At 44.1% G+C, this 63,419-nt stretch overlaps 1 protein-coding gene across 1 annotated transcript; it reads right to left on the reverse strand.

The window, feature by feature from the left end:
* Window positions 1-29,626: 29,626 nt before the first annotated feature.
* On the reverse strand, window positions 29,627-46,505 carry Sec11c (SEC11 homolog C, signal peptidase complex subunit). The gene is made up of 6 exons (XM_005074653.4): window positions 46,337-46,505; window positions 37,966-38,075; window positions 34,816-34,965; window positions 32,609-32,728; window positions 30,439-30,496; window positions 29,627-29,831 (listed from the first exon to the last, which is right to left on the reverse strand). The coding sequence occupies exons 1-6, from the start codon at window positions 46,421-46,423 to the stop codon at window positions 29,778-29,780; spliced, it is 579 nt and encodes a 192-aa protein (XP_005074710.1). The 5' UTR covers window positions 46,424-46,505; the 3' UTR covers window positions 29,627-29,777.
* Window positions 46,506-63,419: the final 16,914 nt, after the last annotated feature.

Raw genomic sequence — 63,419 nt, forward strand, 5'->3', positions numbered from 1 at the left:
AACAAAACCCAAAATGATGTTACTGTCAAATCTTCCAGGTCCCACTTTTTAAATTGCTCTATGAATTGCTTGGGTCAGAGGTTTCAGATCAAATAAATGTTTAAATGATTTCCACCGAATTCCCCTGTGGGGTTTCAAGTCTATAATTGCGTTCAAAAATGTTTGAGCCTATATTAGGGAGAATAATTGGAGGCTTTTGAATCTGCCTGGCTTGTTGCTCATTAGATTCTCTTCCACCGTGTGCGTAGAGATCAATTTTCTTATTAAATTTCTTAACTTCTTACCTGGAATAGCAGGCTGGCCAGGACAACATTCATTTCCTGAATCATTGCACTTATTAATCTCCTTCTGTGTCTGGAGTTTGGAAGTATGCCAGGTTCTGGGGTCCTGTTGTATCTTCAGCAAGTACCATAGTGGCTTTGAGTGATGACAGCCTGGAATGTTCCCCACTTCTGTTTGAGAAATGAATTCTAGATACCCCTTAACTAGTTAGCGGCCAGTTATAACATTGCCTTCTAAGCAAAATTTTCTCCATCTTTACCAAATTTGTCCTTTCACTTTTACCATACCCCACTCCTAAGGGATATTCCACTCCTAGAGATATTTTTGGTTGTCGCCCCTGAAATGCCTAATGGCCATACTACCAGCATCAAGCAGGTAGAACCAAAGACGCTGCTAGTCCCCTGACATGGCACCCCTGACAGCACCCAGCACAGACAGATCTTGAACTGCAATCCTCCTGCCTCCATCCCAGGTAGGAATTTAGGTATGTATAACTGCATCTGCCTTCTCGTATGATTTTGATAAGAGGCCATTGTTTTTCCACTTGAAGCAAGGTAGCCACCCAGCTTAGACTTATCCCTTGGAGACTATGAAGTCAGGGGACTAGCCTATGCTTGTTTGCTTTGAAGAGAGCTGGCTGCCAAGGGACGTTTTTGTCACTGCTGTTGCTGGAGGGAGACTTGCTTTTCAAAGCTGGCAGAGGAAGGCCTCAGACGTGATCTTTGTGAAATGACCATCGTGAGAAAAGGAAACCAGGGACCTGTAATCGGGTGCAACTGGAACAAACAGCGTTTCTTTTGACGGCATTTGAGGTTTTACAGGATGATTCCGGGGACACAGTCTCCATCATTCCAGGGACACAGTCTCCAGCTGACAAAAGTCATGGTACTTTATCAAGTCTCTAAGTGTGTGGGTTCATTGGAAGTAGTCATTTGTGCCAAGGGTGTGTGTGGTGTGTCTGGCTGCCTGTGCGTAGAGTTCTCTTTCCAGGCAGGAATCACCTTTCTGTGGTCCTCCCTCCCTGGGAAGAGTGTCAGCAGACACTGAAGCTTCTGTTGTTTATTTTGTGCCTGAGTTTACTGACAATCCCCATCTACTGAGGGAACGGAAATGGTTGTCATGTACACAACACACAGCTTCTTGTTCGGGGTGTGTGTGAGGGTGTTATATCTTTTTACAGTCCTGTGGACCGAGCACGCTGGGCAAAAGGCTTTTCCACTCAGCCACAACCCCAGCGCAGAAAACACCTTTTTCAGATATCCACTCAGAGCCTGGAGAGATCGGTCAGTGGGAACCTAGCAAGGACATGGGTCTATATCCCTGGAACCCACGGGAAAGCCAGCTGTGGCAGCTGACTTTTCTGCCTTCCTCGTGCTCCTATAAGAAGATAAGAGGCAGAAGCAGGAGACTCCCTGGAAGGCCACAGGGCATTCATGCAGATCCACACATACACACATGGATAAAAAGATTTTTTTAAGTCCATTTAAGAGGTCTCATCAAAAATACAAAGTAGTCAGGAAGGAACTGTTATACAACTGAAGTTCTCTTTTTCCTTGAAGCCCAGCTCCCCGGGGTTGATAGTTAATGGTTCGTCTGATAGTTTTATGAGAATTCATCATGTGCCTCCGAGAAGGTTCTCACCAGTCTCATTTTACAGAATGGGAACCTAAGGCCTCCTTCACATTCCTATGGTAACCAGCTCATAGGTACTATAGCCAGACCCAGAATCAAGGCAGTCTGTCCAAACAGTACATGTGCTGACGCATCAAGGCCTGTGTGACAGCTAGTCTTGATTGTCAACCCCACTGTATTGAGAAGGGCCTCGGAGACTGGTTAATAACACTTCTAGGTACGTTGGAGGGGACATTTGCAGAGAAGATTGTCCCTGAACGCAGTACACCATCCCAGGGCCAGAGGCCAGGAGGTAACTAAAGGAAAGAGGGACTAACTCAGGCCTGCTCGCCTCTGTCCTGGAAGCTCTACCTCGCCACTGGCCCAGAAACGGCGCCAGCATACAGGGGATGCACATCTTTGAAACTGAGAGCCAGAGTCTTTCTACCTTTTAAAAACCATTTTGGATTGTGCATTCCTGTGCCATGGCACTTGTGTGCGGGTCGGGTCTTGAGTGTTGGTCCTCGCCTTTTACCTCGTTTGAGACAGGATCTCAACGCTCACCACCGAGGGTACCAGGCTACCTAGCCAATGAGCGTCTGATTTTCTGATCCCCACCTCCCATCTCTCCCCAGAAGCAAGCAATAGGATCACAGATGGGCGCCACCACACCTGTAGGACCACAGGTGGATCCAAAATCAGCTCTCACCCTTGTGCTCCAAGTACTTTGCCCAGCCCTTTCGGGAACTGTTTCTCATGGGAATTCTGTCACAGAAGGAAAAAAAGTGATCAATGTAGCACACTTGGATGCTTTCAGTTTTCCTCCCCACCCCCGCCCCAGGGGGATAAGGCCAGCTTGCTTTATCCACTAAACAATAAGCCTAGGATGTTTTCCTACCCAAACATAAATCCCCCTCACTCTTTTGAAAGAATTTTACTCCTTTGCAAAGACAGACTTTTTAGCCTGCTCCTTAATGACGGTGATTTAATGAAGTTACTGCGTACTTCTTAATATTACAAGTGGGGTTGTGACACACACCCAGGTCACATGGTTTTCGTGCATATTTGTCCATATCTGTGCATTAGGTATGATACCAAAACTGGAATCACTGTGCAAAAATATGTGTGCATTTAGACTCTTGTTGGTCGTTTTTAAATGACCCATGGGACACTTTTAAATGCTGTTGTGTGCCTAGGGGCTGGTAAGGCCTGGTTTGAATTACTTTTACCTGAGGTCTCAGGCTAAGCCGGTTAATGGCTTCTAGCAAATTAGTGTGGAAGGTGCAGTGTGGTTGGGGGACTCCCTGGAGCACCTCCCCAGTACCTGGCTGTATTGAAATTTCTGGAGTAAATTAACTGTTAGTCTCTATGAGCAGAGTGGGAGTGATCAAATCGGTTTTTGGTGTGGCACGAAGGGATCCCCATAACCATCTATAATTTATGAACACAGGTGTGGATTTCAGCCCAAATCAGCCACTAATACCCACTTAGTATGGGGATTTTCTTTTTATCCAAGGCCTTAAATGTCCTAACTAAGCAGGCTGAATCATGAGTGAATTCTTTTATCTGAGCCATTCCCATCATGTTCTAACTTTCTTGTGTTCTGAAGAAACTAGATAAACTGATTTTAATTGATCTTAAGAAAGACCTATGTTGAAGGAAGAGGACTTGCTGGTTTGTTTCCAGCCTCAGACAAAATGACCCAATGTGAGACTGGGACCAGAACACATGAATACCCGTAGGCCATCGCTTTGCCATGAAAGCAGTACTATGAAAACAGCAAAAAAAAAAAAAAAAAAAAAACAGAATTAAAGCTGCCACCTATTTGTCATGATTCAACTTACAACAGGGTAGCTAGCTGCAATGACTTCCCAAGGAAGGGGCTGAGAAGCTTGGCACATACTAGGCTCAGATCCTGAAGGACAAGGCCATCTGTGAGAACAAGAGGATGGAAGGGTTTATATTCCCATAGCCCCAACATACCAATGCAAACTCTCTCTTCTTGTGTCCCTCTCTGATTTTTTATGTTTTCGTGTACCTTTGCCAGGACCATGGCAAAGCCAGTTCTTTCTCTGCCTCCGGGCCTCAGCACCTGTCCCTGGGCCTCCCACAGCAGCAAGTACAGAGAAGACGGGAAAATCTTAGCAAGCGCTCTGTAATTCCTCACAGCAGTGAGATCTGCCAAGGTTCAGGGGAAAGCAGGCCTCTGCTTGCTACTGGCTAGAGGAACACAGAACTCCACCCAGTCCTGCAGTCCACAGGGAAGAGGCCAACCGATGGGCATATAGATGTGTGACATTGAACAAGACAGTTAGAATATCCAAGTTGTCATTGTGTCCTGGGACTTGGTCGGGCCAGCCACATTGGCCTCTGCTTGGGTATTTCTCAGTTGTTGCAATCATTGGTGCCCCCATGGGCTAACATCTTCAGAGGTTTCTGGGTATTGGTTATCAGACTTCTAGCTTAATAAACCATATTTCTTTCCTGTCTACAAACACCATCTGTTTGAGAGAAAATGGTAACAGGATAAGGAGAGGGTGCTAAGCAATTAGAGAGAAGCAATCTATGCATGTGCATCTGTGTGGTCTCCGTCTCTCTTTTTATGTGTGGGTCCTCCCTCTCTCTCTCTCTCTCTCTCTCTCTCTCTCTCTCTCTCTCTCTGTGTGTGTGTGTGCATGTGTGTGTGCATGTGCGTGCGTGTATGTGTGTGTATGTGTGTGTGCATGTGCGCGCGCGTGTGTATGTGTGTATGTGTGTGTGCGCATGTGTGTGCGCATGTGCGTGTGTGTGTATGTGCGTGTGTGTATATGTGCGTGTGTGTGCGCATGTGCGTGTGTGTGTATGTGTGTGCATGTGTGTGTATGTGCGTGCGTGTGTGTATATGTGGGCGCGCGTGTGTGTGTGTGTGTGTGTGCGTGCATGCTCATGTGTGCTAGAGCAGCCTGAGGAAAGATCTGCTCCAATGAAAAGAAAGCTCCACACTAAGGAGGATGGCAATGGGGTTTTTTTTTCCATGAAGCCTGAATCCCATCACTGAGGTAGAGATGGGAAAGATCAATGGCCTTGAATAGCATTCACTGGAACACACGCAGCTTGTAAGGATCAGAATAGTAGTTTATGACAGATAGAAATGGGGGATGTCCCCTTTTGTGACTCATTCCCTCCAAAGCTAGCAGCCTTCCCTTACTGTTTGGAAGCCTTTACCTTCAGGAGAGCGGGGTGCATGTTGCTCCACATCCCGTGAGTATGGCTATCACATGGTACAGTTCTGACATCTGATATCTGTTGGCTTCCCCCTCCATCATCAGATTGCCTCAAGACATAGGACTTGAAATCTATGCTGTAGTGCTCTGTCTCCAGCACCTGAGTCCAGCCATTAGCAATAACTGCATGATAGATCAAGCCCATGCATATCAAGGGTTATGATGACCAGTTCTAAAGAAATAGTTGCCACAGTTGTTGAAACAGTAATAGTTCCAATGGCCTTCCTGCACTGGAACCTTTGGGAGCCAGCACACAGGATGGGAGAAAGGAGTTTGCAGGTGTCAGTGCAAAGTCGACTGTACAGGAGAACACAGGATGTCCCACAAGGTGTTTTTCTTTAATTGTTCTTTACTACATTTTTATTTATTTGATATAACATTCACGTGGAGGTCTGAGGACAACTTGAGGAAGTTGATTCTCTCTATTTTGTGGATCCTTAGGGTAAAACATGTCAGGCTTGGCAGCAGGTGCCTTTGCCTGCCTGTTAGACCATCTCCCCAGACTCATTGCATAAGTTTTTATTTGCTTATTTTAAACTAATTGCATTACATTTATTTGTCTATTTGTATGTGTGGGAGTTCATGCATGCCATGTACATGTGGAGGTCAGAATCCAACTTCTGGGTATTGGCTCCCTCTTTTCATGAGGATCCTGGAGATCAAACTGGGGTCCTTTGACCTGGAGAAGGGACCCACTGAGTCATTTTGCTAGACCTGTGCCAGTAATTTTTATGACAGAAAGACGGATTGGGACAGAACTCACTAAAAGGATCTATATAATGCAGCAATGTCTTAATTAAATAAGCTAAAGCCAACAAACAAGCCAAGGCCAGCTGAGGTTGTATTCCCTGATATCCAAGTCCAAGTGAACTCTTATGAGCTGATGAGATGCTGGAAAGGCATCTTAAAAGCATGTGAAGATTCAGGTTTGCATACCAATGTTTCCATTGAGGGATTGGCTGGTTTGTCCAGGTGTCTGCCCTCCTAAGCCTCGGTTTCCTAGTCTATAATATGTAGTAAGGAAGGCATATCCTCATGCCTTCCTTATGCATTGAAAAACCAGAGAATCAAAGACGCCGGATATACCAAAGAGTGATCATAAATCATCATGTCAGACCATGCCTCAGAATCAGGGTAAATCACACAGCAAGAGCTTAAAAACAGGACGACTTTGATATCCCGTGGAGCTCCACATCCACAGACGGCATGGACTTAGTCACAGCCGCTAGCTTTGCTGCTTTCCCAGTCCGGGGAGCTCAGGAAGAATGACTTCAGTCCCAGGAGCCTCCATTCTCCTGGTCGTGAAGTGGATAGTCACAGGAAGCTTGGAGATGATGGAAAGGCAGATGCAGACTGGCACCTGGCGGACTGTAGCACACTGTTGAGAACTGCAGATTCTCCCTCTCCTCGAGGAATTGAGGATGTGTTCCCAGGAAAAGGGAGTCTAAAGAGGGGCCAGATTGCTGCTTTCAAACACTTGAAGGACTGTCATGTAGAAAAGTGGTAAACTCTTTATGTATTGCTTTGGAGGCAGAGTGCTGTGGGTGAGAGGCACGGGGACTTCTGCTCAGCGGGAGGCGAGCATGCCCCACACTGCTCCACGAAAGACTGAGCACACCTGTCACCTCCTGTCAGGAACACTGTGAAAGACATCCCCGCTGTGGGCGAGGGGGTGGACAGGATTTCCCTCTCCACTCCAAAATTCTGTGATCCGTAGCATATTATTCTTTTAATTCCTTCATATACATTTCACTCGCAGAAATAAAAAAATACACACGCAGTCCCTTAAGGATTTGTGAATGTCTTCTGTTGGGCACTTGATGTTAGGCAAAGTCATGTACTGACTGCAGAGAAGTGTGCTCAGTGGTGGATGATCTGACCAGAAAGTGTGACATCCTAGGCTTAATTCCTGACAGAAGAAAAAAAATCATGACCTACACAAAAGTGCTTTTAGTCTCCTTAACCCAGTATTTTTGTGGTAAATTAAAAATTAATTCTTTCTTATACAATATATCCTGGTCACAGTTTCTCCTTCCTCTGTGCCTCCCAGTTGTATCCCAAATCCTCTCCCTGCCCCCTACCAGAATTCACTCTCTTTCTACCTCTCATGAGAAGAGAACAGGCTTCTAAGAGATGACAACAAAACATGACAGAATAAAATATAATAAGGGGAAACCAAGGCCACCACATTGAAGTTGGACAAGGCAAACCAACAGGAGAGTCGCAAGACTCACTCGTTCACACACTCAGGAGTCCCATAAAAATACTAAACTGAAAACTATACTGTCCTGGTGCAGACCCATGCAATCCCTCTGCTTGCTGGGGTTCTGAGACTCTGTGAGTTCATATGACTTTTGCTCAATTGATTTACAGGGCCTTGTTACTCCTGGTGTCCTTCATCCCCTATGGCTCTTATATTCTTTCTGCCTCTTCTTCTGCAGGGTTCTCTGAGCTCTGAGGGGCAGGATTTGGTGGAGACATTTAGAGCTGTGGCTTCCAAGGTCTTTCTTTCTGCAGAGTGTCTGGCTGTGGGGGGTCTCTGTATTTGATTCCATTTGCTCTAGGAGGAAGTTTCTCTGGCGGTGAATGAATAAGGCACTGATGTAAGAGTATAGCAGGATGTCATTAGAAGTCATTTCATCGCCATGCTCCTTTTGTAGAACAGTAGTATTTGACTTTTCCCTAGGTCCCTGGCTTATCTAGTCTCAGTTCTTCATCCCCAAAGCAGTGTCAGGTATGGATTCCATCTCGCAGAGTGGTCCTTAAATCAAATCTCATCTTGGTTGGTTACTCCCATGACCTTTATGCCACCATTGCCCTAGCATATTTACAAGCAGGACAGATTGTAGATCAAAGATTTTGTGGCTGGGTTAGTGCTTACATTTCCCTCACAGTGATATGCAGAGTACTTTCTCTCACCAAAGACACTAGAACATAGGCGTGAAGGTTCTATGTAGGCACCTGTTCAATCTCTCCATGTTCAGTGAATTGAGTGTAGTCCACTATCTTAGCTTTTAAGCATGCATGAAAGCACATACAAGGGGTGGGTATGTGTCCCACAGGGTTAGTACTTGTGTAGCCTGTTTGTGTGGAGCCCTAGGTTCCATCCTAGCACTGGGAAAGAAAGAAAAAGAATCGCACTTGCTTCATATCTCTCTGTTTTTAAGGCTTATATTTAATTTATGTGTATGAGTGTTTGGCCTATATGTATCTCTGATACAGGATATATGGCTGCAGAAGCCAGAAAAGGTCACTAGATCCCCTAAAACTAAAATTACAAATGGTTGTGAGCTTCCATGTGGAACTGAACCCAGATCCTCTGGAAGAGCAGCAAATGTTCTTAGCCACTGAGTCATTTCTCCAGCCCTTCTCTTTTTAAAAAATTAAAGTGTCCCTGATACTTCTGAAACTTCCTTTGAGCTCCTTTTCAATCCTATCATTCTCCTCTGTCTCTAGAAGTCCTTGACTACCCTGAAATATCAACGTCTGCAAATAGATACAGAAGTGTATATCCATAAATATTGTAGATGCACCACTATCTATTGAGGCATAACAAGTTGTCCAAATAACTACACAGTAGCTTAAAACTGTGAGTTTCTTTTATCATACTTTCTGTTGGTTGGGAGTTAGAGCAGTTAAGAGTGAAACTTTCAGGCTTGGGGTATCTCCTAAGAGCACAAGCAGACATTTCTGGGGGGTTTCAGTCATTTGTGGACTTGACTGGGTGGAGAGCCTACCTTCCAGGCAGTTAGTTCACAAGCCTGGGAAGTTGGTGCTCCTGTCGGTAGAGTTTGTTTCTCTTCATATGAACCTGCCTCGGGTTATAGAGTGGGTGCATGGGTTATTGAATAGCTGTCCTCTTGGTGGGGGTGAATGGGGAATAACTGAGCTTGGCAATCAGTAAGAAGGATTTGGGGCATATATGCCTATGGGCTGTATCATATAACTGATTTAAGCACCCCCTGGGCAAATGAATCAGTGATGAGAATAGCCCAAGGAATGATGATCTTCATTTTCTGATTTTCAGAAAAAAAAATCTCCTGAGTAGGCGACAAGAATCCCCTTCTTCCGGCTGAGCCGACTTTTTAATAAACTCAACTTCCTTGTATCAATACCTTGCCTTTGACTTAATTGGCCTGTCAGCTTGGTTAGCAGCAGGACTTGTGTGTAGCGGCAGCAGCAGTGAAGGGAAATCCAGTGGGGAAACTTGTAGCAGTGTGTTCTGTTGTTTAATAGACCATAATGAGAGACAGCCAGACAGGCACTAATTCATGAGAAGTTGCTAATATGTTAGCCTGCTAGTCACGACTAGGAAATCGGGTTGGATTTTGGTGACAGGGACGTTGGATGGTTAGTATACGGGCACATATTGTAAAAATACCCGTGTCTCAAGAATCTTGACCAAAAGGCATTCACTGCTGAGGAGGCTTGTAAAGTGACCTATAAACTGGGGTCCTGAGGACATCAACTTGCCTCCTTTGTTGTGTCTTTCTGTGCTTCCTCGGTGAGCCACCCTTGGTGAGCAGTATGGAGGCTGTTCAGAGGCTCATCAGCAGATTTTCCCTTGTCAAGGCCAGCCTGGCTCATGCTGTTGGTGAATGCTCAGTCTTCCAACAGCAGAGACTAACACTGAGGTCTCAGCATGGCGCCATTGATTCCCTTAGGGCAAGGGTTCCTCTAGCTTTGCTCAAGTATTTGCCTTCTCTGACTGTCAGCCCCAGCATGCCTCAGTCACAAGTGTACGGTAGGCTCACACCTTGAACCAAGCAGGTTGCTACTTAGCCCATCACTTAGAGATGGCCATCCTGTTAGAAAGTTTACTCTCTTCTGTTATTCTGAATGAATAAGAAAATCCAGCATATTCTGTTTCATGAACACATATGATATGCAAGCCATCTCTTCCTGAATGTTATATGAAATACGGCAGCAAAGCTGTCTGGATCTATGGAGGGTAGGAGATATTACCTAGTGGTTTAAAATGGAAAGTTTTGTTACAGTAGTAATAAAAACTTGCTTGAAAATTGTGCCCTAACATGGCATTCTTTTTTGTGATAGTCCAAGCATTCTTTAAGAAACTAAACATTATGCATCTTTATTGAATGCAGACTTCTGTATCCATAAATCTTGTGTCAAAATTGTTCATTATATGAAAGTCATCTTCCACAGACATTCTAACTTTATTTGAATCTGATCATTTCAAGGTTTCTCCTCTGGCTTTGTTCACATCTGATTCTTCTAGCTTTTACTTTATGTGCCTCTGGGTTGTTTAGATACACACAAGATTATGCCTACTGTGCCCCTTGGAGAATCGTTCTTGCTGTAATGAGGGGTCTTCATCTTTTGGAATTTCTCTTTCAGTTCAATGCTATGGATTTGTTATTCATGCTGTCATGCTTCCTTTGACTAATGTTTGCCTGCAGGATCATTTCACAAACCTTCTGTTTTAACCTTTCAATGGTAACTTTGTTTTAGAAATCTCTGAATTTGGTTTGTTCTAATCCAGCTTGGTGGCCTCTGCACTTTAAAAGGCAGGGTGATTTGATTTACATCTTGATATATTTGAATTTATTTCTACCATCGAGTTTCTCTTTACTGACTGCTTGCTTTTCTTCTTTCCATTCTCTGCTTTCTGATAGGCTGACAAAGTTTTTATTCATTAAACCATAATTAACATTTCCCCCTTACCTTCCCTCCCTCTAACTTCACCATGTACGTTCTTCTTGCTCTCTCAAAAACACACTTCTTTTTCTTTACATATTATTGGTGAGTGTGTAAATAAACAATCTGCTCAGTCAATTTACTGTTACTTGTATGTATATGATATCACAGTTGATCACTTAGCATTGGATAACCAACTGGAGGACTCATCACTGGGGAGGACTATTTTTCTCACTTACAGAACTTCTTAATTAAAGCTGACATGTGGGTCCCCCCATCTCCCCGCCTGACCCCGATCTCTTCTGCAAGGTATGTCCCTTATTTTTTTTAGCATGAACCTGTTTTGTTTTGTTAACACTGAGCAGAACTCATCAGTATCCAGCCCTTTCTGGAATAGGGCAGAATCTTGAGTCTATTTAAGGTCTGTTCCTACATCCCTCATTCATTTCTTTTTTGAACAAGTTTTTATTATATATTTCCTATGTGTCCACCAGGCTAGGGATTGACAGAAGATACTCTTGGGAACTTATACTCAGGGGGAGGGGACCTGACACCCTCCTGCCTATGTCTTGTTACTGTCCAGAGCTTCAAATTTAAAACATACAAAAATATGCTCATTTGCTCTTCTTCTTTTAGTAATCAATAATTAATTAAATTTCCCAATGCCCTTTTCATTTCTGTGTTTGCTGTTGTTTCTTGATTGCATTTTCATTCTGTCTGCATTCATCATTTGTCTGGGGCTATTAGGTTTTGTTGCTGATCGTCCGTGGTCTCTGCATGTCTGTGAAGGTCTTCAGAGTGGCTCCTTCTTGCATGATAGTGAACCTGGGTGGAGTTGCTGGTTAACAGATATGTCTCCAGCACTTTAAAGATTTTGTTCCACTAACTTCTAGGATAAACTGCCACTGATAAAACGCTCACTTTCCGTCTAGAAAGTTTCTTTGTAGATTGTGGGTCATTTCTCTCTGATATCCTTACCAGCTAAAGAAGGCAGCCAACCTGGGGAGTGGGGACCTATATTAACTCATCTTCAAAATGTTCTTCCCTTTGAGAGCAGCTAAAACAAAGTTGAGAAGTCTCTGGGGACAGTATTACTTGTACTTTATCCGTGGAAAGCATTAGTGGGCAGCTCACAGAAGCATACCCGCCCCAGGCCAGCGGCCTGGCAGAGTCTCCCATCCTTATGATGCAAACCATGCATCTCTGACGCAAGCTGAATACCCAGGAATGCTTCTGTCTGGTTTTGGCTTTTTTTTAAAAAATCATTTCTGTCCTAGTTTGCTTTCTGTAGTTGTGATAAATGTCATGACCAAAAGAAGCTTGAAGAGGAAAGGGTCACAATCTATCATCAAAAGAAGTCAGGACAGGAACTCAAGGGGAGGAACAAAGTAGAAACCATGGAGGAAGCCCCCTATGGACATACTTTTGGGTGCCTTGTTCACAACCTTTTTTATACTGCCCAGGCTCACCTGCCCAGTATGCACTGTCAATAGTGAACTGGACCCTCCTACATCAATTAGCAACCAAGAAAATGCCCCACAGGCACATCCACAGGCTAGTCTGATGCAGGCAATTCCTCAGTCGAGATTTCCTCTCCTAAATGTGCCTAGATTGTGTCAAACCGAGAAAAACAAACAAACAACAGACAAAAACTAGCTATGACAATAACCTTAAACTGAACATGTTCAGCCATTATACATTTTGACATTTTTAATTGAGCATGGTCGAGGATGTGGTTGTGCAATGGCTGCCAGAAAACAATTCCCACATGTCCTTTGTTCCAGGATGGCTTTGCTTTGGAGTTGATTCCTGCACTCTTCTTTGCTAACTGGAGGCAAGGAATTTTTCTCTACTCTTTTAAAAATGTGTTTTTAGAATGTTTTATTACTACATATTAATTATACATAATAACAGATTTCATTATGGCATTTTCATACATGTACATCAATCATGTCGTTTGATCATATTTCTTTCACACGCATCCATGCACTTGCTCATGTTCTCTCCGCACACACACATGTATACACACTCACACACATATACACAAACATACAAAACATACATTTATGCATAGGCAGACATTCATCCACACACAAACGCATACATAGACTCACATGCACATATACACACTTACACACATACATATGCTCAAATTCACACACTCTCACAAACACACATACACTACTCTCACATACACTCAGACGTTTATTCACACTCACACATAAACAAACATAAGCACACATACATACATGCACACTCACATACACATACATACACTCAGACACATACACGCTCTCACACACATTCCACACACTCAGACAATTATTCACATGCACACACATACATAAACATAAGCATACATACATGCACACTCATACACACATACACACATTCACTCTCATATTCACACATATACACACTCACACATTTACACACACTCTCACACTCATGTACATGTTACTTTCTCTTGTTTCTCCTTCATCTCTTTGCTGTGTTTGTTTCAGCTGTGTGCTTACCTACCAACCTGTAAACCCAGAGCATTCTGTTGCAATACACTAAAATTGTATACCTCACGAATATTCTTGAGTTTCAGCAAGACATGTCCAGGTACAGAGTTAATTCTCTATATTTTTCTTAGCACCAAAGCAATGCCTTAATTATACAGTCGTGACTTCATTAAATGCTGGAATATTCCTATCTGTAACTCTTCAAATGATGCTTCTCTGAAGTTTCTTCTGCATTTCCTCATATCTTTGCTGGTGGAGGTTCTCCAACTCGCTGCTGTCTCTGTGTCCTCTCTTCTCAAATCACTTGTTTCTCTGTCTTCTTGTCTACATTACATGGTAGAACTCGGACTTACTAGTTCATCTGTTTGCCTCAATCTAGTCTAGAGTTTATCCTATCAGGCTATTTTCAATTATAGTGACTTTACTCCTTATTTACAGTTTCTAATAATCATGATCCCCTCTCTTTATTCATTTATCTCCAATTTGTACTTTGTCATGTTTTGCTATATTTTGTGAGTGACTTCCCCCACCTACCTTTAATGATCTTGAATAAAATTATTTTTAAAAATCACTTCACTGGTTTATATTATTATTTAATGCAAACAATTAAATTGATCTTCCTACTACTGATTTTCTTTTCCAAAGTTGAAGCTTCGAAGTTTGCTTCCAGGTTATCTTTTCTGGGATCCTCACTCCCTGTCCATTCCCTTTTTGTTTCTACAGTCCCCACTAACCCTGCAGTCCAGAACCAGCTCTAATGGTAACAGGAGAGGTACGGCAGCACTGCAGAACCAGCCTACCCAGCCAGCCAGAACCAGCCACAGAACCCTCCTTCAGAGCCCAACCACACTCATGGCTCCTGTCTATGTCCTGCTCGAGAGCAGGGGTCCATATCTTCCTGCCTTCCCTCCAAGCACACAGCAATGAGCTTATTGGCTGTCACTACAGTCTCCTCCAGGCTTCCTTTGCGCTTTTTCACATGTACCAAGACCCAGCCAGCTTTGCTTTTAGACACAGACCATGCTTCCATTCCCCTGCCATCTGGAATTCCTAATCCTTGTGGATTCCCAGGTATTCTGCATTAGTCCAGCCTTGCCTCCCTGGGCCAAGGTCCCCACAGACCGGCATCTGTGAGTGTTTGTTACACAGGTATTGCTAATGAGCAGAGCATGAACTATCTGGGATACCGTCTACCTTCTCATTGGCAGACTCTCCCTAGATGCTCAGTTGCTGCCACAACAGCTCCAGACAGCACTTCTTACTGGACCACAGACTCCCACTAAAATACACCCTTCATGCACAGCCTTTCCTGAGCCCTTAACTGTAAATGTCGATAACAAAAACCTGGAGTCAGAAACACAGGGAAATCCTGAGAGATCAGAGAGAAAGAGCAAGCCACCACCACACCTCACTTCTTTCCTGTCGGCAGACAAGACAGCCGAGTTCCTGTTTCTCCCTCTTTATAACCTGTTACCGCCCAGCTAGCTCACTTCCTGTCTGTCTGTACAGACCTCCAGACCTCTATGGTTAGCTAGTGGCACGCTCCAATCTCTGACCTTCAGACCGGCTTTGTTTGTACAAGCGAGACATCACCACACTTAACTTTCTCCACCCACATTACAGCTGGACACTTACACTCAACAGAAGGGGCAGCAGCAAGTGCGATTTCTATGGGTTTTATTATTGTTGCTTTGCTTTAATTTTCTTCTCTTTTTTGAGACCAAGTCTCTTAATATATCCCATTCTGGCCTGAAACTAGCTATGTAGTCCAGGCTAGCCTCAAACCCTCCATTCTCCTAGCCCCTCAATTGCCAGTGTTACTGTTATGTACCACCATGCCTGGCTATGATTTTATGTCTGCAGTTGGCAATTTGAAATAAAGATAAAAGAAAATGTTCTTATAAACCAAATCTACCACCAATGACACAGGGATTTGCTGCCCTCTTCAGTGTAGTACTCCAGAGACTGCTGTTTCCATTTTGTTCACTTGCAGAACTTTCTTTTTAGTTACATAAATGTAACTGGTTTCTACAGTGGCTGATGTACATAGCCCATATAAGAAGGGGGTTCGAAGGTTCCTGGATTCTGTTCACAGCTGCTTACCATGTTCTGTCTGGAGTGCCAGGACTATCCACACAAAGTATCTTGAAAAAAACTGTGTATTGTTTGTCTGGGGGGGGGACTTTGGGATTGCATTCATTAGATAATTCATTGGTATTAAAGTAGAAATTTATGAAAGTTGTTGCCGCTGCAGCCATGGATTATATTCCTACATAGAGGGTTCATTTTCACATATGGCCAAGATGAGGCTCAGTTCTTCCTGTGAGTTGACCCCTAATTAATTCACAAGCCCACATGAACACCATCAAAAGGCTCTTTGAGTAGATGATAAAAATAGGACATGATGGATGGATTTATTTCTAATTAAAACTACATCACTTATTATTGTTGTACTCCTGAGTGGCCTTTAGCAACATCAAATTAATATCATGTATGCGCGTCACAGAGTTCACCCCACAACGGCCAAGGACAAGACATGAGGTCATCAGACAAGCAAAGAGCTTCAGGTTAAGTAGCAACAGACGAACAACATCCCTGGCTCTCCTTGCCATCCTCACCCTTTCCATTATGAAATTTAATGAATAGGTACAAAGTACCCTTCATTTCCCTTCTTCTACACACGTCAGCCAGAAGCTGGCGGCAGGGAAACTCAAATGACTGTAGCACTAACAAACGCTCTCGAGGCTTTGCTTTGCTCCTTACCTGTCTTGGTTCAGGATTTAAGCAGAACCATCCAGCTGGTGTTTTGGAAGGCAATCAAATAAGGAAATTAGATAAAATAATAAGATAAAGCTAGCTTAAAAAAAACCTCTGAAAGAGCCAGTGGAGACCAAATACATTGTTGCTAGATTCGAATTCCTAGATTCAAAGATAGCTGGCTTCCACTCAGACTCCGTGAGTGTTTGTTCATAATCCACAATTTATAGCTAACTGTGCTCTGACCTCTAAAATTTTTTTATTAATATTCTGTCTTTCTTCTGGAACAGGAACTTCACTGGCCATTCTTAATATTGTATTTTATTTGGGGCTGTCAGCAGTCATTTCCTTGTGGTTAGAGATACAAATAGCTTCGTCCTTTCTCGGAGGGTCACCATGCCTCTGCCTGACCCTTTCTGGGGAAGAGACTTTGTGTAGATGCAGGAGCTGGGCAAGTGACAAGAGCTTGACACCTGAGCTGAGAAAGGCTGGTTTTTGTGAAGAAAGGAAAGCAAAGACTTATGGTAGCCCTCGTGGAGTGGAGTGTTTGCAGCCCAGAGTCCCGCGTCACAGCGCATTAGAAGGCACCACAAGCCCTCAGCTGTGGACTCACAGGCTCCTCTTTTGGGCTCCAAAGGATAGAAAATAAAGAGTTTTGTGAGATGCTTCCTGTCAAAGCACAGTAGCCTGAATGGAGAGGGTGTGGCCTAGAGTCCTGCACTCACAGAGACTGGGGAATGAGAAAGGAAGACTATCTCCCCTGTTGTGATGTCAGGCAGATTTTCTGCAGGTAAACTTCGTGTCCTGTTACCTAGCACAAGTGCTAGTGCAGTAATAACAGAAGCAGCAATACAAAGGCATCCTACTCCAGGCACGAACTCCATGTTTCTCCCATTCCTGGTACTCTTAGCTAAAACTACCTAGTAGCTTCAACTTTAAACTCCAAGCTTTAGAGGAAAAAAACTGAAAGACACCAGTGTCCTAGGGTCTTGCAGCTGCATCTGTGGGGAGCTTGTTAGAGTTCATGGGAGCTCAGAGGCCCTCCTGAACCCACTTACACTGTAGCAGGTTCTCAGTGATTCCTGTGCACGGAGAGGATATGAGAAGCATTGATTCAGGAGGACTGCCGTGAGAAGCAGCTGTGCACCTGGGAAACCAAGTGTTTGCCTCCCTCCCTAAGACTGAGCAATGCACCCCTTCAAATACCCATGTTGAAGCCTAATCTCTACTACAATAGTGTCAGAAGGTGGGTTTTTGTAAAGTGACCGAGGCAAGAGCCAGAGACTTCCAGAAGGAGATTATGACTTTATAAAAGGGACTGCAGAGGGCTCTCTGGTCCCTTTCTGCCATATGAAGATGACACAGTCAACAAGATGTCTGTGGACCAGGAAGAGTGCCTTTGTCAGACTCTGTCTGACTCTACCAGCACCTTGATGTTGGGATTTGCCAACTCCCAAACTGAGCGATGGATTTGGGTTGCTTTGTGAGGCAGCTGCTCTGTCTATTGCCCCATCCCTTTTCTCGCTCTCCACCTGGAAAAAAAATTGAATGTGGCAAGAAATAAGGGAGGGCTCCATCTCTCCAGGGGTCATGGAGGCTCTCGGAGTTTAGATTCCTCCAGGGTTGCTGGACTGCACCGTTTACAGCCGGGAAGAATTATAGAAGCTGTCCAGAAGTCCTGGCCCACTCGATCTGTTACTTATCTTTCTGTCTTCGCCTATTTGGTTTTCAAATTTCCTCTTAAGTCATCTAATCTCCACCTTACATCCTACCTGTCACGTCCTGCTGTCTTCTCATTTTTATAAGTTCCTATCAGATGCTTGAATGATAAATTTTGCTATTTTTATTTTTGGAAAAGTTTGGACCAAAATTTTAAACTAACCTATACAACAAAACAACTTACATTCCCACGTGTGCATGTGACAGTGGCAAGGTAGGCATGGAGACATTTTTCTTATGTTAATTTTGAGAGGCTATAAGACAGAGCCTACGCGTATGTGTGATCACACAGGACATCCCTTGAACTCACCCAACTGGCTAGAATCCCTATTGTTGAATGAAAGCAAATTCATGGATGGGGAATTTAGAGTTCATATCCCGAGTTCCCCTGCCTGAGCTACATCTCCAATGAGCTGTTTGTTGTAAACACATTCTCTCTCTCTCTCTCTCTCTCTCTCTCTCTCTCTCTCTCTCTCTCTCTCTCAATACTTCTGAGCAGGATAGGAATCAAGCCTTTATAATTTGCCACATCTTGCCTATTTGCTCAGAGAGATGAACTCATATCATAAAGCCATAGAGCGACTCCAAGGAGAGACAAAATGCACTGTGGTGGGGAGTAGAGAGGATGTTCAACTAACTTCTTCATTACTTTAGTGGGATTTTATTGTTTGTTTAGGGCTGACCTCAATGAATCACCACAGTCCTCACAGACTGTTGAGGAGACAGTGAATACAACATCAGAAATAAATGACAGCTGCACCCAGTCCTCGAGTGGAGTGGCGAAAGTCAGTGCCACAGCCTCTTGTGTGCAGAGCCCAGTGCAGAGGCCCCCTGACACTTACCACTGTAGCACGAAAAATAAATGACCCAGACTGATATTGGGGTTCAAACTTCAAGCTGAATATCAGAGAAGCAAAGAAACTGACCACTAGCTTCTTACCTCTACCTCAGGCTGAATGGGGCTGATCCTGTCTCCACAAGCCCTCACCAAGTCTCAGACTGTAACCTCTCCTCAGCAACAAGCAGAGTGGTCAGTCATATTCACTCCCACATTGGAGCAAAGAGAATAGGAAACAGACTCAGACCATAAAACTCGAAAGCCCATCTCCAGTGACATACTTCCTCTAGAAAGTCTCTACGCCTTCTAAAGGTTCCATCACTTCCCCCAAAGAATGCCACCAACTTGGGACCAAGTGTTCAAATTCATGAACCCATGGGGTGGGTGACAATCTCATTCAAACAAGCAGCCATCTTCCCTCAACAGTGTGTGGCCATCTAGGATCCCAGAAACACCACTTCCAAAGACCTCCAGTATGCACAGCGAAGATCTGCTTCAAGTCAATGTAATCCTCAAAATACTGAATGTAGAGATCAATAATTTAAAGTGTGAAGGAGAGAGCCCGTTTGCAGCAGTGGGTCACTCTTATATGGACATTGCGGTTCATAGATTGGCCACACCTCAAAGGGGTGATCCTTGGAGTCTTAAGTAAAGGAATTCCTTCATGTGGCTGGAGGGAGAGAGGAGAGGCTTGGTCTTCAGAGGAGCCAAAGGTGAAGTGGCCAAGGTGGCTGAGGTGGCTGCAATTGTCTTCCTCCCAATCCCTTGATGCCACAGGACAAGCTTTGGTCAAAGTCATTACTCCAAGCATATTGCAGGGAAAGATGGATGGATGGCTGGATGGACGGATGGATGGATGGAATAAATGTTTGGGATCTGGACACTGGAAATATTGCCACCTGGCTCACTTAACCCAATAAAGCTTCACTACTGCTCAGCCTCTGGTCTCATTCACCTTTCAACCATCAGAACATGACTTACTGCCCTATCAATAAGAACCTATCAAATGTTTCCCTGTTTCTGTTCATCTTCATGACTACTGATGATTTTGTTGATCTCTCTCTCTGTCTCTCTCTGTCTCTCTCTGTCTCTCTCTGTCTCTCTCTGTCTCTCTCTGTCTCTCTCTGTCTCTCTCTGTCTCTCTCTGTCTCTCTCTCTCTGCCCCTGATCATTTATTCTTCTTCCTGTTATCCATGTTCCTTCATGAGTTTCTCCACTCACCCTTTCAGTGTAGTCTCTGTCCCAAGTTTTGTGGTCTTCATATCCAGAAAACAGGAAGTTACTGTGAGGACTGAAAGTCCACTCTCTAGTCAACTGCTTTGAGGGTATCCTGAGTGGTTCTGCTGATAGGACCAACTCTCTCCCTGTCAGAATGTACCTGGGAAATGAGAAAGTGCAATATGTTTGATGCCAAAATCCAGGTTTCCCAACACTTCTTGGAAACATATAAAGGCACTCTAGTCTCAAATGTCCTCCTCTGGGATCTCAATCTGGAGTGGGGGGTTGGGAAGGATCTAATAGCTTCCTCATGAGCTGACCATACTAGGGAAATTACCAGCATAACAGCTTCGACAGGGTCTCTAAAATTAGAGTTAAAACCACAGAGAAAATTTTCTATGAGAACCAATTATTTTATTTCATTTCTTCACTTGATTTTCATGTGTGTGGATTGAATGGAGGGCCTCACTCTAGGCAAAGTCATATGCACAGTCCTTCCACTTAGTTTCATAGACAAGACTACTTACTCCTGACGCCTTTGAACACAGCAATCCCTCTCCGTCCTTATGGCCAAAGAACCAGTAATAAGTCAGTGTTTGCTCAGTGCACTGTGACTGTATGCACACAAAGAGACATTGTTCTGGGAACTATGTTCAGTTTCAAGCGTCTCTCCCAGTGGTTTATTTGTAGACATTAAATGTTAAAAAGTAGAAAACGTCACATTCAATTACACAGATGTGAAAAATAGTCTCTCAATGCTGTTTTCCGTTTCTGTTCCCCATGTTGGTTGAAAAGGTATCTGGCTTATGCACAGCGTGTGTATGACGTGGGACCACCCGGCATAGCTTTGCACCAGCAGGGACCAAAATATCCCATCTCCAGGATGACTGCTAGGTTTCGAAGTGAATCACCAGGCTCCCTTCAGGTCTTTAATCCACTCTTGATCTCTAAGTGACTACTCCCAGTGCCACCAGGTAGAAGCGCTAAGTGGCAGCCTGATTCTGTTATGAACTGTTTCCTCCCTAGTGAGAAGATAGAATCAATCTGTCTGACTTTAAATCCACTGATCTAATCATGAGGGCTTGAAACTGATAACCAGGAAGGAGGGGAGGTCTATCCAGCAAAACAGAGAAACCGGATGCTGGGAAAGATGGCAAGCAAGTCACAGTGAGTCACAAAAACAACAGAGGAAGTTCTCAGTAGGTACCACAGAGGAGTATCAGATGTTTCCATATCAGTGGGCAAATCAGGGAAAGGAGAAGAAATCAACCGACACTTTAGTGAAAGGAAAAATTCTGCCTCATAGATGAGCTCCAAGAATAAAACCTGCAACTGAGTAAGGCAAGGGAAAGGTATATTCTCAAAACAAATTCTTACCCAAAACTTAAAAGTGTGAACATGACAGATTCTAAAGTTTATATGGAGTTTCCATTCCAAAGACCCAAAGGGGCCAACACGATATTTAAGAGAACAAAGTTGGAGGACTGAATTTCGACACTTACAAATCAAGAAAGGGATGAGGCTGGGTTCATGGCTCAATTGGCAAACTACCTGTGCCCAAGAATGAGGACCTGAGTTCAGAACTCAGTCCCCATGTAAAAAGCCTAATGTGGTAGGTAGTGTGCATTAGCAACTCTAGGGCCAGGCAGAGGGGTGGCTGGGTTGGAGATGGGCAGATTTTAAGAGTTCATTGGCCAATAAGTCTAACTGAATCCATAAACCCCAGGTTCTGTGATAGACCCATCTCAAAAAATAACACTGGCCTCCACAAGCATATACCCACATGAACATGTACACACACACACACACACACACACACACACACACACACACGTGCACACATATACATGAAGACCCTGGGAAAGTAAAGTCAAATTTATCAATGAAACAGAATGGAGAAATAGAAGCACACAAATTTAGCCAAATGGCCTCCTGGCAAAGGTGGAAAAGCAATACAATGGATAAAGAATAATCTCAAAAAACAGATATCACACAAACATCCACACACCTATCTACAAATCTAACTAGAATAAATCACAAACTTAAGTACAAAATACAAACTATACAACTCCTAGAAGATAACACAGAAGAAGACCAAGATGGCCTTAGATACAACAATGATGGTTTGGATATGACCTAATGGTGATCATTGGTGAGCTAGGCTTCATCAAAATTAATACTAATTAAAGACAATGTCAAGAGAATGATAACAATTGGAGGAAAATTCTTGTAATAGAAAATACTGTTTAAAGGACACTTAATTAAAATATAAAAAGGACTTTTAATAGTAAGAAAGTAATTTAAGATTAACAGAAGACCTGAACACTTCACCACAGGATATACAGGTGAAAAGTAAGTATGAAAAGGTACGGAGATGCAGTGTGCCTACTTTTTCTTCTCTCACACAACCCTGAAATGACTTCATGAAGTCGAAAAGACCCCAACAGCCAAGTGTCTTAACCCCAATTTATTACCAATATGTGTAGAAGTTTGGTTTGTGTGGTTCTAAACTCTGCACGTTGGTCACCTAGGGATGAGTTTTTAGGAGGCCAGGTGTCCAGGCTTGCTTTCCCTGGCTCAAAGATTCTCATACTTGGCTTACTTAGAAAGGTCATGGAGCTGGAGAGAGTTCAGTAGTTAAGAGCATTGGCTGTTCTTCCAGAGGAATTGGTTTAATTCCAGCACCCACATGGTGGCTCACAACCATCTGGAACTCCATTTCCACAGGATCCAACACCCATCTGACTTCTGAGGGCACTGTACAGACATGCAATATACATGGACATACATGATAGCAAAACTCCCATGCACATAAAATGAAATAATAAAAACAATGTTTTGAAAAGAAAGGTCAAAATTCAACTGGGGAGATGGCTCAGTAAAACTCTTGTCACTCTAGTGTGGGGACCTCAGTTAGCACCACTGGATACCACATAAAACCAGATGTGGTAGTGTGCATCTGTAATCCCAGTCTTCCTTCAGCAAGATGGGAAGCAGAAACAATAGTCTCAGATGCTCACCGGCCAGCTAGCCTGGAGCACACAGTTGTAAACAAAAGAACCTGAGTCGAGCAGGGTGAAAGCAAGGGCCAACACCCAAGTTGTTCTCTGACCTTCACATGTGTGTTGCAGCATGTGCATTCCCTCCCGCCTCCAATATACAGATTTTTTTAAATTAAAGGTCAAATTTCTTCTTTGTCACAATGGTTCATTTGCCTGGTTTTGTTGAGACAAAATATGTCCAAATTTTTAATAGAGGGATTTAGTGTCTATGATCTGGCCTTGTCTTGTGTGTGTGTGTGTGTGTGTGTGTGTGTGTGTGTGTGTGTGTGTGTGTACAAGCATACAATTCAGTCATTGTCTAGAGTTTGCATAAGATTAACACATAGATTGTTGGAGTGGGAGGCTTTGAAGGGCAGGACTGCGGCTTGTGGGGTAGGGACAGTTTTCATACCGACCTCTTGGAAAACCAGACTCTTACTCCGCAGCAGAATTTGCACAGCTTGGGTAAAAACCTAAACTGACCTTAAACACAGTGTAAGTGACCTTCAGATGCATCATGGAGCATCAGGTCCTGTGGACTGTCCGATAGAGGTGGCACCTTGAAGTCCTTGCATCTGGTTTCTACACTCCATTTCTTCCCTTCTTTGTGGGTATCAACTGAGCCATTAACTTCTTTCTTTTTCATTTCTTTTTTCCTGGGGTGGGGATCACATTCGTGTGTGGCAACCAGAAGACAACTGAAGAAATCTCTTCTCTCCTCTACCATGTGGGTCCTGTGATTTAATTCAGTTTTCAGAACCGTGGCAAGCTACTGAATCTGCTGGGCCATATTGCCAGCTCTATACCTATTACTTCTATGCCTCAGCTGTTAGCCAGCCATATGGCAACCCTGTCATACGGCATCAGAAAAGTGCCAGGAGGAAATCTACCTGAGGGATATGCTTGCAGCTCACAGAGTTCTGGTTCTTGTTGGTGTGTTCACATATTGAGACTGTAACTGAGACGCCCCGGGTAAAAGAAATTCAATCCAACATTAACTGAGTCTCATCACTTCCGTTTTATAATGCCCAACAGTGTGGAAGGGTCACCACAGACCTCTCTGGGGCTGAGATGGCTGTTGGGAACTTGCCTGCCGTGCAAGCATGAGGACTGAATTCAATCCCCAGCATCTGTGTAAGTTAATTTTCTTTTTAGAAAGTCAGGTTGATAGTGTCTGCCTGGGGAGGTTAGCGGCAGGAGGATCCCTGGGCTCACTGGCGGGTCAGCCTAACCTAATTGGTGAGTTCCAGGTCTCAGTGAGACCATCTTAAAAAACAATTGGATGCCTCTGAAGGAGCAGCACTTGAGGTTGTCCTCTGGACTCCATATACATGTGCACACAGACATGTGCCTCTATACACACATGCACACACACACATGCCTCCATATACATGTGCACACAGACATGTGCCTCTATACACACATGCACACAAATGCCTCCATATACATGTGCACACAGACATGTGCCTCTATACACACATGCACACAAATGCCTCCATATACATGTGCACACAGACATGTGTCTCTATACATACATGCACATACACACGCCTCCATATACATGTGCACACAGACATGTGCCTCTATACACACATGCACACAAACGCCTCCATATACATGTGCACACAGACATGTGCCTCTATACACACATGCACACACACACATGCCTCCATATACATGTGCACACAGACATGTGTCTCTATACATACATGCACACAAACGCCTCCATATACATGTGCACACAGACATGTGCCTCTATACACACATGCACACAAACACCTCCATATACATGTGCACACAGACATGTGCCTCTATACACACATGCACACACACACATGCCTCCATATACATGTGCACACAGACATGTGTCTCTATACATACATGCACACAAACGCCTCCATATACATGTGCACACAGACATGTGCCTCTATACACACATGCACACAAATGCCTCCATATACATGTGCACACAGACATGTGTCTCTATACACACATGCACACACACACATGCCTCCATATACATGTGCACACAGACATGTGCCTCTATACACACATGCACACAAACGCCTCCATATACATGTGCACACAGACATGTGCCTCTATACACACATGCACACAAACGCCTCCATATACATGTGCACACAGACATGTGCTTCTACACATATATGCACACACAGACATGTGCCTCTATACACACATGCACGCACACATATACATGCCTCCATCCATATACATATGCATACATACATGTGCCTCCATACACACACACACACACACACACACAATCCACACAAATCCACACAAGATCTTTCTAATAATGAACCACAATAAACAGCACTATCTAATCTGTGATAGGACTCCAGGTGGTTGTATTTCAGAATGGTAAACAAGTTCAAAGAAATTCCAAAACGCTTAGCCATACTGACAGTGAAGTTGTCTGGGATTACAGGAATGGATTCTTTTCCTCTACAGATTTAAAGAAGAAAAAGCAGAGAAATTAGTCTCAGTACTCATTTGAGTTGTACTGAAAGCAGAACCACACAGAGCCAAGCACACAGAGAGACAGGCTCCCCATAGGGCTACCCCAGAGCTAGGGATGGGTGCTGTTAGGGTCAAGAGTCCAGCCTTGGCAGAGTCAAAACTTTTGTATATCTTTGAGGTTGAGATGAGATCTCTTCTCCCCTCAGATAAAGGAAAGGGAGCTGGTTGGGCCCCACCACAGGAGCCTCTTTCATGGAAAATTTGAAAGTCCCAATGAATAGTTCTTCCTGGTGGGGAAAAGCCCACGAAGTCTTTGTCTTGAAGAAGCAGGAAGTCAGTCACATTAAATGTTTTAGGGGGAAAGTACAACCACCTACCTACAGCCTCTTTTCCCTGTCTGCCTACCCGTCAGGGATCTAACTCCCAGTACCTTGGTAATAAAAGCCCTTTTACAGGTTATATGAACCAACTAGAGCCCCAAGATGATAAAATTATCAAGTTCTGACCCAACATTTTCAAATTCTATTTTAGGCAAGGAAAGAAAACTTGATTTTCCTTAACGGTTTATTGAAGGGCACAGAAGAACAGTATCTTCAGGGAGCAGTCTGTAAACATTTTTTTCCCTTTCAATAGGCCGATTTTAACAGGATGAGGCCCATTATTGTTGCAACAGCCTATTTAACAGACAGAAAGGAGGGGGAGGCAGGTGGCCCCCAACAGAGCGCCCCTGCTGGTCTTCAACACATCACAAGTCCAGGGGGTGAAGGACTGGGCTGGTAGATGATGTTGTACAGGCTTGCACTGAAAGGGAAGCAGGCCAAGAAGAAGGAAAGCATGAAGCCTGGGGAAAAGGGGAAATTCCTCTCCTCGGAATCTGCTAGAAGCCTCTTGCCAGCTGAGAAGACTATCATAAAGGCAGCGAAGTACGAATGACCTGTGCCTCTGGCTTGCAACCACCATGACCACTGACTGATAAAAGGGCAGCACTTATTAAGGGAAGAGTGTACAGGTCAAACTCTACACTTCCTACACTCTGCTATTGCCTTATTCATGATGGCCTGGTTTGGTAAGTGCTGTTTGTGTCTTCCATCTGTAACTGAGGGAAGTTAAGTAATTTGCCTTAAGGTCATGAAGGTAATTAAAGAACTTTTAGAGATCTTAAGTTCTTAGATCAGGATGGGAGAAATCCCAATGACTGAAGGTGATTAAATTCTGACCCAGACATGGATGTCACAGTGCTCAGAAAACAATGGAGCACATCCAAACACTACTGGCTCTTTTCATTCCTCTAACATTGGTTGTATACCCTGTGGTCTGGACACCTCAACATCCCTCCCAGGAGCATGTTACAATATAGAATCACACACCTTCTGACCCAGATCCCCATCAGCACAGCAGAGACCTGTGAGTCCCAGCAGACTTGAGAAGAGCTCGGTCAGCCTGCTTGCTTTGCAGTTACTGTTCCTGTAGGCTGGCACACTCTTCTCCAGGACCCACATGCTTGCTGTAGCGATACCTTTCTGAAAATCCATCTTGCCTTAATTTAGGAGGCATGGAGGTCCCCACAATCACAGATAAGCACTAGGGAAATCAGGACTGTTAAACACACAGGGTTGTCTTTTCAAAGGGAGAGATCTATGATCTGTTTCTGGCCCAGAATGCCAGGAGATGACATGGCTAATAGCCTGGTGGCTTTTGTGTCATCTGTGTGGCCAGAGTTTTTTCAGTTTTACTGTTTGTTTGTTTGTTTGTTTCAGTTTTACTGTTTGTTTTCTCAGTAAATCTATTGAACCTATCTTTATGGAAGATGTCACTTTCCAAGGAGTTTTGAAGTCTTAAGTTTTGTTGTGCACATGGGATTGAGGTATCACCAGGGAACTGTGCTTAAATGTGCCTAAAATAAACTACTCAAGGTCAGACTTTCAAAGTTTAAACCAACACCAGCCACTGAGTCATGTTGAACTGAACTGCCTTCTTGCCTCTCTGGAATGGGCACTCTGATGGCTGTGGTGTTTGTGGAGAGCCCCATGCCTTCAAAGAAGCAGAACTTTTGCCAGACTTTGCAGCCAAGATAACAATATGCCTTGAGACAATTTCAGATTATGTATTCAATCTGCATCCTACTGTGTGCTCGGTCTGTTTCAATCTAAATGGCTGTTATGTAACCAACCTTACTATGCCTTACACCTCCCATGCAATCAGCTTTAACCTAAGTCATAGCTTTAATTATGTATTTTTCCATGCCCCAGACCCAGACTAATGTACATGTGTAGGTGTAGGTGTGGGTTGTGGTAATCATTTTCTGAAACCAGCCAAGTTGAAAGCAACATCAAACAACAAATACCCTGTACGTGTTGGAAGAAACAGCAGCATAGGTTGGCAATGTGTGTGGTTAGGGGTGTTATTCTGGGTCAGTCGAGGTCAGTAAATTAAGTTCTTTCATTGCAAAACTGCTAAAGATTTCTGTAGAAAATATTTCATCTCTTCCTCATACTATGTTTTATGTGCTGATGAATAAATAGTTAAGCCCTTTGTTAGGGACAGACGGGCACTAGGAACATATACAGAACACATATGACAGACCCCAGACCACAAACTATAGACAGATAGCAGACAAGGGAGAGAAGTGGAGAATTCAAATTTGGACTCCATCTTGGATCAAACTACTCTTTTTTTTATTCATTCTTTAATGTAATATCGATGCAGCTTGCCTTCAGATAAGCGTCCCTGTTCTCCATATGATAAGTAACTCTTTGCATGTGTGTTTGTGTATGCAGAGTATATATGTATGTGTGTAGGTGTACATGTTTGTGTGTGTGTGTGTGTGTGTGTGTGTGTGTGTGAAGTCCAGAGGACAACCTCAGGTATTGTCTGTCTTCCTCTTTGAGCCTGAGCTCAGCAATAGGCTACTCTGGGTCATCAGTGAGCCTGGGACACTCCTGTCTCTGCCAGTATTAGGAATGTACCACCCTGCCTGGCCGTGCTGGATGTTGGTTCTAGTGATCAGGCAGACACCCCCACGGTTTTACCGCAAGCACTTTACCACTGACTTACTTCCCCAGACCTTCCTCCCTGTGGTGTGTTTGTCCTCAGGCACAGGCATCATCTACCATTTTTCCTTTCCTTTTTTTTATTTCTTTTTGGAGACAGGGTCTCTCGCTGGTCTGGATATCTCCTAGTGGACTAGGCTGTTTGATCAGTGAGCACCAAGGATGCATCTGTCTGTCTGCTCAGTGCTAACAAGTGAGTACCTCTATCCCTAGGGATTGAACTCTGGCCCTTATGGTGCAAGGCACTTTACAGACTGCGTTATCTTCCCAGTCCCCAAAACAACAACAATTCAAATAGTAACTTCTGATACCTTCCATTTGCTTCTCCTGCTTAGTCTTTGTTCAATGTGATTATCACCACCTGAAACTCCAGATTTGTTTATCTCTTCCACCTACTATCCTGAAACCTCCATCAAGGCTGGGACTGTGTCTCTAGCACCTAAGACAGTGGCAGGAGTCTCAGTACTTACTCAGTATTTCCATGAGAGACTGCTTTAGACACAGGGCTAGTTAGAGTAGAAACTGTTAAATCCACCAAAGAAAGCCCTGAGAAATGGAAAGCAGTGAGAGAATGACTTCCCTTTACTGCTGTGGTCCTGCATTTTTTCCAAAGGTGTATGCACTCTTTTATATCTATTTACTCATTTGTCTATGTATGTGTATGCATATCTGCTGTGTGAGTGTATGTGTACCGTGTGTGCAGATGCCTGAGAAAGCCAGAGGGCATGAGCTGCCTGACGTGGGTGTTGGAAACCAAACCTGGGTCCTGAGCAAGAGCAGCGAGCTCTCTTAACCACTGAGCCATTTCTCCAGCTTCTGCACTGTTTTTATAATTTACTGGATGCTTTAAATAGCTGGCCAAACCATCCCAAAATATACCACAAAAACAAAGCAGATTGCATCTCCTCCTTCTAAAAGGCTGTGGGCTTCATTTGTTTATCAGATTACGCGTGAATGAATAAAAAGTCATCTTCTTTGAGGAGCTTGTTTCCCTCAGACACAGCGATCTGTAAGCTTGGAACTTTATTTTTGAAACTAGTCACTGGGACTGTGTCATGCGGACTGTGCCATGCCCCCTCCCCCAGGTTAGGCTGCAAAACACAGCCCAGGGTCTAGAAGTGCTGTCGACTCCATGGAGGAGCCACCACCTCCAACAGGTCAGAGACTGGGCAGACTCCAATCAGAGGCCACAGAGGGAAGCTGCCTTTACTGGTGAATCATTTATTTGGACAAGACAAAAACATCTCCACCTGGTTTCCCTTTATACAGAAAGTGGAACATTTCAAATATATTAGCTTTTCTCTTTTTCAACAGAATTCATTTCAATCTGGTCCCAGGGACGGCTTCTTGTGTTAGGATTCACGTTTTAGTAACACATATGCACCCATCACAGCCAAAAGAGCATACTGTAGAGAAAGCACAATGGAAAATCATCGTGAGATCTACAAATAAACTCGGGCTTGGAAATGTATTCAGATGAAGCCTGCTCAACGCTGGACTGAGGGCAGACTCAAAAGACAACCTCTCTCCCACAAGCCTTGTTCTCCAAATGAGCTGTTCAGTGCACACTGAATAAAAACCCCAAAATATACTGATGACTCGGGATCAAATACCTGATAAACACAGTTAATACTTATTCCTTTGTAGGTTTCTTGTTTTCTTTCAAGTGATTTTCTAAAATAGAAATGCTATTTCTACTAAAGTTGGTTGATAAATATGACCAGGGTTTTGATGCTACTTCAGGTTAGGTTAAAAATTTTCCATAATAATCGACAATCCTGTAAGTATCACTTTACAACACAGTTAATATAAAAGGTAAAAATAGCTGTCTTAAATAACTACTTTAAATGTTAACAATTCGGGTTATTATGTTAATTTGTAGATAAACTACAAAGGTTTCACAGAAAAATTAATGATAAAACACTTTATGATGACTTCCTATTTACAACTGTACAATATTTAAAAGCTCCAATATTTAAAAACTTAAGTAAACACACATATACAAATTCCTACCTTGAATTTTGGATAGTCATTCATTATAATGGTGACCATACCAACGTAAGGTAGGAACCTAAATTGTGGGAATGAAAAGTGAGAAATGTAAAATTCATTTACTCTATGACAACACAACACAGCATTTCCTGCTCTATCTATACAGTGGTCTCGGGACAGCAGTCTTAGCATGGCACACCACTGATGAGCCTGTGAGGCCAGTGCTCACTCCTCAAGGCCTGAGCAGCAAAACGCATGAGCGCTGAGGTCAGGCAGGTTTGTAAGTGGTGTGAGCAGCCAAGCTCTCTGGCTGTTCTTGGTACCATTAAAACAATTAGTTGAACCATTTGTATAAGAAGAATAAGCACCTTTCACAAATCTAGCTGATTTTGTGTTTTAGGAATAAAAGTATTTTCAGGCCTATAATAAAAGCAGTTACTAGAAAAAGCTTCAAAAGTAAAAACAAAAGATTTATAGGACTTGAAAAGAAACCAGACAACAAATAAAGCTTGAAAGCACACAGGAAATCATGTGGAGTTTAAATAATCATCATGATTTTCACTTTAGTGCTTTTCAAATGTAACAAATGAGTTTACTGAGAAATGAACACAAATGCGGATCCTGTAACTGAGACTCAAATATGACCATGGTCCGAGAGAGAGGACGGACAGCTCAGGGCAGTGACTGGCCACAAGATCGGCATCAGTGTATAAGCAGTGTGCTCATCATCTGTGCTAACAAGAAGCGGGCGCCACATCCACAGCACCTCCAGTCGGCACTGTGGCTTCTGCCTCTCCTGTTCGTGGCCTTCATTGGCATAGAAATACAGGACTGGCTAGCAGGAGGTCGCCCTGGTCTTCCTGAAGACACTTTGATTAAATGCAACAGAGGAAAGTGGGGGACGGCTTGGTAAGAGCCCTTGTGTCACCACCGGACTAGAAAAGATGATGCTCACACACAGAAGCTGTCTGTCCTGCTTTGGGTTGCTAGTGAGAACGAGACAGCAAGTAGGTATTTCTATCAGGGGTTTTGAATTTGATTTATTATTAACATTTATGAGCAGGTCAGTGAGAAAGGGGAATCATCTCCTTTACCAGTCTTTGAAAGTGAGATATACTCTGTACAATGTCAATCATAATTAATTCTTAAAATAATCATGCATTTAAAATTTTACCACAAAGCTTTCTAATTGTGAAAATCAAATAGAAAAATAATCCAAATGTCTATCACAAGAAATCTTCCAAGGCGCTTGCATATGAAATTATGGGTGCCAAAAGAACAGCATCTAGCCACTTAAAAGGGTAAATGTGTAGATTTGACACAAAAAGCTACTTCCACTTATGGTTGGATATAAAGACTCAATCCTTCCAGTTACAACTATATGTTACATGTGCACACATCTATTAGTAGAGTCCAAAATATTCACTGAAGTGCTAAGCAGAGGCCATCTCTTGAAGGATTTCTAGTCATAGGAATTTAAAACCCCCTAAACAAGCTGGGAGTTTAATCCCAGCACTTGGAAGGCAGAGGCAGGCGGATCTCTGTGAGTTCGAGGCCAGCCTGGTCTACAGAGCGAGTTCCAAGACAGACTCCAAAACAATACAGAGAAACCCTGTCTTGAAAAACAAAACAAAACAAAAACAAAAACAAAAAAAACAACCCGAACAATTAATCTCTAGGTGAAGGTGTGCTTTGGAATAGAATTAAACCCAGGATATAGGTAATATATTCCAATTCAGTTAATAGTTTTTGGGTCCTTGGATCGCTTTAAGTTTTCTTCATTAAAAAAATATTTATTTTATACACGTGAATGCTTTTCCTGTTTGTATGTCTGAGCTACTGTGTACAATGCCCTAGGAGGCCAGAAGAGGGCATCAGATCCCCCAAATTGGAGCTGCCATGGAAGCTCTGGGAATCAAACCTGGGTCCTCTACAAAAACAGACAGTGTTCTAGACTGCTGAGCCTTCTCTCCAGCCCTTGAACATGTTTTGTGGAAGACAGGGTCTCACTGTACAGTCCAGACTTAGGTTTTCTTTATTAGTCTTCAAAGCACAGCCTATACCTGCTTAAACCACTGCGGATGTGTGACGCTTGTGACAAGTGACTCTACTGTCTCACAAGCTTGGTTTCTTCATTTTAAATGTTTTCCTGGTGTCTGAAGCCTATGTGTAACAACAAGTCCATCCTCACCCTCGCGCTCTTCCCACCACGTCCTTCTTTTCCAGCCAGTTCTGGCCTTCTTTGTACAAGCCTCTATCATCAACTTCATTATTATCCCCTTTAGTCAGAAACTTGATGTCTCCATTATCTCTGGAAAACAAAACGACGTTCTCTCAGAAGTCATTCTCAGCATGGCATCATTAAAAACATATTAGTTTAACCCAGACGTTACAGCCAGACACGAGCATTTAGAAAGCTCTGAGGAAGACTTGACCTCTCGTTGGTCTAAGTTGATTGCTTACAGATAACCACCAAGCTGAAGCACAGATCTAATGACTATTTCATGGGCTTAAATTCCAAAACATTCAAGTAACCCTGACAACCGAAACACAAAACAAACACCAGGGCAATGGGAAGGCAATGACTTGCCACCGCTACACACCATCACTTCTTACTTGGGTGTTCTTGCACTGAAACCAGGGCTGGTACTTAACTTCTTTTTCAATCCAAAAACAAGAGTATTAGTGTCATTCATCGGTGGGCAAGATCATGGGAAGAGGTCCTGTCTAGGTTCACAGAGCTCCAAAATGGAATTGGCAATGAACTTTTTCATACTTATTTCAATTGTTCTTCTCAAGTCTGACTCAGTCAGAAGTCAGCTGAAGTTGACTAAGTGACCTGCACTTGAACTGTCCTCATCCCTTCTTAGTCCTCACGGAAAAATCTGTTAGGATGGCTCTCACTCTTATTCTACATATGAATTTGCCCAAACCACAGTGATTTGTGGATAAGGCAATTTAAATGTGGTGTGCTCTTTAACAGACCCTAAGCTTACTAAATGTACAACTATTAATGCCTTACTTCCTTCACCATTAAGCACAGTGGTGTAAATCCCATTTGCAGGGATACAGTCACGAATGGTATCAGACAAATACTGCCAGCAGACAGGCGGATCCATGTGCCTAAATGGGCACTCACTGTAAACCTGGGACTGGAAACACAAACCTGTAGCATTGTATAGTTTAAAAAAAGGAAGTCTTTCAGAAAGACAATGTAAATAGGCACTGTTAGAATGAGACAAGAGGCTTGAAGCTTGCAAGCATCTGAAGGAACAAGTTGATTTGTCGCCATGGTTGTATAGACTCAAGAGGGCAAACATCCTCTGTCACAATCTGTGGAAGCTACAGCAAAAAGTCATCACTGCCCCAACACTGAACATGTCTTCATCTTTAGAGAATATTTTCAAATGAGGTGAAAGTCCTGCCACGCCATCCCTGCTTCTTCCTTGGGAAGTCAGCCAGCAGATGGCATGTAAGCACTCACACAATGAGTAGTCTGTACAGAATCTGAATTAGTTAAAAAATCAATGTGATAAATAGTACTTTAAGTAACCCTGGAAGTAGCGAAGGGCATGAGTACCCAACACCAGAAGTCACTCTCAAACTGTCTCTCAATATCCTTCTTATGCCCCCCCCCCCCCCCGCCACAGTGAAGAGGTCACCGTCTTATAAAACAGGCATCCGTGTCTAAATTTAATTTTATAAACCGGGTACACAAAAATGCTAATATAAAAGCTGCACAAAGGTAAGGGAGCATACCAGGTATATAAAATGTGAATCTCTCACTCTCACATGAAAACTTTCTGTAATTGAGCTAGAATTAAATGCTTTCATAAAACGAAACCAGACACTATTAAGGTCTTCGGCCATCCCTGCTACCTAAGGGAAAGGTGAGGCTGGCTGTGGATGGGGGCGGGACCAGGACTAATACAGGACATGTTATGCCCAAATCATGAGGTGCCCTGGGAAAGGAAGTTTTTTACCCCCCAAGGGCTGAAGTTACTGCTAAAAATGCCACAGTGCACAGAGAAACAGCTAGCTTTATTACACGTCAGAAGAAAATTGTGGTAGCAGAGCAATCAATCTGGCTTGTGTGATTTTCTTTGAGACTCCTTCAGACAGCTAATACAACACACCCCTTACATTTGTGCAGCAATCTGGCTTTACTTTCATGTGTTTTGGTAAACATATCTCACTTAGCTCTCATCATCACCCTGGGAGTTATTGCAGGTGAAATACTATCCCTCCCAGGTAACAAAACCAGTCAGGTCACTGGTACAATGTTTCCCAGAATGGCAGAACGAGAACAAATCTGGATCTTTTAGTTTTCTCATTGATCTTTAAAATCATCTACCGAAATTTACAATACCAAAATAAAAGCAAATAAAGCCTCTTTACTTTTCATGAACCTTGATTACTCTGTGAACTATCGGAATGTCTCTTCCTTCAACTTTAAAAACAACTATTTCACCAGCTCTGATGGGGTCCTCCCGGAAGTTTGTGAGGAACAGCAGATCTCCCCTGTGAAAGGCCGGCTCCATACTGCCACTGCAAAGAAACACAAAGTCACTGTCAGTGGTACTGACTGTGCAAAGGGTAGTAAACATAAACTCCCAGCCACAGTTGAATATACACTCACAAAAGATGTTGTGTGTCAAGTCTGGCAGATTTCCCTCCAGCTCAGCCAAGGAAATGGCCAGTGAGGACATTTTTCTACTTAGGCTGGGGTCAGGCATGGAAAGGGCACTAGCAGGTCCTTTTCTCAGCCTATTCTCACTCCTTGAACAAGAACTGCCTTGGAACTGAACCAAGAATAGTGTCAACTCTGAAGTAAAAGCTGCCTACTTACGGCCTGAAAAAAAAAAAGTCCCACCTCCACAGACGTATTTCATGGGGAGCTGCGGACTGTTATTTCTGACTAACGTCTAGGGCAATCCCTTCATTTCATGGCACAGCCTCAGCACCCAGAGCACTGCAGGATCTTTTCAGGAGATGAGAAACAAACAAATGAATATAGTCCTAAAACATGCTGAGGGCTGGAACAAAATGTAAACCCCAGTTTGGCCTCTTGCAGCATCAACCTTTAGATCATGTCCTATAAGAGCCCAATGCTAACATGTTAACAAGTAATATTGGTGTGGAAGATGATGCATAATCTTCATAGTAACAGTTCAGATCTGTGCCAAAATCTCTGAAGTATTCAAAGTCAACTGAAATCTACTGGGAATAGAAAGTTAAAGTGTAATGCATAGGAAAAGAATAAGAGCTACAAATATGACTTCATAGGAGCTGGGCAACCAAGGATGAGCTAGTACTATCTGTTCATCAGGAAGGAGAAAGAATTGGGTTAACTGAAGCCCTGGGGCCTTTAAAGAAGAGTGTGGTTCATGAGGCTGGGCCTCCTTCCAACCACCCAGTCCTGTTGCCCCTCAAGCTTCCCACAGACAGAAAGCAGGGAGGAGATATGAGGCCTGTCACTAAGCACCTGCAGGGCTCTGTGTTAGAGTGAAGCCAGTGTTCTGCACGTGTAAGAAGAGGAAAGGGCTGACGGCAGAACCGACTCAGGGGGGGAAAGGAGAACAGCTGGGTAAAACAAATTTGGCCCCAACATAGAATCTCATTGTGTCCTCCCCTGAAAGTGATTTGTGCTTTGGACTTGTTTTCTTTTACAGAACAATGGCCAACATGCCTAATTTCTCCATCAATGGCTTCATCTTTATTCTTTCAACAAATTTCCCAAAGCCACCAGCAGGGAGGCCGTGTTAGAAAACTCTCTAGGTCATGACAATGGGTTGCACTGACAAAAGACACCCTCCCAAACTACCGGGGGTGGGAGGGCACTGTAATCCAGCAATCCTCGAAATTCAGTAGCATCAACTTACAGGCAGGTCTCTTCTTCCATGGTCAGGAACCTCCAAGCAACACAGGGGCAGCTCATGATGTCAAACCAGACTGATTTAAAAACTATAAAGGGTTTTCTTAAGTCCCTGGGTACTGCAATTTCACAGAAATACCTGTGTGCATGTGCGTGATCTGAAGGGAGCCGGGTAATATTTGACCCAGTGTTGCTCTTAAAAATGAGAGATCCCACCTAGAGTCCTCATCTTCCTATTACATCTGAAGACTGAACACACTGCCTCACACAAGCCACACATATGCTCACTAAGGTCCATTCCTACCTACCTCCTTCTCCTAAAAAAGCTTGAGGTTTTGTTTTGTGTTTTGTGTTTTTTTTCTTCTTCCTTATCCCCTTGCTTCCTACCCACTGCACCCTTGCTAAGGAAAAACCCAGACCTTAACACCGAATGGCATCCTAAGCCCTCTTTCAAAACAAAATGGAAACCCTCCAAGCTATCCTCCCTTCAAATGGTACATAGAGTGGAGCTGCTCCAACTGAAGCAGGACTATGGCATCCAGGACCCAGGAGCCTGGTCCCCCCTCCCTCCTAATGCACCACAGAGCCCCAGAGCTATGTCAAGACTGATGAGTCAAGGGCCCCTCTGCCCCTCTGTGAGCTACACTTCCTCAGACCTCTACGTTTAGGAAAACTGCAAACCCTTTCCTTGGCTAGTCACACAAAGGTACCCTGCGGAAGTAAGCAGCCTATGGTCTGGCAGCAGAGCCCAGTGGAAGGAAAGGCACTGGTTTGGGAGCAAAAGCCCTGTAGTGTGACCTTGGCTCCTGGACTGCTTAGCTATGACTGATCAAGTGACCACAATCACCCCCTCTTACCCCCATGCAACAAAGAGGCCCTAGAACTACCAAAAGTGAGACTCAATGATGTCAGACACACTGGACAAAGCACCCTGAAGCACCTGCTGGCTGCCAAACATGCCCATTTGGTTTTAAACAGGCTGAAGATTTCTCTCCTGAATAACTTCAGATCTGCATGAAGTTGACCATATTTACTCTTCTAAAACAGATACATCTGTATAAGCATAACAGCAGAGGCCATCAGCATCTCCTGACACTTGCTGCCAACTGGAGGGACACACGCTCATTCTACTGGGTGCTGCTTAACATTTTAAACTAGTTAGGTATAAAGGTCAATTTGTATACTAATAATGCATTATCCCACTTTGCTGAACTATTGCTCCAATACACTAAAAGCATCAGCATCAACAAACTCTAAAACAGTGGTTCTCAACCTGAGGATCATAACTCCTTTGGGGGCCGAACGACCCTTTGGGGGGCCACCAAAGACCATCCCAAAGCACAGATATTTATATTACGATTCATAACAGTGGCAAAATTATAGTTATAAAGTAGTAACAAAATATTTTTATCACCAGAACACAAGGAACTATATTAAAGGGTTGCAGCAATAAGAAGGTTGAGAAGCACTGCACTAAAACATCATTTAAAAAGAACATTTTTTTCAATAAACGCCAGGGAAAACAAAAAACACTCTCGATAGTGTCATTAAAGAAGTTCGAGTAGTTATCCCATTAAAATTTGAACTCACGACTCACGGCTGTCACACAAGGCACCCGGCTCCTTGTCATAGGGAAGCAGTGTGACGGGATGCGGGCCAGGATCAGGACTTACCTTAGCACCACCACGATGGGACTCTCGCTGCCCGTGAGAACAATTAAGCCTTTCCATATCATGAGTGCAGAGGACACGATCATGGCAAAGTTTAAAACCTGGTAGTAGAGCTGGAACGAGACAGGCCAAACCCAAAGTGAAAACTGACGGTAGACTAGTCAGTATCCATACAACAGAGCTTGGAGGCACTTACAAAAAGGAACAAGGTGTGACTTTAGAGCAGATAGTATTCTCATGGTCGGTGAGAAAAGAGGGGAAAAAAGCTGTCTGTTTCATCAGCTTCATCAGCCATGGACTCTGTCCAAGTGACTGCAACACACTGCTCACCTTCAACAGCCCTGTACAACAATGCTATTGCCATTAGCAGTGGCGCTAATGACCTCACACATACTGAACAGAGCATCCTACGCACCTGCTTACTGGCTCCCAAAACTGTCACTGGCTTCAAACGGACTGAAGATTTTCCCCCAAGGAAGCTAGTAATAACTCTGGTATTTCCAGCAGCTCAAACACTAAACATTTCTCCTAGCAGAATTCAACCCCTGGCAGCTTCCATTACAGCCTGGTACAGGTGCAGCTTAACACCGGCTAGTGGTGCTGCCCGTGTTCTCACCCTGACATTCTGGCACATCTATAGTAACTTCTCCTAAACTGCGCCTTAGACCATGGCTAAACAGTCCCAAATGGAAGCTAAACAGTACAACAGGATTCAACCAGCAGGCCTCTGCTTTGGGGGGAGGGGTGCTTTCCTGTTAGAAGTTTGGAAACAAAACTTTAAAATACCTGCTTGTTTAAATGCTCCATAAATACTTTAAAAGGTGAACAGTAAATATTAGGTTTAGAACACAGGTACACCGGAGTCAACAGGGCACGGCTCACCCTGGCTCCTGCATGTGTGCTGAGGTACAGCCTCTTTGCCACAGCTGCCTGCCATACCTGCCAACCCCTGGAGCCTAAAAGGCAAACCAACATCTGAAAACATCCCAACTTCCTTCCAACAGTAGCTGAACTGTCAGTTGAATGCCCTCCATCCTTCATGAGGCCATGCAAACTAGTTACCCTTCTTAACACTACTCAAGAGATTAAAAAGTTCCTTAGGCCCTGGCCTTCCTGCGGGGCAAGGCACCTGACTTCGGTACCTATCTGCCTCAGTCTTCCTCCCGCAAGCCCTGGACGTGTCAGAGATGATTTGCAGAACCATGTGGATACTGTTGACTCAACCCTAGACCCATCTCCAGCTACCTTCTTCCCTTCCCTTGGACCATGCGCCATGGAATGGAAACTACTTCAAGGCGGTGTCTAATTCAGTGATCCCTTCTCTCTGGCCCTGAATTCTCTAAGTGCCTGACGCTGACAGCCGAGGGCTGTGCTTCCAGGACCGCCACCTCCACCTGAGCTTTCGACACACAGCACTCACACCAGTGACCACACCTTCCACAGGACTGGCAGCCTTCACCCCACACACTTCTGCTCGTCCTTGGCGGGGATAAAATGTCAGTCTTCCTTGAGTGGAGTGGGGAGGACTGGGGATCTCACACGACTCGATTTTAGGAAAAGGAGAGGATCTACTTCAGCCTGTCCTCCTTTCCTACTACGTTTCTAGAGACATCTGCTACAAGCAATTGAGTCACAGGACAGCATCTTCCCTCAGTTCCCAGAGCCGCTCAGCATTTTTACTTTCTCAGACTACTTCAGTCACCATTTTTTTCCCCTGTGTTCCAGCTCCTAGAACCTGGGTGATATTATATCCTTGCCTGGACTCCCTATCTTGAAATAGTTGATGACTAAACATCTCCTTTTAGTGTGTTTCAAAAATAGTGAAGTTAGCTAAGTTAAACCCATTCTTAAGTACCTATCAGCTTTGCACACTTCCTTTTAGAGTGGGCTTGGAACAGGAGCCGGATCATGTGGCTCTAACATTTTTCCCTCAAATATTCAAGTTTAGCTTTAACTGAAACAATGTGGAGAAATGGGCTAGGTTTGGGTTCTGGTGTTCCAGCACAGCGAGATGTATCATGCATTCTGAGATACTGACAAGATTTTTAAAGCTTTACCACAAACAAATTATAAATGTTTGAGGTGACAGATATACTAATCACTGTAGTTTGATCATTACACAATGTAAACATGACTGAAACTTCACACTATACCCCATAAATCTAATAAATGTGAACTTTAAAAACAGTTTAATATGCAACAAAATACGAGATTTTAAAATGCACATGGCCTGCAAAAATGCAGCCAAGGACACTCAGGAAGGCCTAGCAGGGAAGTCTGGGGGCTTTACAGGGTTCTGACTTCTGAGTGTGTATACCATCTTTCACAGCAGTAGCTCTTAACACTGCAATCATCTGGCAGGCCTGAGAGAAGCATTTCAAACAAGCTTCCAGGTGACACTGAAGCTGCTAGCTTGTGCCCACAAGGCCCAATGTGCTTTACTACGGGCTCTCAATGACATCACACATTGGAGTCTCAAGGACAAGCTCAGCACAGCGGTCCAACTGAATCCATGGTGGGAACCAGCTTCCATGTTTCCTGCACACCAGCTGAGAGATTCTGGTGGGGAGGGGGGTGAATGGGAAGGAACTGGCCCACGGTTCCTCATCTTTCCCAACCAATCAGCTCATGCCACTCCACTGTGAGCTCTTCCTCCATATTCCTTCTTCCTTCTTCCTCCACAGCCAAAGGTCTCAAGGGAGTTCCTCCTCCCGCACCTGAGCACCTGAATGGTCAAACACTGCCATCAGTACCACCATGCTCGCTCCTCCCAGCACAGAGGTCCCTGGCTGCCTGAATTACTGTGACTCTTTAAAGTAACTCAGATAGTTCATGTCAGAGCTGACCTTACCTTCTCTGAGAAGCAAAGCAGTTCCTTTGCCACAACTCTCACCAAGTCACTACCAGAGCCCCACTGGGTCACTGTAAGAGTGTCCACAGGTTTCATCCACTCCACATTCATGCTTGCTTTCAGTGTTGTCTGTGCTATGCATAAACACTTCAGCTGCAGCCCTTTCTCTTTAGATGGCCTCGGAGGCCCTCTGCCCGACAGATACCCTCAATCCCCAGCTTGATTCTCCATACCCTGCCAGTCACACTTGTGGTATCTATTAGTGCTTCAAACTGTATACATGCCTTTATACTTCAAATCCTTTATCCAGTGGTTTGTTCTGTCCAGAAAGATCCTTCCCTGGACTCTTGGTATATCCAAAGCTCACTCATTCTCAAGTCCTACTTTCAACATCAATGCCCAAGGGAAGCCTTCCTCAATGTACCAGACCAGGAGTCAGCAAGCTTTCCATTTAAAGGGACAGATAGTAAATACTTTAGTCTTATAGGCCACATAATAACTATCAAAGCCACTTAGCTCTGCCATTAGATTGCAAAAGTAGCCACAGACAACATCTAAAAGAATTGGCATGGCTATGTTCCAATCAAACTTTATAGAAGCTGGCAAAGCACTGGAGCTTGTCAGTCTTTGCTGTAGGCTGGTCTTGGCTTCCTGTTTCATGTTCTCACTATAGCCTTACAACATCCATCACCAGTTATGCATATACTCACTTACTTATCTTTTACTCTAGACTGTGAATTTCACAATGGCAGGGATCATTTCACACCTTGTTCAGAACTGTATTCTCAATATTCAACACAGGTCTCCCAACAGTCAGCATTCAATTTGCTAAATAATGACAAACACCTTTAATAAACACTGAATGCAAACAAATCAGCTATAAAGTAACTAGAATGCCAACAAGAGGTAAAAACTTAAAGCTGTTAATTTTTCAGTGAGGAAAGAAGAGCACCAAGTAAACACTCTAAAGGTTCAAATCCATAATCCCCCCTCCTTCCCTGCAAATATAGTTTCAGTTGCTTTAATGCTAACACCCAGGACTAGTACCAAAGGCTACACTGTGGGAGAATGCAAGTTAACATAAGCACTCTCAACTAGCATTAATATTGAGATTACTATCGGCCTGGGGTTCCTGATCCATCTAAAACAGTATGAAATTAGGCTCCAAAGATGTTTATATCAACCTTATTTCTAGCAATGAGGAAAAAGTAGAAAATGGCAGATTACCCCACTATTTCAAATAATGAGTAAACAACTTTAGTATCAAACACTAAGCATATTGAGTAAAATGATGTCAACTGCAATAAGACCTGGGCAAACTATACGCACAAGGAGGTGGTCCAAGGCACTGCCAGAGGTGATCCTTGGATAGTAGAGTTTCAAGTCTTTGAGCCAAGGATTAACCTAAGGATGCCATCTGTGGTAGTTTTAATGAAAATGGCCCCTGTAGGGTCACAGGGAGTGGCACTATTAGGAGGCGTGGCCTTGTTTGAGGGAGTGTGTCACTGGGAGTGGGCTTTGGGGATTCAAATGCTCAAACCAGACCCAGTGTCACTCTCTCTTCCTGCTGATTCGGATGTGGAACTCTTGGCTGCCTCTCCAGCACCATGTCTGCCTGCATGCCACCATGCTTCCCATCATGAAACCTCTCAACTGTAAGCCAGCCCTAACTAAATGTTTTCCTTTATAAGAGTTGCTGTGGCTGTGGTGTCTCTTCACAGCAGCAGAAACCGTAAGACACCAACTATGTTTTTTGAGACAGTTTCTCTTACTAGCCTGGAGTAGGCTAGCTAGCCAGAGAGCCTCAGAGATCTGCCTGTCTCTGCTTCTCCAGCCCTGGGATTAAAGCATACATTATGGGTTTCTGAGGTGGGGATGAGTCAAAGTCAGTAAAGCAAGCACTTTCTAGACTGAGCCATCTCTCCAACCCCAAGCAAGCACTAATTTTCTTCTTGTGCTGGCTAGTTTTATATCAACTTGACACAGGCTAGAGCCATTAGTAAGGATGTAACATTAACTGTAAAAATGCCCCTGCCAGATTGACCTGTGGGCAAGCCAGTGGTGAATTTTCTTCCTTGAGTGTTGATGGGGTGGGGGAGGGACCTAGCTCTCTGTGGGCAGTGGTGCCCCTGGGCTGGTGATCCTGGGTGGTAGAAGGCAGGCTGAGCAAGCCAGTAAGCAGCACCCCTCCATGGCTTCTGCTTCAGTTTCTGACGGAGTTTCTGCTCTGAATTCCTGCCCTGACTTCCCTAGATGATGCACCACAAGTTGTAAGATGAAATGAACTCTTTCCTCCTCAAGGTGATTTTGATCATGGTGTTGCATTACAGCAACAGAAACCCCAAGTCATTTCTGCAAAATTTCTATGGTAAGCATGGACTGATTCCAAAATCTAATGTATGGCCATTAAATGATCGTTTTGAGGAGTAATAAATCATGAAAATGTATTGATATGATGTAACAAAAGAAAAGCAGAACTCAACATGTCTCTTGCCAATATCACCACCTGGTGAAAAGACGTGATTTGAAGCAACCATAAAATATGTAACTGAAAGTTGGATGGAAAAACATGTACAATAACATGGTATTTTGGTGCTGTTTACTGCTCTATAGTGTGAACCTGTGGTAGCTGGCCTAAAACTGAGGTGGACTAAAGTCTCATGCAATAGCCAATTTTATTCAGAGCATCAGACAACTTACACTCCCAGGGTTAAGAATCACGAGTAAGGTGTTAAATCACAGGACAAGTCATACATCGTAAAAAAAAACAAAAAACAAAAACAAAACCATGTTTTTCCATAGAGGAATATAAATAACAACAGCTGAAGTAAACTCACTCCTATTCTTGACACCTGGGAGGAGCAGAAAAACACATTCCAAGAACAACGAAAACAAATAAAAACAGGTCACAAGACTCTTGTAGGAGTTTTCTCACAAGCCCTCGGAATTCTCGCACTATTCCACTCTTGAACTGAGTTCCAACATGGTGCAATCAATATGAAAGTAGAAAAGGAAATATAATTCAATACTAAAGCCATGAGCCATTTTTAACCACTCCGCTATTGTGCCTACTTGCTCAGTATGAAACTAGCCCAGCATTCCCAGGAGAGAAAAAAAAAGTATGCTAGGTGGACCCCTTAAACCATAGTTTCTAAAAGCAGAAGTCATTGGCTGCAAACCTTCCCCACCTGCTCCGTTTGAGAACACTGTGTGCAAACAACGACTGTTTCATTGTGAACTACAATCTCACTGGCAAAGTCCCAAACCATAATTTCATATAAGGACCGCCAAATTTTTTATTGGTTTTTAGACCACCAGTCTCTATCTTGACAAAAAAAGCAAATTGCAAACTCTTAACACTTATTTACTCAAAAACTCTGAGTTAAGAACACATTTTCCAGTACAATTCTCTGTGTTTGAAAACAAATCACTGTGAGGTAATAAAATCAATTTCTTAAAAACACTTCCTTTGGTAAAGGCTAGAAAGATAGCAGCAAAACCAGGGGTCATACTTCAGACACCCCACCATTAAGGGATCCACAAATCTGAGTACAGGTTTGGCAACCAGGAATCTAGAAACATAATTTTGACCAAACTACAGACAAGTTGAACCCCACCACATTTGCATGATGCCTTGCGTTGTTCCTCATTTTGGCTCACCAAATAACGACCCCAACAGAGCCTTAACGGAAGTCCACACCCTATTACTGCCATCAGCCACTCGTGAGGAGTTTTAAGCAAACATTTCAGGCCAGCTATTCTGGCCACAGAGCAGCAAAAACACCAGTCACTGTATTACTTCCTCTCTTCCTCGCTGCAGATACAAAGAGCCCTTGTCTTGTGCGTGGCTCTTGTTTATAAGTGGGGGGAGTAGAGAAAGGGGGTCCTGCTTCAAGGTCTGACAAGGTATCATAGGATCCTTTTATGAAGGGGAAAGAATAAGCAAGCAAAAGATTAGTTTGTTCCCCCAAACTATTAAAAGGCAGCGCAGAAACTGAGCTTCTGAATTTTAATTAGACCAGCAAAACAAGCAACACAACAAGCTACTGACCCAAGGGATCCAATGGGCAAAGTGGGCGAGGGATTGATACATTCATCTGATGCCATCTCCGACAGTCTGCATTGACAGCCGTCAGCAATCAGTCCCAAAGACTTCAAACTCTATCCGATAATCTAAATTTAAAATAAAGCTGTTCCTCCTATGGCCAGTGTCCACCCTTGGGGCATTAGTTATTGCTGTCCCAAGCTAATGACAGCCCCTACTAAAACCCCTCTTAGTCACACAGACCACAGAAGCTCATCACATCAGCACAGCTAGACACAACAGACTCTTAATCACTTCAGTAAATCCAAGTCACCAAACTGTCCCGTGTGGCTGCATTTTTCTGAAATTCTATAGAAAAGCGGGGGTGGGGTGGGGGAGAGGGGGAAGAGAAGAAGGGGAGAGGGAAAGGGAGGAGAAAGAAAGGAGGGGCGTGAGGGAGGAGAAGGGAGATATGTGACCCCAAAAGAAGCTGTGCGCTCTCGTTCTCCTAGCTCCCATGTATCTCTACTTAGGGGAACAAGCTAACTCTGAAGGCCATCCAAATCATGAAAATGCCTTGTTCTACCCTCTTCAAGAAGGACCGTACTTTTCTAGTTCTTAGCACAGTGTGTCATAGCACTTGCTCTCTATCAAGATATTGGGGCACGCTTGCCCAATCATACTTTTCCGGGCTGATGGAGGAAATGATGGTGCACAGTAAGCGATGAAGTGGGCGCGCGAGCGCGGGGGGGGGGGGTAAGGCAAAAGGAAACTTTGTCTCAGCAGGCTTCTTACAGAGCGGTGAGAAAAGAAGCCAAGCTGTCCAAGGACCCCCTCCCGCCCCCCGCACACCCCCGACCCTAAAGGCCGCCTATGCAGACGGTGCGGCAAGACGGGTGGAATTAGAAAGTTAGAAGAAACTTCTGAAATCCTTTTAGGAAGGTTGATTCGGTCCACAACGACTGAGCGCCGCTTAGAATGCAGAAGCATCACTGAGCCCCGATGCACGCCCCCAGGACACCAACCCCTCCTCCAACTCGGAAGCCAGCTCTTTGGGAGGTATCCTTCAACAGTTCCCACGGTAAGAAAGTTCTTCTCCTCCCCTCTGCCGGCCTCTTCGCCACTCGCGACAGCGCGCAGCCGGGCCTCTGGAGCGCCACAGGGAAGGTTGTTCCCTCTTCACTGAGTGGCCCTCAAAAACGCGCAGACAGCTGTCACTTGCGCTCCAGCCATCTCTCTTCACTTCCGCAAGCGCATGTGACATCCACTGCGCTCCCCTCCACGCACCCCGTCCCCAATTTGCTCTAGTCAACGCAGGAATGCAAACACTTGCCCACACGTGGGTCTGGGGAGATCTGAACCCAGGGCCTCTGGAAGCCAGGGAGCTCCGGTCACACGGAGCTGCCCTTGCCGGAGCGAACCTCATCCGGGAAGCCCCAACTCCTGCAGCTGCAGCGGGTCCCGGCGCACCGGGCGCGCCCCCTACCAGAGTCTGATACCTGTCGTTTGTTCATCTTCCTCAAGTCCCCAAAGATGTCCAGGCTGGACGTGGGGAGATGCGTCCCCACGGCGCCCGCGCGTACCATGGCGGGGTCTCTGGGGGCACGGGCGGCCCGCCGGCTCAGTCTGTCACACACAGCTGTGGAGCCACGGCAGGCCCCGCCCACCAGCCCGCATCCTAGGGGCCATGTGACCATTGTCTCTCGTGGGCTTCTGGGAATGGTAGTCTCGTGAGGCTCAGCTCGCCCATAGGCCCTAGAGGAACTGGGAGAAGGAGAACTACGACTTCCAGAAGGCTACGGGCGGAGAGCCTCGGCCAGTGAAGACCCAGGGCTCCTGGGGAGCGTGGCGAGCGGACTCTGAAGCTTCGGCCGACCCTTCTAGGAGATTGGGAGGTAGCCGGTGAACCGTTTATGTAGGGGGAAACTCGGAGAAGTGACTGTTCGAAAAGAGCGGAACTTCAAGACTCTGGTCAGGCGGCTGCCGGACACCTAAAGCTCCCTCGCTTTTACCTAGCCGTGTATCTTGGCCATTGGATGAGTGCCGCTAGGAAAGGCGGGGTTTCTGCCCTGAGGGCGGGCTGTGAAAAATCTGGGCGGGGCCTAAAGATGGGCATGACAGGTGGGCGGGGCCTGTGAGAGGCGGGAATTTTGAAGCTGTCCGGCACCGCGCTGTTAAAAAATCAGCTCAATTCTATTGTAAAGGAACAATCTGTGAATTATGGTGCTCATGATGTTATCAAAGCGGACATTCACTGAAGGAATAAGTAACCATCTCGTTTTATACCTTATGATGTACAGTTCCAGAAAGGGTCTATGCCATAGCCACGGTTAAGTGGTAGAGTATGGAATAGGCCTCAAACCCCAAGTCCAGAATTTCCACAGTTCTGGTTTTAAGTGATCTTTGATTCACTTACTTACTCACTTATCCTTTGTTTTGTGTATTTATTGGCAAATTTTTACCGAGCATCTACAATGCACCTGGTGGTATTCTAGGTACCTGAGAAACATCGATGAAAAGAAAAAAAAAACACGCAAAGATCCTTGCCCTGTTAAAACTTAGGTTCCACCAGGGGTAGACATAACTAGACTACTTGGTGTCTGCATTTTGATCTCAGGATGCAACACATACAACACCATCTCAAAGTGTTGCTGGCAGATAGGACAGCTGTGTGGAAACTAGCAAGCTCAAAATGAAGGCAGGCTTTTGGACATTAGGGGGAAATGTATAACTACAATCATTTTCTGAAAAGTAACTTCGATTGCCACTGATCCTTAAGACAGCCTGCAAGCCCACAGTTGAAGTAGCCTTAGGGTTGGCAGAGAATATACCCAGACACCAGATTCCAGACACAAAGGAGATTTATTGCCCTGCAGGAACAAGCAGGCCAGGGTGGGGGGGTGCCTCTGGGTTGGACAAAGACAGCAGCAGGTGTTTTTGCAGGAGTAGCTTTCTAAGGAGAAAAAGGGGAAGTCTGTGTTAGGATGAATTGGTAAGTCAAGTTAGCCAGTATAGCCAAATCATGAATTTGGATTGCTGGCCCTTGGAGTTCAGTCTCAGGAATGAGACAGTGAACAAATAAGGGAATGGACCTTGGGGCCTAGCTCTAGGAATATAATCTAATGGTTCAGCAAGAAATAGGGAAGAGGAAAGGGCAAGGCCCGTCAGCACCTGTTTGCCATGCTTGCCATGCTTGGGCCTATTAGAGCCCTTCACACAGTAGGACCTCAGATCACCATGCAGCTCAGTCTTCCTATCTGGTACTATTCACTGTCCCATGTGGCCATTAGATTGGATAGGTAGAGCAGCTACGTGTTCTAGAGCAGAAACCACTCTCAGGCAGCTCCAGAGGGAATGGGTGACTTGAATGAGCAGGTGACTCTGGCTCCTTTAATGATTGGCTTCCTTTCCTTCAATCCACTCATTCATTGCCCTCCAAGAATTCCCCCATGTGCACTTCTGAGAGAAAAAGCTCAGGCTAGATCCTATACTAGATCATAGCACTACCTGAAAAGAGACAGCTGGTCAACCCAAAGCCCCATATTGACATCTGAGAGGAAAATCTTCCCATTAAGCAAAACTGTAAGTTCACTGTAAAGAGGGAAAGCCAGAAACATGAAGCTACTGTGATCTGTAAATTGGCTAATAAGAATGGGAAGAATCAGAATGGGGAAATTGGTGACAAGGACATTTTGAAAAGACATGTAGAAAGACCTCTCAAAATAAGCAAAAACCATAAAAAACATTTCTACCCCAAGTGAATGCCTACACCTGTCTCATACCAGAAACATATAACTAGGTGAACAACATTAAATTAGCCATGAATAGCAGCTGTTTCTCCTCTCATTCCAGTACTTGCTCAAAATTCCCATAACTTAAGTGGACACAATGGCATTGGCTAGCAACATGGACTTCTTTTCCCCAAGATTGACCTGAATAATGCTACTGCAGATTGCCTCTTCTGAAAACAACAAAGACCAACAGTGAGCCCCAATTAGCATTCCCTTGGTTGGACTAGCCAGCCACCTGCCCCGAGACTGACTACATTATCCTAATATGGACAGGACAGAGATTTGTGCTCCCTAATATAGTCACATGATCTGCTTGTGGATTTGCCTTCATGTCTGGGATGCTTCCGCCAGTGATACAACCCGTGGGCTCACAGTTTGCCTTACTGTCCCGGCACTCCACACCACAGCACTATTGCTTCTGACCAGGGTATGAATCGTATATCAAAGGACATACGGAAATCAGCCTATGCCTGTGCAAGAAGCTGGTTTTTACTACATGCTTCATCATTCCTGAGCAACTGGGATGGAAGACTGAGTGTGATGGCACACAGCTACAATCACAACACATTCGAGAGGCTGAAGCAGAAGGATTGAGTTCAATGCTAATCTGAGCTACATAGCAAGACCATGGCTTGGAAATCTCTTGAAATGTTCAGAGTGTTTGTAGATTCAGAGAACAGAATGTTTGCATTGATGACCTTTGCATGGTGCTGTCTCCACAGCCAGAAATCATGGCCCAGAAGTTCCAACGAGTACTCCCTCTCGTTTTTACACCCAGTGACCCACTCTCAATAGTTTGCTTCCCACGTTGACAGATTAAGCTTCACTTGTTTGGAGATCTTATCCCTCAAAGAGGAAGGCTTCCAGAGAGGACACAGCTGATGAGGAGCCTTCCACTCCCTTGTGGGTCTCTGCCACTGCATGGAGAAAGCGTTAAAAATGCTGGGATAATTGACCCTGATTGCCCGGAGAAAAGCTGAGTTGCTGCTGCATAGTAAAACTAAGAAGGGTAGCTATGGATGAAGCCATCTGGGATGCCCTTTAGTTCTTTTGTGATCAAAAGAAAAGGTTAATTGAAAATGACAGTGTGTCAATGTCACATGAAGGAATGAAAAGGGAGACTTCTTAGAGCAGTTTACACCAAGAATGAGCCCAGGTTTGAATTCTCCACTTCCATCTGTAGTTTGTATCCTGTGGCCTGTCTGTTGTCAGTCTTTTTATGTGTTTGATGTCTGACTGTCCCTGAAAGGGATCCTTGTTCAATATTTATTGAACAGCACAGAAAATATGGTATACTTTTTTAACATAAATCTTTAACAGTGGTTTACAAAGGAAGAAGTTACTTTACTTCCGACTTTTATAGTCCTTTAAAAAGTCAGGTGTCATTCTAATGTCTGCATTTGAATATTAATTGTTCCTTTTCACTCGAAGTGTTTAATATCTTTCTTTGTTCTGTGTATTTAGTATTTTGATTCTCTCGTGTCAAGGGGATTTCTTTTCTGGCCCAATCTATTTGGTGTTCTGTATGAATCTTGTACCTTTATAATCATCTCCTCTAGGATAGAAAACTTTCTTCTATGATTTTGCTGAAAACATTTCTGTGCCTTTGAGCTGGATTTCTTCTCCTTACCCTATTCCTATTATTCATAGGTTTGGTATTTTCATAGTGTCCCTGACTTCCTGGATCATTTTAGAGTTAACAATCCCTTTGTCTGAGGAATCCATTTCTTTTATCTTGTCTTCAGTGCCTGCAACTTTCTCTTCATCTCTTATAGTCTGTTGGTGAGACTTGCCTCTACGGTCCTTGTTCAAGTTCCTAAATTTTTCATCTCCAGTTTTCCCTCCATTTGAGTTTTCTTAATTGACCCCATTTCCATTTTCATGTCTTGAACTGTTTTCTTCATTTCATTCCACTATTTGTATTTTCATACATTTTTTACATCTTTTTAAGGACCACTAACATATTAAGGTGAAGTCCTTGTCTTGTGCTTCAGGTATCTTAACATTTCATTTATTTATTTATTTTGGCTTTTTCAAGATAGGGTTTCTCTGTATTGTTTTGGAGGCTGTCCTGGAACTCGCGCTGTAGACCAGGCTGGCCTTGAACTCAGAGAGATCCACCTGCCTCTGCCTCCCGAGTGCTAGGATTAAAGGTGTGCACCACCAACACCCAGCTGTTAACATTTCTTAAGGCCTATGGTAGTAGGGTTACTGAGCTCTAGTGGAGACATTGTCCTGGCTATTGTTGATTTGCTTTTATGCTGGTATCTAGACATCTGGGTTTGTAATAACTGTAATTCTAGGTGCTGTTATCTGGTCTTGTCTCTGTTGAGCTCTCTAATTCTTAGGATGGTATGGTGGCTGTGTGTTTCCTGATAGGGAATGCTTCTGAGACCCTGACTTGGGTTTCTGGATTGAATGTGGTTCTAAGTATTGGGAGTTCATACTTAAGAATGGGTATGAGTTAGAAGGTGAGAGTTCATAGGAGGTAGGAAAGCAGGGTGTGCCACCAGGATCTGCTTAGTCCCCTTGGGATGGAGGCAGTGAGGGAGGAGAAGTCACAGCAGGTGATCTGTTGGGGGGGTGATTGGGTTTGGAGGAGAGGAGGAACACTGGATATTGCCTGTCTGCTTCCCTGGCCAGGTTCCCAGGGAATGGCTGAGGGAGTTGGGAGCTAAGACAAAGGGATGGGATAGTGAGGAAAGCTGTTGGAGATCAGCCCAGGAATGACTTCCCAATGCCGCCCAATTGTCCCCCAACCTGGAATGGGAAGACATGGGTTAGACTAAGCTTGGAGGAATTACATTTAAAATAACAATTGGAACTGAAGCATTTTTTTCAAGTCATACAATTAAATCCCACATTTTAAGCCAAATAATCTATGTATGTTGTTGAACTATGATGGTTTTACAACCTGAACCACCCAGCAATTGGTTAACTGTCCTATTCAGGACTTTACCATTTAATACTTCTAAGAGATTGAATCCATTGGGATCAAGCTTCTACCAACAGCTCCTCTGGCAAGCTGGACAGTCAGAAGGCCCCTAATGCAATTTGATGGAACACTCCCAAATTCCCTTGTGAAAACAGAGCAGGGAATAACCACCTGTTAAAAATGATGTCCTGTGCTGTTGAGCCTGCATGGGTTGTAAGTAACAGCATACCTTTGAAAGAACAGGAAGAGGCCCATCCTGCCAGCCTCCCTCTGTCTGCAGGGCAGGGCACATTCTCAGGTCTGTGGCAAGGGTGAGACTAGAGTTCATTCTTGAGCAAATTTTTGTTGCTGCTGGATGTCCATTTCTGTCAGATTTATTTGATCTTATAAAGGAAGCCATTAGCACCAAATGAGGTTTCAGAATGCCAACTAGTGCCCTGAGAGTCTCCACTCCAGCATTCTGGGGCTGAGCCTCTCTCTAGCTCTACCCTGTCTTCCTAGCACTTAATTTCCCCATCTCCATCTGGACTGTGATCTCGAATACAGGCTCTTCACCCTTGCAGGCCATGTCCGCCAGGGACCCGGGGACAGAAATGAAATACTAGTAGCTCTGCTGCCACTACCTAGGGACCTGCAGCATAACTAAGGAGTAAAAATCAAACATTCTTCTATTTGTCTAGGTCCTCATAGTTCAAACAGTTTCTTTGATTTATTTTGTGTTTTGAATTTTCATTATTATCCTTTAAACCAAAACACAATGTTGCTTTGTTTCCCCTTTTTTCTATGGAGAGATAGGCATGTTGATTCTCTTTGTAAAACTCCATGAACACAGGCTGACATCACTTACCCTTTCTTAGTAATTTCCCCACTCTCTTCGGGTGAGATAATCAGAAGTGAAATTTCAAGAATTCTCACTTGAAGCTGTTTCAGCTTTCCTTGATGCATCAAATCAGTGGTTCTCAACCTATGGTCATGACTCCTTTGGGGGTCCCATTGTGGAAATCCTGCATATCAAATATTTTCATTACAGTTCATATCAGTAGCAAAATTACAGTTATGAAGTAGCAACAAAATTATTTTATGGTCGGGGTTCACCAAATGAGGAACTGTATTTAAGAATCGTAGCATTAGAAAGGTTGCAAACCACTGTATCAAATGATCTGCCTTCACTAAAGATTGAAAGATGAACAGCAGTCCTTAGAATCAGTCAAGTCTGTAATGTGCAAATATAGAGTAGAACATAAACTAGGCAGGCCATAATCAAGGTACATCCTCTAGTTTAGAAACCTGGAGTATCTCCCTGCAGGCTTTTTTTAGCAGGATGAGTTACAGAAACAGGCAATTATGTATCAGTCAAGTTCATCTTTCTATTTAGTATCAATTTTATTCTTATAAAATACCTATTTCTTAGATAAGAGACAATTTTGAGTTCACAACCAACTTGTCCAAAAACGATAGGCTGAGAGATAGCAAGGCTAGAATTTGAACTCAAGCTCACTGTGCATGTACTGTCCTCTCAGTCCTTACTCCCTTTGGGACCACAGGGACCACATAAGCAGACACAGCCTCAGGTGGGTTCCGCTTCCAGTTGTCAGAGTCAAGCTGCTGCCTCCACACTGAGGATAGGGGAGCCAGAAGAGCTCAACGTCACAAACAGCAACAGAAACTGTGGGTCCTGGTCTGCCGGCACCTGATGGAGAGAGAAGAGATCCACTCTTCAGTGGACCACTAACAGGATGGCATCTAATGAATGACTGAGACTTTAGTCAGCCTGCGTGGAATCACTGCAGTCAATCAGGTGGAATGGAGCCTGATCATCTCAAGTGTGAGTCACAGGAACCTGGCTAATGATGCCACACACCAGCCATCTGAGTCATACTCTACCTTCTCCATCTTCTACAGAGCTATGTCTCAGAAGAAATACACGGATATCCAGGATGTCATCCCCAGGGGAGGAGTGATTTGAGCTGCCTCTCCCTCCTCTACAGCCCCTCCCTCACCTAAGTGTTCTTGTTAAAGTAAGTCATTGCTCAAACTACCGCCCTCTCCTACCCAACCCAACTGCTCCAGTTTCATCCCATTCTAACAGCGTTGGAAATAGCAAGGGGTGGGGGTGGAATGGAAAATGACATTCAATAACAAAAGATACTTTTTATGCACCGTGCTACCTGATTGTCATGAAACAACTAAGAGCTCTTCCAACTTGGCATCTAAGTTTAAAATAACTTTTTTTTTTCAGACAGGGCCTTACTGTGTAGCCCCTGGCTGTCCCAGAACTTGCTTTGTAGACCAGACTGGCCTCAAACTCATAGATCTCCACCTGCCTCTGCCCCTCGAATGCTAGGATTAACAGTGTTTGTCACTAGCCATACTCTGTTGTTGTTATTATTGTTTAGAAGCCAAGAAGGCATTTTCTTACACTTGATACATTGATAATTCTCAGTCCTTCCTTCATGAATCTGATTAGGTTGTCCTCTCCCATGTCCACACAGACTGGCGTCAACCTTGAGCCCCCCCCCCTCCACCTTCCCACTTAGGTCTCAGTTTCTTTATCCGTAGAGACAATGTTGTAGTCTCCAGTGCACCCTGGTGAGTTTCCCAGCCATGACCTCCCACAGATGCAGAGGTTAGCATCTCTCCAGGTAATTTAGCAAGTCTGAAGTCTCTCTGGGTAGCAACAGTCAGATACGGTAACTACCGGTTCTAAAGCTGGGTTAAAGTGATGTGACTTTGAAACTCCCTCTGCTCCCTGTGCTTTGCTCCCAGGTGGCAGGGAGGTTCAGGAATGGGGCAGGAACTCTTTGTACCAGACTTGTACTTCTGATCGGCCTCTGGCATGCTCATTTGTCCTTTGAAGTGTAACCTGTTGTGTTTTATCCTTTTGGCTATTTCATCTATTTCATCTGGGTCACTGGACTATGTCCTTGCTGCCTCATTGGAATGCCTGAGGTCCTTCTATTCATGAGCATCATTGGTGACTTCACCTGAAACCCTAGTACTCTTTGAGTAGGCCCATTTTGTCTGTGCGCTCTCTTGGACAATGTCCTAACACCGTCTATATCATCTGGCCCTCCACTACTGTGCTTGAGGGACACTAGCTGAACACACAGGTCCAAATGATGCACTTTCATGCAGTATGAGTCTGGGAAAGGACAGGCATTTTATAGCTTGTTCCAGCTTTGGGACTCAGCTGGAAGGTAGCAAGGCTACATCCCTTGTAACTGCCACTACCCCATCCAAGCCCCCTCCCTGTGCCTGAGCTCCAAAAACTTTGAAGAGGTTCAAAGAGAAATGGAAAATTCTAGGGATTTTCCCAATTCACACACCTTTGATCTGAATGGTACGTGTGACCTTAGAAGTCAAAAATCCACCACCTAAGTCTCAGGTTTTGCAAGACTCCCTTGCCCCTCCCCCAAGGGGATAAAAGGACCAACTCATGTAACTGATGATATTAGGACAGTATTTTAGGGGCTACAAATGACAGCACTAAGAGAGCAGAACATAGAGATGTGACCAAAGACACCACCTAAAGGCTATATATAAACAAATGTGACAATCCAGTGACTGAATGACCTGACCCTGCAAACAGCAATTCTAAGTTTGCAGTTAAGGGTTTATTACACTTTGTTCCAAGTGTGTATTTGTGTGTCCTCTCCACGCACATTGTTCTAGAACCTGAGGGTTCAGCCATTCACATGCTTGCATGATGTTTAATTCCAATAGGAAGACAGTAGACAGCAAATAATACAGATCATTTCAACCATTTCAAATGTTGCAGTTGATGAGGAGATAGGTATTCTATGCCCTAAGAAAGGGACATCCTGGACATGGGGTCATCAGTTACAAAGGCCCTGAGATGTAAAAGAGCTTTAGAATATGAAGATGCAGTGTAGGACCCATCCCTGCAGGATGGGTAAGTCACCGGGACAGCAGGGATGGATAAGTGGTCAGGATGGCAGGGATGGGTACGTCATCAGGAAAGACATTGCTCATATACTGGAATTTGGGTGGAGCTGTGCATTCTGATGAGATTGCATCCTCCAGAATTAAGATGCTAGAAGGGAGATAGGAACAAGATGTCATTTACATCACTTTTCAGTTATTTATTCAAAGGATAAGCACCTTGGGAAACTAGAGGTTTCACTTTCTTTTTTAAACCATGGCCCTGGTTCTCAAAGAATCTATGAATCAGGGTTTGGGCTACAACCCAGTTGTAAACATTTGGCTCTGGCTCCAATACCAACATTGAAAATGAAAATCTTATGAATCAAGGAGTAATGGAGACATACAAAAAAATTACATCGAAGGTGCAATGTCTTAAATACGCATGCCTGAGAACATGCATGAGTAGTGTTTAGTGCAGTCTGGTGGGTCTGGAGGAGATGAAAACACAGATGGGCTGATGGAGAGCCAGCAGCCAAGATTCCTGGACATTTGCTTTTCAAACCAAAGCTTCTGGGCAGAGAAAACAAGCAAACAACAACAAAAACATTGTTGTCTCATAGGTTGTAGTCCTAAGATCAGAAATCCTGAGGCTGTGGTCTTTACTAGGAGTGTAAGAGCCTACATGACTGATGGTATCATATGGAGGTCTGGAGTCCAGTTCCTAGGGAAAAAGACAAAAGTGGTGAGATTTATTTTAAATGACTGATTCAAGTCTCTGTAAAGTGTCAAAGGACTACACTAAATGATGAAAAACATCTACTCAAGAAAAATCTGCCAACACTCAGTAGGAATGCTAACAGCATATGACAAGTGACCATAACCAAATCACGCCACCCAAGTTCAGCTTGACTGAAGAGCCTCCTCCCCTCCAGGTGGGTGTGGCCAAGAAGGTGGACCCACCTGTGGCTAGTTCTGGGTGTTTAGAATCCTGGGGAATGAAGACACCAGCAGAGTGAATGTCTGATCGATGTTCTCTGTGCTTTCCTAGACCACCACACAGTGAGAGGGACAGGTTGGCTAAGAGGACAAAGGGACTACACAGATTCCCTCAAGTGCTTGTACAAGGACACTGATCCCATCCATAAGGGCAGAGCCATGGTGACCTAATCAGCTCCTAAGGCCTCCACTCCCAGTACAGTGACATTGGGGACTGAGTCTTGAAATAATTTTCAGGAGGTACAGATATTCAAAACACAGCACTAGCTAGTTCATCAGAGAGAATCAAGGAAAGGAACAGCACAGGGGTACCCTCCTTGGGTCACAAAAACAGCCCACTGCTCATGGAAAAATAGTGAAGCCATTGTGGGAAACTACTTATGTATCAATTCTTCAAAAGGTTAAATGGATACTAATTCATTTTTTCTATCCCTAAACACCTAAGAGAGATGCAGTACTATTATATTAAATTTTTAAAATCACAATGACAAATGTGTAACCTAAGAAAGGAAGATTGGTCTTGCTTCACAGATCCAGAGATGTCAGCCCATGGCCAGATGGCTCTACTGATGTATTTCTTGATGGAGGCAGAATATCATGGCAGTGTGAATGTGTGTGTATGTCAAAGGCTGCTTATATCATGGCAGCCAGGAAACACAGAAAATAAATTATGAAGGGGACAGGGGACAAGATATATCTTTCAAATGTATACCTCCCAATGAACTGCCATCATATTGCAAATCTATCAGGTTTTAAATCATAAATAGGTCAGAGCCCTCAAGATCAAATTTTTTTCAAAAGCCCATTATCTGGTAACCAAAACCCCAACACATGAGCTCTCAGAGATTTCCAATTCAAGCCATGATGGGGGAAGTCTTTCTGCACTGCTGGCCAATAGGGAAGCAAGATAGTTGAGGAGACTTCTGAGAAATGTAGTCAAGAGTAGGGAGACACCATGTGATCCTGGGAAGAGAGGACACCTGAGGCTGCATCCTCAGTAAGATAAGACCTTATAAAAATGTATATTAGTAATTATGGGTTAATAATTAAGTCAGAGCTAGCTGATAAGAAACCATAGCTAATGGCCAACAGCTTCATAATTAATATAGCATCCTGCGTGTTCATTTGGGACTGACATGGCTCTGGGACCAGGCTGGCGGGAAGAATCACATTACAAAGCCATAACACATACATCCAAAATATCTATGCCTTAAAGCAGTACTACCCATACTGATAGTGGAGATGTTCCAAACTTATTATCCATCAATGAATAGATTAATGAATTGTGGTGTGGCCATTCACACAAGGAAATAGTCTTTGACAATGAAAAAGAATACAATGCTGACATAAGCTCAAATACGGATAAAATTTGAAAGCATTATGCTAAGCAAAATAAGCCAGTTATAGATATATTGCATGATGCCCTTTATAAGAACATATAGAGTAGGTGAATCTATAGAAACAGTGTTGTTATCTCTCCAGAGGCGGGATTGAGATAGCTGGATAGCAGAGGATGGGGGGTGTTGACAACTAAAGGATATGGCATTTCTTTCAGAGGTATGAAATTTTTCTAAAATTGTGTTGTTTCTCAACTCTGTGAGCACACTGATAGCCCCTGATTGTACTTCTAAATAAGTGAATTGCATGGTAAGTAAACTATGTCTCAATAAATCTGTCTTTTAAAGATTTTTTTTATTTTTAACTACACATATGTGGATGGAGTATGAGTACAGGTGCCTATAGAATCTAGAAGAGGCCTATGAGATCCCTGGAGCTGGAGTTGCCGGTGGTTGAAAGCCATCCAACACATGCTTATAACCACTAAGCCATTGCTCCGCCCCTAAAGCTGTGGTCCCACTCTATGAAGGAACACACCATGCACACTCAGGGTTTTTTCTTTTTAAATTTTTTATTGTAAAAATTGTGAGTCTCTGGGATCGAACTCACACCATCAAGCGTGCACAGCATGCACTTTTATTCACTGAGATATCACACCAGTCAATGAGTGATTTGACTGCATAAGTGTCTGTGCTCTGTATGTGTGTCTGGTGTCCATGGCCAGAAGAGGGTTCAGATGCCCTGGGACTGCCGGATGGCTGGCAGCTGCCATGTGGGTCCTGAGACTCAAACCTGGGTCATCTGAAAGAATAATCCGTGCTCTTAACTGCTGAGTCATCTTTCCAGTCCCTCTTTTCTCTTCCTTTCTTTCTTGTAAATAGCAAAGACCCAGTTTACCAGCTTCTTAAAACCTAAGGTTAACATTACACACTTAAATAACTGCCAGAACTGAGGTTACCAGCATTCACACACAGCTAGAAAACATTGTTAATTTACACTAACCTAGAAACGTATTGCCGTTGATACAGTAGTACCTTTCCTTACTAATACTGGGAAAAATGAAATATACATAAGATTTGTCTTGCCAATGTGAACTTCACAGCAAGCTGACACTACTCTGCTCACATTTCAACACAATGGAAACAGATCCCTGCTGGTGTTAGCGCACGGTTTTATTAGCCCTCCCTACCCAAGAGTTACAGGGTTAGCCTTGGTCTGCATTTCTAAGTCCCTATTTGTCATAAATTTTTGAGTTTGTGATTGGGATCATACACAAACACACCCCAAAACCAGGAGAGGGTGTGCATGCCATGGTGAGTGTGTGGAAAATAACTTGAGGGCTCAGCTCTCTACCATGTCCTTGAGGCAAGGTTTTTATTTTTGCTGTGCAGTATGCTTCAGGCTGGCTGGCCCATGAGGTTCTAGAAGAGTTATCCCCCTGTTTCCAACTTCCATCTTGCCACAGGGATACTGGGATTGCAGATGTGACTTTTTGTGAGTCTCTGGGATCAAATTCCCACCAACAAGCCTGCACAGCAAGCATTTTTAATTCACTGAGATATCACACCAGTCAATCAAGTTGCTTTTTAAAAAGCACCTGTAATAATTGGACTGTTACTGGCTATGACCACATACAGAAACCACTGGGAGTAAGGATGGGCGTAAGTCTAGATTCAAGGGCTATGAAAACAAAACTCTTTGCTGGTATAGGAACAACAAAAACTTGTGTATAAAACATGATCTACCACATGTGCTCTAGCCTGTGAGCTAAAACCACTTTTATTTTTTAATTCTCTTTAATTCCATAATACTGTTTTGGCTTTTAAAGACATAGAAATTACTCAAGAAGATTTATAGCTGACTATAAATCTACCTCCTGGAGTAGGACACCTTTGGAGTCTTCAGACCCGATGAGTGGATCTTGGGAGAGACTCAGTATAGACAGTGGTAGAAGAGAGAACAGCAGGTGTGTAACTGAGACGGCGGCCTGAGGTCTGGAATGGCAGTATGTAAGAACAGAGTATCCAAGCAGGCAGGAATGCTGGGACATCGACTGGAGCAGGTGTGTAACTGAGACAGCGGCCTGAGGTCTGGAATGGCAGTATGTAAGAACAGAGTATCCAAGCAGGCAGGGATGCTGGGACATCGACTGGAGCAGACTGCGGGGGACTACTAGCTGGTTGACCAGGAGCATGCATCAGGGCAGCAACTATCCACCTGTCAGAGCTCTGGGAGATTCATTTAGGAGTAGGAACTTAAACCAGTTCCCACAGTCGCTAACCCAGTTCTAAGGCAGGAAGCAATAGTTAAGAAGTTGAACCCCAGGTTAGCCAGCAGCAGATTCCCTAGATCGGGGCTTCTCCTGTCTGTAACTGGAGGGATGTGTGGACCCTGGATGGAGGCTGAGTCGGAAGTTAGAGAGGAAAAAGTCAGACGTGCACTTAGCCCTGTTCTCGGTTGTAGAACTAAGGACACTTTCACGGACTGAACATTGCATGCAATCATGAGCGCAATGGAAAAGGCGCAAGGTGAGAATCATGAATAGAAGTGCTCTCTGCAGAATCCACAACCATGAACCCATTCTTCACGGGGCTGAGAATGGAGGCCTAAAACAGAGCTCCCAGTAGTGAACACAGCCTTTTAAGAAGCTCCTTGGCAAATCACAGCACATAAGAGAGAAGCTTTGACAATAGGGCAGGAAGATTGCCATGAAACAGCACAGTGGGAACCGGAGGGTAAAAGGAGTGGAAGCTATGTGGGCTGAGAACCGGAGGACACACATCAGCAGGAGGAAGGCTGCATTCACAACCGGCTTCAACCGGTTGGAGAGGATAGCATTAGACCCCAGAAGGAAGAAGCAGAACACACAGGTAGAAGTTGTCACTTTAGAAGGATGATAGATGTAGCAATCCACTGTCACAAAGAGAAGCAGGACTCATGGTAGGGGTGTGAGCCCCTGATCCCCACAAAGCTGGGAAACAATAGAAGAAATCCATGCATGTGATAAAGATGGGGTCAGGAAGAACTCTCAAGACCCTCTCCCCACAGATATTTGTCCCTCTGAACCTAACTGGAAAATCTGTGTGGGCAAGTGAGCAAAGGGGTCACATGAAGAGAGAGCCCTCCTGTTGCAGGAACTTTTTCTGTGGAGATGAAAACAGTTACATGATCTTTACAGAGCACCAGCAGCAGACCAAAACACAATTCTGCCAAAGTCCAACTTGAGGAACCAATGGGTTTATTGGGCTTACCCACATAGCATGGGGGAGGGGCTGCTTAAGGAGCACTGTGGGACCAAAGCAGCCAAACCAACAAAACCTCATCCCAGTATGGATTTCGACTTCTCTACCCCAGTTAACTTTCCATGGTCCGTGTACTCCAGCACCTCCCGGACAAGGAGGCTGTGTATAATTAATGCAGAATCACATGCAAATGGCCAGAATGTGAGTGACTGAAATCCCAAGCGAGGGTCCAATGACCCAGTCCACAATCTCCTTCTCTGAGGGAACATGGACACCGACAGTCCCAATCTTGAGGGTCTCTTGCAGCTTTGCTGATGAAGGTGGCTTCACTGTGGACTGTGCCACCCTTGGGCTGGTGATGCTGAGTTTTATTAAGAAGTCAGGCTAAACAAGCCATCCCCGGCAATCCAGTTAGCAATGTTCTTCCTGGCTTCTGCTCCAGTTCCTGCCTCCAGGTTATTTCCTTGCTTGAGTTCCTGCCCTGACTTCATGATGTGATGATCCATGATCAGAGCGTGTGAGATGAAATAAATGCTGTCCTACCAAGTTGCTTTTGGTCATGGTGTTTTATCACAGCAGTAGGAACCCTTACTAAGATGGTTCTATAAAAATTTCAGGGTGTGTGTGTATGTGTGTGTGTGTTTGTGAGTGTGTATGTCTGTGTGTGTATCTGTATGTGAGTGTGTGTCTGTGTGTGTATCTGTATGTGAGTGTGTGTCTGTGTATCTGTATGTGAGTGTGTGTGTCTGTGTGTGTATCTGTATGTGAGTGTGTGTCTCTATGTGTGAGTGTATGTGTCAGTGTGTGTGTGTGTCTGTGTTTCTGTGTGTTACTGAGGATCAAGCTCAGATCATCACACATTCTGGGGAGGCACCCAACCACTGAGCTTCATCTGCATCCTGGAAAGTAGACAGTTACATAAACATTTAATTCAATATGCAATTTCCTATCTTTTTCCTTCTGAGTCAAGAAAGAAATCTGACTTTACAAAGAATACATTCAAGCACATACTATTGTAGGTTATTAGTTTTTAGTTACTGTTATTACCAGTTGTGGAAACACTACAGAGGAACAAATCACTGGGCTCTGAGAACCTTTAGGCAACCTAAAGGCGTCTTGGTGAGGAATCACATTAATCTCAACCCTTAGCCCAGCAGGCCAGTGTGCTACTTAGCTGTCTGCCTGGAATCAGTCTGCACCACCACCTCCATTATCAGCCATCTTTTCTAACAGAGTATAGATTGCCCCATCTTTCCTGGGCAGCAATTATGGTGAAGGAAAGTCTAGTAAGAGTCTCCTGAAGTGTCTCTTGTTCTTATCTGGAATGGTAGTTCTGTCTTCTTGCTCTGGATGTCATCATGCCAGAAGATGACATCTGGGATCATTAGTCATCTTCTAATCAATGTGGAAAATGAGGCTATTACTAAGGATAGTGAATAGAAGATATGGTACATCAGTCAGCTGAGACTGTTTTGCTGTAGTAACAGAAGGTTCAGAAACGAGAAACCAGGCATTGGTGGCACACGCCTTTAATCCCAGCACTTGGGAGACAGAGGCAGGCGGATCTCTGTGAGTTCAAGACCAGCCTGGTCTACAGAGCGAATGCCAGGAAGGCTCAAAGCTACACAGAGAAACCCTGTCTCGGGAAAAAAGAAAAAAATAAATATTGATGACAATGGAAGTTCACTTTTTGCTAATGTTATATGTCCATCCATGGGAAGGCTTTGCCTGGGATCACTTTGTGGGGTTGTCTCCTATCTGGAACCTGCTGATCTTCCAGGAAAAGGACAAAGGAACAGTGACTCCTTTCAAGATGGCACTTGAAACTGGTTTATGTCCTATGCTGGTTAGTTTTTTGGTCAAGTTGACATAATCTAGGTTCATCTAGAAAGAAGAACCATCAGTTGAGAAAATGCCTCCAGCTGGTTGACCTGTAGGGAGCCTGTGGGGCCTATTCTCCCTCAGTGATTGATGTGAGAGGGTCCAGCTCAATGGAAGCAGCACCATCCCTGAGCAGGTAGCCCTAGACTGCTTAAGAAAACAGGTTTACATGATGGGGAAACCCACAGAATCAGCTGACCCAACTAGTGAGAGATCACTGACTCAGGTCTGACAAATGGGGAACCTGCGTAAGACCGAACTAGACTCCCTTAATATAGGTGACAATGGTGTGACTGAGACAACGTATGAGGCCACTGGCAGTGGGTCTAACATCTAACACTAATGCACAAACTGACTTAGTGGAGCCCATTCTATATGGAGAAATACCTTGCTCAGTCTAGACACGGGTGTGGGGGTGGAGAGGTACCTTCGTCCTGCCTTAATGAGATGATGGGACAGACTTAGTAGACTTCCTAGAGGAGGCCTTACCCTCTCGGTGGAGCAGATGGAAGGA

This window comes from Mesocricetus auratus, unplaced genomic scaffold (assembly GCF_017639785.1).
Source record: "Mesocricetus auratus isolate SY011 unplaced genomic scaffold, BCM_Maur_2.0 Super-Scaffold_6730, whole genome shotgun sequence".
NCBI lineage: Eukaryota > Metazoa > Chordata > Mammalia > Rodentia > Cricetidae > Mesocricetus > Mesocricetus auratus.

Excerpts from the sequence above, each read along its gene's own strand:
- Sec11c (XM_005074653.4), bottom strand. The coding sequence starts at position 46,423 with ATGGTACGCGCGGGCGCCGTGGGGACGCATCTCCCCACGTCCAGCCTG. Across the intron at positions 30,497-32,608 it reads GTGGTGGGAAGAGCGCGAGG|GTTCCTACCTTACGTTGGTA; the intron begins GTGAGGATGGAC and ends CCCACAATTTAG. Across the intron at positions 29,832-30,438 it reads ATGACTATCCAAAATTCAAG|TATGCTCTTTTGGCTGTGAT; the intron begins GTAGGAATTTGT and ends CTTTCTCTACAG.